Source organism: Magnolia sinica, chromosome 2 (assembly GCF_029962835.1).
Source record: "Magnolia sinica isolate HGM2019 chromosome 2, MsV1, whole genome shotgun sequence".
Lineage (NCBI taxonomy): Eukaryota > Viridiplantae > Streptophyta > Magnoliopsida > Magnoliales > Magnoliaceae > Magnolia > Magnolia sinica.
The window spans coordinates 121,011,665-121,083,753 of record NC_080574.1 but is presented as its reverse complement, the minus strand read 5'-3'; the positions used below and the strand labels follow the sequence as shown (position 1 = coordinate 121,083,753).

At 42.0% G+C, this 72,089-nt stretch overlaps 1 protein-coding gene and 1 non-coding gene across 2 annotated transcripts; both read right to left on the bottom strand.

The window, feature by feature from the left end:
• Positions 1 to 26,597: 26,597 nt before the first annotated feature.
• Positions 26,598 to 27,305, bottom strand: LOC131227200 (uncharacterized). Its single transcript, XM_058222954.1, has one exon. It carries the CDS (start codon positions 27,303 to 27,305, stop codon positions 26,598 to 26,600), a length of 708 nt encoding a protein of 235 aa, XP_058078937.1.
• A 25,466-nt stretch (positions 27,306 to 52,771) lies between these two features.
• On the bottom strand, positions 52,772 to 52,878 carry LOC131238146 (small nucleolar RNA R71). Its single transcript, XR_009167558.1, has one exon. It is a non-coding gene; the product is annotated as a small nucleolar RNA R71 (small nucleolar RNA).
• Positions 52,879 to 72,089: the final 19,211 nt, after the last annotated feature.

Genomic DNA, 72,089 nt, shown 5'->3' with positions numbered 1-72,089 from the left:
GTATGGTACGTTCATGGTGCCTGCTAATGAATAAACGGTTCAGATCATCATACACATATGCCACGTGTGTGGTGCAAACATGCAGATTTAGCCCCCCAGGTGGACTGGCTCTCCTCCCATCATAAATAGATGTAGGTAGGCTGAGTGTAATGGTCGACGCTAAAAGGCAATCAGAACCGTATATTAATTTAAATTAATAGTGGGACCCACCATGAATAGATCACCATCTCAAAACCAGATGGAAATTTTTTAGTTGAATTCAGGCCGTTGATTATTTTCATTACAACCGTCCATTAAATGTGTCCACCCAACATTACAACGGCCTGAACCTGAAGCACCCCTACTAAAAAAATACATGAGGTTTGCTAAAGCCCACAGATGGTTACAGCCCTACTTGTCTACACTCCAGCACACGTGCAGGTAAACACATGTGCAGGAAATCTGAGATTTCCAAGACATGGGACACACCGTTCGGATCATCTGGCACGAAAATAAGGGTCATTCACTCCCAATGGCCACGATGGCGCACAAATTAAATGAACGGTTAGAAAAATATACTTGAGGCCGTCCATTTGTTTTGTGCAATATCTACTTACCTGAGAGTGAACCGGCTTCATTTTTGCGCCAGAAAATCCAACAAAAGCCGTCCATTTCATGGAAATGGCTGGCGGTGTGGGCTCGGCAAACCCCCCAGGGTATAATAGGACAAAAAAAGGAAAAAAAAAAAAACGTTTTGGATATATATATATATATATATATAGGGAAAAGGTACTATGCGCTCATCCTCACGATAAGCTCCCGTGAGGTCGAGCTATGTGGGCCCCACCGTGATGTATGTCGACCATCAACACCGTGCATTTGATGGGTCCCCTCTAAATTATGGGATATCCCAAAAATTAGCCGTATATGGAACTCAGGTGGGCCATACCATCTAAAATCATGTGAAGACATGCCAAAAACATATAAAAGCACTTGGTGGGGCCCACTTGAGTTTTGAATGCTGCTGGAACTTGGTTTGAACCCTCATCCAAGTGGGACACACATAATGGATGGGCTTGATTTGCAAACCACATCTCAGTGGGCCCAAAAAATGATTATGAATGTTTTAATGATGCACGGCCCCTCCCCACTTCTGCATGTGGTGTGGCCCACACAAGTCACGGATTGACTTAATTTTTGAGACCTAGGCCCACAATGGAATGGTGCATCTGACTGATGGGGTAGATGTTCGAAACACATCACGGTGGGGCCCACACAACTCAACATCATGGGATAGTCTTGTGAGGTGGAGGGGCATAGTACCTTCCCCTGTGTGGGGCCCACACAACTCAACATCATGGGACAGTCTTGTGAGGTGGAGGGGCATAGTACCTTCCCCTGTGTGGGGCCATATATATATATATATATATATATATATATATATATGAGGTTCCCATGGGAAGTTCCCATGAGGTTGAGTTGCGTGGGCCCCACCTTGATGTGTGCCGAGCAGTATCCCACTTGGATGAGGGATTGGACCAAGTTTTAGTAACATTCAAAACATAAGTGGGCCTGACCAAATGCTTTTATATATTTTAGGTATGTCTTCACGTGATTTTACATGATATGGTCTACCAAAGTTTCGTATATAGCTGATTTCAACTTCATAGAATCATTTCCCCTCTCTCTCTCTCTATATATAATATGTCTGATCGACGCAAATCAAGGGAGGAAATTATTTTTATTTACCATAAAAAAAACTTAATCATTCCTGACGTTTTATAGAAGTGTCACATCACATGGATAGTCCAGATTTTCTATCCAACACACCTGTACAGAGTTGTGCCGGTGAACATCTTTCTCTCTCTGTATATTGGGGAATGTTCAGCTACCTGCCAGTTTGTACTGACTTGTGGAAACTTTTTTGGGAACTCATTACACGATATTGTGACTTTAAAATCTAAAATGTTCAAGTGAAACAACACCTCGTAAAAACCCCAAGCTCAATTTTTTTACTTTGATCTAAAACTTTGGTGGGATGTGAACAATAAAAACAGTTTTCTCCTATGACTTGCATTTCTTTTTTTTCTATGGCCCACCAGAATTTCCATTGGAGTTTCATGGGATTCCGCATCACATGGACCCTTTCGGATTATATGCCCATGACACGTGTGCAAAGGTGCGCATGTGTGTAGGTGCGCAGGTGAGCATGACTCATTTATTAATGAACTACTTGGGACAAGAAGATGGGTTTTAACTTCAACCTTTCATGGCAAATGAAGGGTCTGGATTACTTGAATTCTGTATATATAATACAATACTATCAACAATATGATAGCCCTTGTGCAATCTAAGGGTGAGTGTCCATTTTCAATTTCTACCCTTTGCTGTGTCTCACATGACTTTCTATTTGGGCTGATTTTTGGGGCATGTGAGTAACGTGAGGCGACACATATGATGGATGGTTCAGATGTCATGATGTGATTCACGTAGGTTCCACTTTTGCTTGTTATTACAGTTGCGTAGGGGTGCTATGGGGCCACCAAAGGGACCTAATTAATTATTGAGATATCATGTGCTTTTCACACTTTTTCTTGTCTAACCATATCTTTTCTAGGATTTTAATAGGGCGGAAAGGTTGCAATAGCATGTGGGCCCACTCCAAATCTAGCATGGCATGTTGATAAAGTAGATCTCAAGATATGCTTATTAAAATAGAGAATTAATCACCGTTGGATGCATGATAGCTTAACATAGATCCATGTCTTTCCTGCAAACGGCTTACTTGTTTAGGAGGATCATAGCCATGCAAATGATGGACCCCAATATGAAGATCACAGGTCCCTAGAATAAGGTTGATCCATTCATTAAGTGTATGGGCCATTCCCATATGTTGTGTCAGTCAGATGATCACCCATTGGTGTGGGCCACTCGATGAATGCACCAGCCTTTCACTAAACCTTTACTGAGAGAGGTAGTAAATGTTATATTTAGAGAGATAGGGTTGAAACTCTTCAATCAAAGTTCCACTAGTAATGATAACCTAACCTAAAGTCAGAAAATCTCTAATTTCGAGTTTAATGGGTAAGAATAAGTCACTGATATGTGGAAAGTTTTTTAACAATAAATTATAAAACCTCATCCATAATAGATAAGTGCTGAGCGTTATGAAAGAGGGTTGAGTCTTAGAACTCTTAATGAAATACAGTCTAAAGGACAAGTATCTTATAGTAACGAAGACACTGGAAGGATTTCACGTATATGAACGTAGAAATGGTGCCGTCTCTCATGAGAGTTAGGAGTTTTCTCTCGGGATCGTTCACGAATTAGGATAAGCACATGACCATTAATTGTGCTGACCAAGATTGTGGGAATTCTAATTAACACATAGCAAATATGTGTGTGATTTTTTCAACTCTGTTATCTAGAAATAATTGGTTCAAAGCTGCAGCTACCAGTCATTTCGATAGAGTTTTGAGATATTTACACTATGAGAAGATTAAAATCGAAATATATCTTTCTTTATGCATATAAGCTGATTATTCTGGCAGAAGTGTTTAATCAAGAAAAAATATATTTTTTAAAAATTAGTGGGGGATTTGTAACATCCTGGATTTTCACTGTTTTGGATTTCCAAAATTCCTTTAAAATTTTTTAAAAATTTAATTAACTTATAATATTACTTATTAACGATTAGCACTCAATGTTAGTGTATGTAGGGGTGGTACTAGTGAAGAACCGCACCAGTCCGATTAATCAGTTATAGGAAGCCAATGAATCCGCCCGATCACTTGAACATCAGGTGTAGTGTAACGTCCCGCCCAACCAGAACAGTGTCCCGGGGTGTCCACGTAGGATTTGCCACAAGACCGTTTGTTTAAGCTACTCGTAGTGAGGTATCACAAATAAATTAAACCAAGATTTGTCCTATTGATTAGGCCAGACGGATCCTGATAGAACCTGGTGTGGGCCTCCAAGCCAGATGGTCATTTACACCTAGCGACAGACCGTGCGGGCTGTACCGTGACGCGGGAAGGTCAGAAAAATCTAAAAATTTAGGGAACCATAGAGCTCACTGGGCTTGTGGACCATCGCGGACCACGGACCCAGTGGACACCCAGAAGTTGGATCCGGCACTGACTAAATGCACCCCACTTATGCCAAGACCGAAATCTGGCGCTCACAAATGAAGCTGAGACACAAGGCTATCCAGCCGTCGGATCTTTTCTACATTTTCAGGGGAGGTTTAATGAATTTTCCTACACTCATCCATAAACTCTGAGACCCGATCGTGGAACGGTGACCGTTGATCGTAAATCGGACCCGTACGACCAAACCCCAGATCCGATCGTCCCCAAATTTTGCATTGCCCTTCATCGGGCCATGAAGCAACTATCCTAGGAATTTCATAGCCAGAGGGCTACCAGAACCACTCCAATCACTAGAATGGACCCTTCAGGGCCGTTTAAAAATCAGAACCGTCGACTCAAACCCCACAACCGTCCATCCGTTTGTTCCTAAATTTTACACGGGCCCTAATCGGGCCATAGGGCACTTACCCACCAAATTTGGTGGCCAAAGGAGTGTTAGGGCCATACCAACTCTAAAAATGAGTCCTAGTAGGCTATTTTGAGAATTTGGAGAAACTTAAGGCCAAAGGGCCCAAGTCTAGGGAATAAACCCTAGCTCTCATAATTCTCTCTCAATTGCTACAACCACCAAGAGAGAAAGTGAGTGAAGGAGAGTAAAGGGAAGAAAGAAAGAGGGAGGGAGATTCAAGGTGGACCCTAGATCGAGGTGGGGACTAAGGAAGCCGATCTTGCATCTCCCTATCCTTTTTTCAAAGGGAAAACTCAACACTACAACCCTAAGGATCGTCCGTTGATCATCTAGGTATGATCCTTTATCCCTTTTGCTTGAAACCCTTGTGTAGAAGAGGGACTTACATGAGATTCTAACATACAATGTATGCTTTAAGGATTCCGGTAATTCGATCCCAAAATCCATGCTCCTAGGTCGTTCCCAAGCCTTCAACGAATCCGAAGGTGCGGACTGTTGTTCTTAGGTGGCCTAGCACCAATTTTAATATGAGATTAATGATTTTGGTTGCTTGGATGTCATATTTGGGGAATCTAGAGAAACCCTAGGAATTGTAGGTTTGTTGAAATAATATGGAATTGTAGGTTTGACTCTTATGATGATTGTTCTTGCCTCTCATATGATTTGGTATATGGATGATTACATGTTCATGCCTTGTGTGATTTTTCCATGTGTTGTTGCCTCATAGGATGTATGATTTATTGCTCTTGTACATATGATTTCTCAACATGGAGGAAGTGTTAACTTCCTCACCAACCCACACTACACACATACACTTTATTTATGATATTAATAGTTTGCTTGTTAGAGAAATTTGAATTGTATGTTGAGCAACATGAGAACATGGTGTTGAATATTCTTGATGTTACATTGGTAGTTGGCATGCTATGAGTCACTATTCCTACCCTTGGGTTGGTCAAGAACTTGAGGAGAGACGGTAGTTCCATCAGTAAGACTACGCTATGGTTGGACTTGTGGGTTTGGGCGGGTGTGTTCGGGTAGCTGTAGTTTGACTATATGGGACCCTCGTGCCCGATGTCACACGCCTCACGCTCGCCTGACTCGTGAGGTCTAGCTTACCGTCTGATCAACCTTGATTTTTAACCCTGTTCGCTCACACATGTATGGAACCTGAAATACCCTACAACTGTGGTAGCCCATCAATAACCCACTTGAAATTGGTCCACAGCCTCGTGAGCCGGGCATGGTGGAGTGGGACACTGTGTCCGAGTTGTCGCCCTATCCTGGGGTACCACGCCTCCCCGTAGTGACCGCGAGCGATCCCTTTCTCACGGCACTCCTCATGTGCTTGAAGTCGGGGATGAGGAACCTGACGGGATCACGGACCGCGGGGTCTCGGCCTCACGCATTAGGGGGTCTTGGCCTCGCAACTCATTTAGGACGTTGATACGTGGGGTGTACCAGATTCCTCAATCGGCTCGATGAATGGACCTAACTAATAACTCGGCTAACACGATCGCATTGCATTGCACTAGTTAGGGTGGCGACTCGGCAGTCGAGGTCGCACTGAGGGAGTGTTGTCACTTGCGATCGTTAGATGGTGTCGCTTGACGGAGCGTTGTGGTGGGGGCATGCATCATATCATCCTGCATGCATGCGCATTAATAAGATTAGTTAGATGTTTATGCTTGACAGCTTTTCATTGAGGTCATATTATAATTGATGCCTATGATAACTTAAGACTAATAGCACCCACTGAGTTGATCACTCACTCCCACTTTGGGACGGTGTTTTAAAACACCAACCAGACCCGTTCATAGATTCAGGTGACTCAGGGCTGGAGGAGCCTGAAGAGGCGAGCCTCGACGAGGAGAACGAGCTATCTTACTTCCAGTTAATGGATGGTTCTCTGCTAGCTTGAGAGGCGGAATTGGATCGCTGAGCAGGGGGCTCAGTTTTATTCCTTTTTGAACTTACTATTCTTTTGCGATTTTGTTGGGTAGCATCTTATGCGACTCATGTATTCTTTTGGACATGTATATATATATATATATATATTTGTATTCGGTCTCTTTCATTTCAGTGGACTTGTATGGATGTACTTCATGTTCCAGGAGATTCCAGGTTCTGCATTTAGACTGGATCGCATATTAATGAAAATTGGCTACAAGTGACCCCGGGAACTCGGGAATCGAGTATATGTACGACCCCCAATTTTCAGGGCATTACAAGATGATATCAGAGCAATAGTTTGGAATTAATTGGTCCATGGGTCATAAATTCACTAACGCATCCGTTGACTTGAGAAGAAACACAATAGAAAATACGAAATGCTAGGAACCATCCCAATACTTGAACCACTAGTCTTAGACGTAAGGTGAGACTTCTAAGTTATTAGGGTTCGGTAGCGAGAGGGAGTAGTAACGCTAGAGAAGGAGATCCGAGAGTCCTACAGTGCCTCGGCCCATTCTCGGATAAGAATTTGGGAACTTGACACCAAGACTCGATTCGACTAGTTAGGAAGTTTAGCTATTCCAGTCCACCAAATCCCTAAAGGACTGTTGGGCCAACTGAAATAGGTGAGATTAGGGTGAATGAAATGGTAAGAGTAACCATAGATGCATGTGTAAGGTATTGTCCCTGGATATAGTGTATCTCATGTTTTACAATACCCTGTTTAGAATGTATTTAATTAAAGCTAAATCCTGGGATTTTCCTTTCAAATTACACTCGAAAATTTATCATCATGGGATTTGAAAATCCCATCGTACACCTTCTACCACAAGGCTCATTTTCCAAAGCTTACAAAAGTAATTTTAAATCCTATTCCACACTTATCTTAAACATGCCATTCTCAATCTTGAGTTGGGATTAGCATTTCAATCCCATTTAATACAACTTAATGCTATTGGCCAAACAGGCCCTAATTCTAAATTCCTCTTTTCAACATATCTCCTTTAATCTTCACCTTCCACTACTCTGTTCCTTTAATTTCTTAGTACTCTCCATGTTAAACACAAATCTTGAAGCTCAGAAGATGAAGAGTATACTCACACTAAAATTTACCGAAAATAGTGGAAACGTACATAAAATAGATTTTTGACCACTAATAAAGATGAATCTCATAAAATAACTAGCCCATTACGTAGATCGGCTTCTCCTACCCCAAATTCATATATGGCACGTCGAATAACTCATCCTGGTTTGAAAGATATGGCCGTCGCAAGATGCGACCCTCTAACGCCTCGGTGCTGCCAGCGCCCGACCGTCCAGCGGGCCGGCGCCATAGCTCCCGACCGGCGCCGCCAGCACCCGACAATCCGGCGGGCCAGCACCACAGCGCCCAGTGGGCGCAACTAGCGCCCGACCGTCCAGTGGGCCGGGGGACCCATTTTCTGCAATTTTCAGCCCGACTTCAAAAATTCGTATCTCCCTCAATATAACTCCGATTTAGGTGATTCAAAAGCTAGATTGAAGCTTGATGAGTCTAGTTTTATATAAAAATAAGAAAAAAGTAAAATAAAAATTATAATATAGTTAAAATTAAGATAATCTGTCAACTGTTTAAAAATTATAAATTTTAGAGAGATGTTGCTCCTAGAATTTTAATAATTTATTTACAACTCCAAATGATATGAAATTTTATGGGATGACTTGAAACATAATGATAAATCATTATAAAATTTTTTTAAAAATAATTTAATTACTAAAAATATAAGAGGCGTTACAATAAAAGTAGATATTTTTAAACTTAATGATGAATCATTAGTTTAGACAACTGTCACTTCTAGAATTTTAATAATTTTTTTTTGGTAATCGTGATGACTTTCCCTCTATTCATAAGTTTGACAAATTCATTCACTCCGAATTATACCCTACCTCATCTCGCCACTCATCCACTTCCACATCCACACTTAACTACACTCATTCTGCTGATGTGTTGTTTCTTGATTACTGAACCTACTATACATAAAGCATTCATTTCTAAATCTATCCTTCCTTAGCTTGTCACTCGTCCACTTCAACATCCTCATTTTCGCTACACATCTTATGAATATATTACTTCTTGACTGCTTGACATTCTGTTTATAAAACGTCGCTGGTTTTATATCCAATCATATGGAAACTCTAGATGCACATCTCCACTATAGCCACCCAACTCTAATTCAATGAACAACATCTTTCTCAATATCTGGTTTTCATAAATTATAGGCCAACATATCAGACAGTCGCTATAGGGTAGTTGTCCATCAATCTTAACTAATTTCTCATCCCCACTCCTATTGTCATCAAAATTGCATTTCATATACTATGTTTGCTACAGTTAACACATAGTAAGCACATGTAAGCGAGAAAATGTGACTTTTCTCAAAAATTAGTCATAGACAATATTTCATTTTCTATGGCACTCCACATTAAGGTACTAACTAACCTAGTCTGAGACAAATATCCACACTTCTACTCACGGAGAGGAGGAGTCATACTTCTAGTCAGACTCATAAACATCCACCTAACGCTATTCAAGAAGCCCGTCATATTCCAGAATCTTTCCCTTAAATTTAAGGAGGGAAGAATACTTTTGATGAAATTGTGAACCATATCCATAGCTTCCAATGAAGCTCAAAGACATCCCCATTAACCCCAATCAGGATACTCATTAGATTCCCAAGGCTACTTATCTTGTGGTGCCTTTGGTTTCAACAACCTGCAGTGTTTCCAAACCACAACTCCCATGATGAGTACATGATGTGGGCGCCTCCTCTCATGAAATGAGATCGTCCTCAGCCCAAATATCATTCCAAATTTGTGACCAAGATATGGATACCCCCACTCATTAGTACTTCCACCCTTTAAAAATCCCATAAAGAGGAACCTAACTTGCTTATATCCAAATGATAAACCCTCTGCCTTGAGAAGTTACTTACAAAAACCAATCCCTATCTACAAATTGGGAGTTTGCTTCTCTTCGTTGAACCTATGCCACCATTTGCTTAGAAGTGTCAAAATCCTTTCCTTCCAATTACGATCCCAAATTCCCTTCCTCTTTGGTTTTCAATCATGAATGATTTATTGAGCGAATTGCGTAAGTAACTCACTCTATGATCTATAGGAAATGGAAGGATAGAAACTATAGAAAAATATTTGGACAGAGTAGGTAGGCTAGAGAAAATGTTGTTGCATACAATGGTAATTCATATAAAATTTTATGCCTATAGAAACTTTTTAGGGTGATCTTTAACCATAAGCATATTGAGAGATTTATTAACTCCCAATTTGGACATAAATTGAAATGAGAATTCTCTTAGACCAAGACCCAAAGGACAACCTTATAAATAGGATATTTAAACTTTCCAATGATAGCCATTCCCTAAATATGTAGATTGATCGGACTACAGAATTACAGAAGTATACACCTGCAAAGTATTCGCGGCTTGACCTAATTCTCAATCTTGGGTGACTACAAATGGACTCACTGCTTTGACCGAGCAGAAGACCAGGATCCACTAGGACGAAGAAGGGATATGATGAGCCTTCTACCCTGGTCAGGTAGATGATTGACGTATCGGGTTCAAGCCCACTACAACCGTCTCTCCGTGTTGGTGTAACATTGAAAATAAATATTTCACTCTAGATAGAGGGAAGCCATCACCATGAATCTAAATCTTTAAAAAAAATAAATAGGTAAATAAATAAATTTTAGTAAACCATCAGGGTGAAAAGGTTTTAAGGGGGGTAGATCACAATGAGCTACGGTAGCGTATTTATTATATACCCTAAAACGTATATAAACACGAAACCAACAAAACTTAAGCAAACGAGCTAATAATATCTTTATTTATTACCCTTAGGCAATTTCGGGGACGAAATTGTTTTTACGGGGGGTAGATTGTAACATCTTGGATTTTCACTGTTTTGGATTTTCAAAATTCCTTTAATTTTTTAAAATTTAATTAACTTATAATATTACTTATCAACCATTAACACTCAATGTTAGTGTATGCAGGGGTGGTACCAGTAAAGAACCGCACCAGTCCGATTAATCAGTTGTAGGAAGCCAATGAATCCGCCCGATCACTTGAACATCAGGTGTAGTGTAACGTCCCACCCAACCAGAATAGTGTCCTGGGGCGTCCACGTAGGATTTGCCACACCGTTCATTTAAGCTACTCGTAGTGAGGTATCACAAATAAATTAGATCAAGATTTACCCAATTGATTAGGCCAGACGGGTCCTGATAGAACCTGGTGCGGGCCTCCAAGCCAGATGGCCGTTTACACCTAGCGACAGCCTGTGCGGGCTGTACCGCGACGCGGGAAGGTCAGAAAAATCTAAAAATTTAAGGAACCATAGACCTCACTGGGCTTGTGAACCATCGCGGACCACGAACCCAGTGGACACCCAGAAGTGGGATCTGGCACTGACTAAATGCACCCCACTTATGCTAGGATCGGAATTTGGTGCTTGTAAATGAAGCTGAGATACAAGATTATCTAGCCGTCGGATCTCTTCTACATTTTCAGGGGAGGTCTAATAAATTTTCTTACACCCGTCCACAAACTCTAAGACCCGATCGTGGAACGGTGACCGTTGATCGCAAATCGGACCCGTACGACCAAACCCCAGATCCGATCGTCCCCAAATTTTGCATGGCCCTTCATCGGGCCATGAAGAAACTATTATAGGGATTTTATAGCTAGAGGGCCACCAGAACCACTCCAATCACCAGAATGGACCCTTAAGGGCCGTTTAAAGATCAGAACTGTCGATTCAAACCCCACAACCGTCCATCCGTTTGTTTTCAAATTTTACACGGGCCCTAATCGGGCCATAGGGCACCTATCCACCAAATTTGGTGGCCAAAGGAGTGTTAGGGCCACACCAACTCCAAAAATGAGTCCTAGTAGGCTATTTTGAGAATTTGGATAAACTTAAGGCCAAAGGGCCCACGTCTAGGGAATAAACCCTAGATCTCATAACTCTCTCTCAATTGCTACAACCACCAAGAGAGAAAGAGAGTGAAGGAGAGTAAAGGGAAGAAAGAGAGAGGGAGGGAGATTCAAGGTGGACCCTAAATCGAGGTGGGGATTAAGGAAGCCGATCTTGCATCTCCCTATCTTTTTTCCAAAGGGAAAACCCAACACTACAACCCCAAGGATCGTCCGTTGATCGTCTAGGTATGATCCTTTATCCCTTTTGCTTGAAACCCTTGTGTAGAAGAGGGACTTACATGAGATTCTAACATACAATGTATGCTTTAGGGATTCCGGTAATTCGATCCCAAAATCCACGCTCCTAGGTCGTTCACAAGCCTTCAACGAATCCGAAGGTGCGGACTATTGTTCTTAGGTGGCATATCACCAATTTTAATTCGAGATTAATGATTTTGGTTGCTTGAATGTCATATTTGGGGAATCTAGAGAAACCCTAGGAATTGTAGGTTTGTTGAAATAATATGGAATTATTGGTTTGACTCTTATGATGATTGTTCTTGCCTCTCACATGATTTGGTGTATGGATGATTATATGTTCATGCCTTATGTGATTTTTCTATATGTTGTTGCCTCATAGGATGTATGATTTATTGCTCTTGTACATATAATTTCTCAACATGGAGGAAGTGTTAACTTCCTCACCAACCCACACCACACACATACACTTTATTCATGATATTAATAGTTTGCTTGTTAGAGAAATTTGAATTGTATGTTGAGCAACATGAGAATATGGTGTTGAATATGCTTGGTGTTACATTGGTAGTTGGCATGCTATGAGTCACTATTCCTACCCTTGGGTTGGTCAGGAAGTTGAGGAGAGACGGTAGTCCCATCGGTAGGACTACGCTATGGTTGGACTTGTGGGTTTGGGCGGGTGTGTTCGGGTGGCTGTAGTTCGACTATATGGAACCCTCATACCCGATGTCACACGCCTCACGCTCGCTTGACTCGTGAGGTCTAGCCCACCGTCTGACCAACCTTGATTGTTAACCCTGTTTGCTCACACATGTATGGAACCTGGAATACCCTATAACTGTGGTAGCCCATCAATAACCCACTTGAAATTGGTCCACAGCCTCGTGAGCCAGACATGGTGGAATGAGACACTGTGTCCGAGCTGTCGGCCTATGCTGGGGTACCGCGCCTCCCCGTAGTGACCACGAGCGATCCCTTTCTCACGGCACTCCTCATGTGCTTAAAGTCGGGGATGAGGAACCCGACGGGATCACGGACCGCGGGGTCTCAGCCTCACGCATTTGGGGGTCTTGGCCTCGCAACCCATTTAGGGCGTTGATACGTGGGGTGTACCAGATTCCCCAATCGGCTGGATGAATGGACCTAACTAATAACTCGGCTAACACGATCGCATTGCATCACACTAGTTAAGGTGGCGACTCGGCAGTCGAGGTCGCACTGAGGGAGTGTTGTCATTTGTGATCGTTAGATGGTGTCGCTCGAGGGAGCGTTGTAGTGAGGGCATGCATCATATCATCCTGCATGCATGCGAATTAATAAAATTAGTTAGACGTTTATGCTTGACTGCTTTTCATTGAGATCATATTATAATTGATGCCTGTGATAACTTAAGACTAATAACACCCACTGAGTTGATCACTCACTCCTACTCTGGGACGGTGTTTTAAAACACCAACCAGACCCGTTCATAGATGCAGATGACCTAGGGCTGGAGGAGCTTGGCGAGGCAAGCCTCGACGAGGAGGACGAGCTATCTTACTTCCAATTAATGGACGGTTCTCCACCAGCTTGAGAGGCGAAATTGGATCGCTGAGCAGGGGGCTCAGTTTTATTCCTTTTTGGACTTACTATTCTTTTACGATTTTGTTGGGTAGCATCTTATGCGACCCATGTATTCTTTTGGACATGTATATATATATATATATTTGTATTCGATCTCTTTCATTTCAGTGGACTTGTGTGGATGTACTTCATGTTCTAGGAGATTCCAGGCTGCGCATTTAGACTGGATCGCATATTAATGAAAATTGGTTATAAGTAACCTCGGGAACTCGAGAGTCGAGTATATGCATGACCCCCGATTTCCAGGGCGTTACAGGATTGTTATAAAATATATATTTTAAATAAAATAAAATATAATATATATTAAAAAATGTTTATAAAAAGCAATTTTATGGGGTTTTTGAATAGTCCCACATGGGAAAGGGAAGAGAAGATTTTGATGTTTAAATGAAACGTGTGGAGTACCTTATTATTTGCCCGCATAGTCCGCGGGCTCAGGCTCGGGCTCGGTGCGAGGGCGTGGGCATGTGAGGTAGTGTGGCTGTAGAGGCGCTAATGGCGCACTTTGTGCAAGAAAGACTAGAGGACCGAATGAGGGTCTCTCAGTATATATAGAGGTTGAAATAGAGCTGTTGTAGCAGAGGTGTAACTCCTCCTGCAATTCATTATAGATAATGTATAAATTGCTGCATGTGGCTAGCCTAACAACTATAAATGGCTAGATACTGTCTCACAACAGTTAGCATGCAGCAGCTTAATGGCCCATGTACAACAGTCAGAAAATGGCCATAAACGGCTAGTTTTCTCCAATAGCTAGAAAACGGTCAATGTGATTTATTTCCCTGGACCATAACCCCCAGCCACCACAACCTATATAAACAGGGCATGGATGAGTTTCCAAATCATCTCTCAACCCACTCCAGTAGACCCATACGAACTGAGACAGCCACTCCTCTCATATAGTCCAGTAACTTCAGCAAGACAGCAAAGTTGAACCACTGTTTGAAGAACAGACCAACGGTGTGGTCTAGAACGGTTTAACTGAATCAGTAGCTGAAGAACAGACCAGTGCAGTGGTCCAAATCACAAATTCTCTTTTCTTCTCTTTTCTTTTTGGGAATTTTCTTTTATTGTAATTCTGCTAGACTGTGTGTAATAGAGTTCCATTAGTAGGCTTTCGTGTTTGTTGAATGCAAACCCACATCAGGCTCGTTGTATCCTAGAAGTGGTTTGCTTGTAACCTATCAGCATACTCAATTCACTTAAGTAGGGGCAAATAATGCTTTAAGGACAGCGTCCTAGACATGCTTTAGTTTGTCCTTATTTCAGATCTTGGATTTTTCGGATTCCATTTTTTAAAGAAAAAATATTATTCTGTAAATTTTTAAACAAAATCAAGGGAGGAAATTGTTTTTATTTACCATATTTTTTTAATCATTTCTAAGGTTTTATAGAAGTGTCACAACAGGATAGTTTAGATTTTTTATGCAATACACATGTACGAAGTTGTGCAAGTGAGCATTTTTCTCTTTGTATATTGCGGAATGTTCGGCCGCTTGTGCAAACTTTTTTGAGAACTCATTATACGTGTTGTGACTTTAAAATCTAAACTGTCCATGTGAAACAACACCTCATAAAAACCCCCAAGCTCAAATTTTACCTTGGTCCAAAACTTTGGTAGGCTATAAAAAATGAAAATAGTTTTCTCCCTTGAGTTTCATTTCTCTTTGCTATGGCCCACCAGAATTTTAGATTAGGGTGAAAATTTGTCCATTGGGGTTTCATGGGATTCCGCATCACATGGACCGTTCGGATTAGATGCCGATGACACGTGTGAAAAGGTGTGTAGGTGAGCATGACTCATATATTAATGAACTACTTAGGACAATAAAATGGGTTTTAACTTCAACCTTTCATGGCAAATGAAGGGTCTGGATTACTTGAATTCTGTATATATAATACAATACTATCCAGAATATGATAGCCCTTGTGCAATCTAAGGGTGAGTGTCCACTCTCAACTTGTACCCTTTGCGGTGTCTCACAAGACTTTCTATTTGGGCTGATTTTTGGGGCATGTGAGTAACGCGAGGCGACACATATGATGGATGGTTCAGATGTCATGATGTAATTCACGTACGTCCCACTTTTGCTTGTTACTGCAGTAGCTTAGGGTGTTATGTTTCCACCAAATGGATCCTAATTCAATTATTAATTAAGATATCATGTGCTTTTCACACTTTTTCTTGCCTAACCATATCTTTTCTAGGATTATAATAGGGCTGAAAGGTTGCAATAGCATGTAGGCCCACTCCAAATCTAGCATGGCATGTTGATAAAGTAGATCTCAAGACATGCCTATTAAAATAGAGAATTAATCACAGTTGGATGCATGATAGCTTAACATAGATCCCTGTCTTTCCTGCAAACGGCTTACTTGTTTAGGAGGATCATAGCCATGCAAATGATGGACCCCAATATGAAAATCACAGGTCTCTAGAATAAGGTTGATCCATTCATTAAGTGGGCCATACCTATATGTTGTGTCAGTCAGATGACCACCCATTGGTGTGGCCCGCTCGATGAATGCACCAGCCTATCAAATGGGCCTATCCTGTTCCATCCATCTATCATTTTATCAATAGTCAAGATCCTCTAAGAAACAGTGGTGATTGAATGCTCACCGTTAAAAACTTCATAGGGCTCATTGTAATGTTTATTTGCCATCCAACCTGTTATTAGATCACATAAATCTCATCATAGTAATAAAAGAAAAGAAACAAATATTAGGTTCATCCAAAACTTCTTTTATGCTGGAAGAGGCTTTTAATGGTCAATCACTACTATTTCCTATGGTGTGGTCCACCTGAAATATATTTCTGCTTCATTTTTCCGATTGTGTCCTAACATGAGCTGAAAAACCTGATGGACAGCGTGGATATACAATACATACATCAAGGTGGGCCCCACAATCTGTACCCCACAGTCTTGGGTAAGGTCATGGTGCACCTAATCCGTTCCCAGAAAGATGGGGCTGTATTATAAATTTATAATTTCTTAGTTCCCTTACAACCAGGAGTGTAAATGTGCCAGACTCGAGCCTGAAAAATTGTAATTTTAAATAGCCTGGCCCGACTGCCCGGCCCGAAATAGTTCAAAAAACGGGCTGATACCTACATCAGGCCCGCCCTGTTGACAGCCCTACTTAGAACATTGACAGGTTAACGTTGCTAATGACTCAATCCGTTTTCTAATGGAGAATTATTTAATACTCTGGCATATATATGACCTTTGATACTTGGGAATTAAGACATTATAGACGTGGCATGCACCAACTCAAATTTAAATAGACTAAATTAATGGTGGAAGCCATTGTAATTAAAGTCCGTATCGAAATTAGATAAGTTGAACAATCATAATGTTTGATTCGTGGACATTTGTTTGTTGCAATACAACCATCAGATATTCTTTATTTTTAACTGTCCAATAAATATCTACCAACTCAAGAGTCCAATAATTAAATAAGTTGTAATTTATATTAATAATGCATCTAAATAGAGACCCATAACTTGAACAGTTTAATTTAATTTATTTACATGCCATGCATACAACTTCCAAGTAATTTTTAAGTGTCCCATATCATGCATCATCCTCTGCCAGATTATCAAAGCTATATCTTTTGTAATAAGATATAGTATCTCTTTTATAAACTGAGATTTTTCTTTAGCTTATCAGCCACATGTCACTCTATCAATTAGGACATGTCACTCTTTTGATTGGTACTATTTTTTAAAAACAATCTTGACCGTCCATATTAAAGGACATTAATCAGATGGTTAATATTTGTCAGATTAGTGTGATGTTTGCATGATAGCCTATAGTAGCCTAGGTGCAATGTGCACCAATAGGGTGATTGCAAATGTCAAAATTTCCCACCTTCCATTTTTGGAAGGTATCATTTGTCTTCATTTACCTTCCACACATCTTAAGTGGGCCATGTTTTCATTTTTAAAATCCCTAGCTTGCTATATGTCTCCACCTTAGCTAGAATGATGGCAGCTAAGGGTGGTAGGGCATGGACCTAAACTTGGCACGGGGGCTGGGCTTAAGTTTGAAATCTTGCCCCCATATTTGGTCTGGTCCAATCATCAAATGGGTGGCCATTTTATAAAGAGAATGGTGGATATGGTCTTGTTCACCACCGAAAAAATCACATGTTGCCCTACAATGAGCTGTTTCGGTCCAATACATGTTAATACAATGTGCTGCCGGTTCATGTTAATACAATTATTTTATTTATGAGCAGTGCTGGCACGAACGACAATATTTTATACTCATTTTGATTTTTTAATTTTCTATGAAATGTAGAGTAAATGAGCTATCATTATTATTTTGAGGTATTTATTTAAGGAAGAGTTACTGCTCACAAATTGAGAGTTAAGTACGTATGAAAAAGAAAAAGAGATAAAGTAAAATGTAATCACCACATTTTCACATTATAAACATGCTGCAACCTTGGTGGAGTGTTGATGTTACCAAATTCTGTGACTCCACTTTGATGTATTTGTTATTATCCATGCCGTGCATCTATTTTTTGAGATCATTTTAGGGAATTATTTCCAAAATAATGCTGATCCAAAGCTCAAGTGGACTACACAAAAAGCATTAAGGATTGAACGATTACCATTGAAAACTTCTTATGAGGCATATAAGTTTTAGATCAAGCTGATATTTGTGTTTTCCTTTCATTTAATGTATTCGTGACCCTATGAATAGGTTAGATAACAATTAAATACCTTGGTGTGTCTTAAAAAGGTTTCAACCCTCGGCATCATTATCCCCAATGCTTTTCCTAGTGTGGTCTACTTGAGTTTTAGATATTCACCAATTTTAGCCTCACGTCATATAATAATCTTGCAAAATGAATAGGCAATATGAGCATAACACATACATCACGACGAGCCTACGAAACTCAATAATATCAACAAACCAATGATGCCATTGGTTTTTATTATAAAACCACCATTTTTAGAGTGACTTCCAAAATTTAATAAACAATATAACAAAATCATCATTATTGTAAAACCTAGTTTAAGTCATTTCTTTGAGGTGCGACCTGAAGGATAATGACTTTGGGTGGAGCCAGAGGACTAAGGCTGGCTTGGGTCAATCTTATATGGTACTAACATAACCATTTCATTAACAATTAATGTATCGTACATCTGAAACATATAAAGTCAATGTATGCTGTCCAAATCTATGGGTCTATCATGGATGGATCATATTCCCAAAACCATCCAAATAAAACAATCTTAGCCATTGGATACTGCCAAGTGAGAATTTATACAGGGGATCACTCACTTTTTAAACCTTACATCTGATGGGAATTTAAGTGATTGATTTTTTTGACATGGTTTGATTTTTCATCCAAGATGAGGCCCACAACTTAACTGCAAACCATGGGTGGGGAAGATGGATCTTCAGTTCTTCACCATTTAAACTGTGGTAAACACACATTCTAGTTTAAATCCAAAAAGTGCCCTAATAGGGGTATATACGTAGTTTTTTGAAACAGTGAGGGTGTTTTCTCATAATCGTGAATGCCCCTTGATTGTCTTTAAAGCGTAACGTTTGGTATTTGAAAGCTGACGATGACATGCATCCGCTGCCAACCTCTCAAAATTGGAATCGTTGGATGCTCTGCTGGAGTAGTATAGTTCATGCACATGCACACTACTCCTGTAGACAATGCCGTGCATTAAACACAATCCAAACCGTCCAAATTATGGCATCTAAATGTAGACGAGCTAGGCAAACCCCAAAGATCAAATTTTCAGGCGTACGATAACCTCATATTAATGAATATTTATTTTCTGAATCTAGACATTATTTTAATTGCCTATTTTGGCCACCATTTAGACAGTTATTTCATGTAGTAGGTGTGTGAACCTACTTACCAAAATACCATATGGAAAAAATAAAAAGTATAGGAAATATTTGCATTTAATTCAGCTTAAATGATTGAAAAAATCGTTGTAATTTAAATATAGATGTCAAAGAAATAAAAAGGCCAAAAATTCAGACAATGAAAAGTTGGAGTGGGAAAATTTATAGTTTCAACTCAAATATATATATATCAGATATAAATAAGATTAAAAACTTCAATGATGGGAAAAAAAAATTAACTTAAATATGGAGTGGGAAACAATGAAAAGATGGAGTAGAAAAAACGATTTCAACTAAAATTCAAAATTCAAATAAGTGTATATATTATAAATAAATAAGATTAAAAACTTAATTTAAAATGAACTGATTTATACATGCATGAGTAGTAATGTCCATGGGATAATAAAATGGTAGGTTAATATTACTCTTTACCTCTCTCAAATATATATATATTTTTTTTCAAGCAAATATTTATAAAAATGATTTATCAAGAACAGATGGTACAGGAAATATTCCAACTATAATAAATTAAATAGATAGGGAGAGCCGCACTTTTTTAGATGATCATGAACGTAATAGTATATTCAATGAAGAATTTAATTTTTGCTAGTACGAGGCACTGACCCAATCATATTCTTTGAAATAGTTATCGTGTAAAAGAAAGCTTTATAAACACTTCGCGTACATTTTCTCTATCTGATATGGTATTAATTTTTTATTTTATAAAAAGTAAAAAAATACTTAACAACTTTTTAATATTTTATCTTTTAAAGTACTCTAACATAATCCATTTTCACTAAAAAAAATTCACATTTTACTCAATTTTTATAATGGTTGGAGATTAGGAAACTTTGTTTTTCAAAATGCCCTTTGAGGTATCTTTTCGAGTAAAACTTGATTTTTGAATGAAACATTTTAAATTCAGAATATCTAAAATTGTTAGTTTATTTTTTTTTTTTTTCCCTCTTCTAGAATATATGAAGCTTTAAATGTTGAATGAATTATAAAATATTTTTCTTTTACTCTTGCTTCCATGGTAGACTCTCAGGAGTTTCAACACCTGGTCAAGGGTTCGAGTACCCATGGGTGGTGAAATTCGGCGTGAGTGTGTGGGGGTGTGTGTGTGCGTGCGTTGAAAAAAAAAAATTATAAAATATTTTTCTTTCTTTTCTCAAATAAGGAGTTCTTGATTTTACTAGCTTTTTTTTTTTTTTCTTAATACGAAAATGACTCATGAGGATTTGAAAGGAGAAAAGACAAGAAAGAGAAAGAAAGAAAGGGATGGTTATAAAGAAAACATTTTTAAGTTAGAGAAAACAGACGCATGCTTGAATACTAAGAAAATTGCATAATTGATCCAAAAGCTGTACTCATGGCATGTATGGAAAATATCCTCTCCGTTTATCAGGTGGGCCCTTCTCTGCATGATCTACACTTAAAAATCAAACGGATGTAATGATCCTGCCATCTGACTAGGTTGCTATATCTGAACAGTAGGAGCAAAACTCAATCAACGATCCACATTCAATGTATAGAGGTTCCCCGATTGGTTGAGATTGTTTGATCCACGTGGGTGGTGTGGAATAAACAATCCACTGTGTGTTCCTTTGAATGAACGGCCTAGATCATGCTAACATCAAGTGGGTGGACCAAATCACAGGTGCTTGAGTCTGGAGTCAGTGATGGTATCATTTCCCATTTCAAAGTAAAAACTTTGAGCACTGAGGAAAGCTGATCTCACACATGTATGCAGTCAGAGCCACTTCTCTAGTGGGGCCCACTGGATCTTTCCAAAGATGGCTGGTAGGATAATCCTAATGAGTGTATGGAAGATCAAAGCTTTACATTACATGGAGCAAACTGTTTAGATCTTCTACCCTAAAACACCATGCTTTTCACTTTTCATGTGTCCATGGATTGTAAATTTTAGCCGTACATTTATTTATTTTCTATATAGTATTTGCGAAAATTTAGAAATAACACTAATAAGTAAGAAGATGAAGGAATGTAGACTCAGATGGTTTGGTCATATGCAACAGAGACCATAAATGTCATCATTTATGAGCAGATGTGAGTTAACGACTTCGAAAGGGCAAAAGGAAGGGCCAAAATGATGTGGATTGAGGTAGTAAGCGAAGACGGCTTATCATCTAGCTGAAGTTATATATGATCTTTAATAGGAGTAGAATGGACGACAGATGATTTATCTAACTGACCCCATTTAATTAGCATAAGGCATATGTAATAATAATGGTGATGGTGACAATGATAATTTATTTTTCATAACAGTTCACGAGAGGATTGAAATAGCCTAAAACTTTAGGCAAGATCTATATACATACATTCCATATCTGCGTGTATGAGTTTGTGTTTTTAAGCCGGTCTCGACACTAGGGGCAAGGATTATGATTTCATTGAAGAGTACATACCTTGATATTTGCTTCTTGGAATATAAAATAACTAAGATATTCTTATCACTTTTTCAATGAATGGTCTTTAAGCATGTGGGGCCCATGTGGTTTGTATGGCATCCAAGCCAATCTGTCCAACAAGGCACATTGTATCATGATTTAAGAACCATGGTTGGATACAACATATATGTACAACAAGGTAAGCCTAAGGTGTGATCGTCGACAACAACATGCACATCAAGGTGTGGCCCATTGCATGACCACAACACATACATCTCGGTGGACCCCACAAATATGTTGTGCGGACAACATGCTTGTGCACGCTATTTACACAACATGGCTCACGACATGGGTCCCTAGAGCACCAAGGTGGTCCCTAATGAAGGTTTAAAAGGTGGGATTCCAAACAGCCCATTGGGTCGGGTGACACTTGACCGCCGGGTCCGCTTCATTTGGGACCATACATTAAAATGAGATATCAAAACAAATGGATGGCATATATATATATATATATGACACATGAATTAAGCAGGGTGGCCCTGTCCGGCGTGGATAAAGCATATAGATAATGGTGGGCCTCTAGGTGGATGGCATGGATAAAACATATATATACATCACAACGAGGTACAGTACTGTGGGCCCCACATACTGGCTAACACGGTCCAGCAGTCAGTAGGCCCAAGGAAGATTTCAATGGTAGGTGTTCAATCACACTATTACTTGTGGTGCGGTCCAGCTGAGTTTTGAATTCGGTCCACTTAGAATGGGCTAGAAAAATGGACGGACGGTGTGGATTCCCACGTGCATCATGATTTGAGGCACTCATCACCCTCTACAGTGATGTGAAGACTGTAGGACCCACCATGATGTATCTATTTATCCATGCCGTCCTACTTTTTCCAACTCATTTTAGGGCATGAGCATAGCCATATCTCAACCAGACCACACCACACAAAATAACAGGGACAATGACATCCACCGTTGAAACCTTCCTTGGGTCAACAGTGATGTTTTTTTTTTGGTTAGCTTGTTAGTACACCCACTGTCAGTTCACACTTCACTGTTAGCCACCCCCAATAGGGAATCGATACCAAGACCTGTTCATAAGGTCACAGATACTTAGACGAAGAGAAAACACAATATTTGCTTAACCCATAACTTTGGTGGTCCGCCAGGACATTTTCAACGGTAGGCATTCAATTCTATACTAATAAAAAATCTTTCATTTTTTTGTCTTTTTATATTGCATGGTATACATTTGTATATCTCATATATCATTATCTCACAGATTGCCTACTTTTTGTTTTTTTGAAAAAAGAGAGCTTTCATTAACGTGCAAACAACAGATTTACAGATGATGATTCAGGAGGGAACCTACAAAAAAGCTGGACCTCTCCTATCATATGCCCTACATATCAACAAGAAAAAAACAAAACAAACCGAGACAGGACCGGGAATCGCCACACACTTTAAAGAGGAGAAGATTTGAGGGTCCCCAACCTGGTCCTGTCCAAAACGAGCATCCCCCTCAGATGCCATGGAAGAGAGTTAGGATGCACATGAACGGAGTCCACTTGGTGCTCGCTGCCCATCCGAGCCAATGCATCCTCAGGCCCATTCCCCTCTCTGAAGGTATGGGAAAAGGAGACCGAACACCCCTTAAGAAGGGAAAGAATCTGTAAAATCCAAGGTCTCATAGTCCACGGAATCCGGGACTTCCCTAGAATGAGGTTGAGAGCAAACTCAGAGTCCGATTCGATGACGATATTCTTAAGCCCCCTCAAAAGACAAAAATTGATGCCATCGTGAATAGCCCTCACTTCCGCAATATTATTGGAGCACACCCCATAGCCTGAGGAGAAGGCGAAAATCAGATGGCCAGTGTCTCCTCGACAGACATCCCCACCACTTGACAGGCCCGTATTCCCTCTTGAAGAGCCATCGACTTTTAGCTTGACCCACCCGACTTCTGGGTTATTCCATCTGATGATATGACACCTCATCGGTCTATCGTTGGGCGAGGGAGTGCCCAAGAACCTTCTGCCCCCACTAGATCTCCAGTTAACAACCACATCCTTTTGAAGGATAAAATCTGCCCACCATTTTATTCGGGCAATGGAGGAAGCGACCCTCATCTTGCGACCCTCGTATTTTTCTTCATTCCTAGCACACCATAATTCCCAGAAGATGAGAATAGGGAGCAGGTAGCTGATTATAGCTGGAGCTTCATCAACAGTCTTCGCAAGACACCATTGCAGCAATCTCCCTAGGAAGTTCTGATATGGCATGATAGGGATCCTGCAGTAGCCTCCAAAATGGGACCAAATGGCAGCCGTGTGCTGGCCATGCAGGAACAAATGATCAATAGTCTCAGTTTTCGGCAAAGCACGTTGAACATCACCTGAGTAGCAGGTGCAAATTGACGCCAGAGAAATCCCTTTGGACTGAACCCGAGCATCCACTGCAATTGCCCGCATGTAGCAACCTCCAGCAGAAAATTGAAATTTTTGGGGGCATATTTTTGATCCACGGCCACTTGCTCCAGCTGATGATCGGAGAAGAAGCCCGACTCACCTTCCAAGCCAAATTAATAGTGAATTTGCCTGACGGGTCAAAAGGCCAAAACCATTCATCTTTTGCATCATCTGAGATCGCGAAACCTCCATTAAAGATGTGAGCTAGGACCTAGTTCGGAAGGAAAGAGAGAGCTGATGACGGAGGGAGAGGACCTGTCGTACCCAAGAAATCTCTAAGCTTTAAACTCCTCAGCGCTAGGGGAATAAGAATGGAAAGAAGCTTCCGAATAGGACCTAAACCAGTCAAATTGTCCTCCCATAGATTTATGTCCCCACGTCCCACCTTCCATTGAGCACAATTAGCAATGAACGTGAAATGATGTATGATTTTAGCCCACAAAGGGAAAACTGACACAAAACCATTGAACGGGGAGTCCTCCCTCAAATCCCTATGATGCTTGGCCCGCGTAAGAGAGGCCTAGGGACTGACAATCTGCCCAAACTTCACTTCCCATGCCATCTTCATCCTCAGAGCACCCATAACTTCTTTAAGACGTCTGATCCCCAGACCGCCTTCTTTAATAGGCCTAGCAATTCTCTCCCAAGCAATCCAGGGGTAGTTTGTTTTTGCAATTTGACCATCCCCAGAAAAAACATGTAAAAAGCCTTTCCAATCTATCGATAACTTGACCTAGAACATGCATAGCTAACATGGTATGGATGGGGATAGACCCCAGAACATGCTTAATAAGAGTCAGTCTACTAGGTTGTGAAAGAAACTTGGACTTCCACCAACTAACTTGACACTTAATCTTGTCTATCAGGAACTGGAAATGTACTACCTTGGATCTACCTCGTTGGAGAGGCACTCCTAGATACTTCACTCCATCGGTCGCCCTCGAAAAACCTAAAAGACGTTCAATGTTTCTGGCCCTCCCAGCTGGTAACCCCTTAGGACTGAAAAAATAGCTCTTCCTGCAGTTAATTTTTTGTTCGATGCTTCTTGGTACCTTTCTAGAAACCGTTTGGTTGCCATGAGCGAACTACGACTCCCATTGAGAAAGAGGAGAGTATCATCGGCAAAGAGAAGGTGGGAGAGGGTGGGACAGCCATGTTTTAGCTTGAATGTTGAATTATATTAGATGCCACCATACTTTTCAGACTTACTGAAAAGGCTTTTGAGGCGAGGGTGAATAAAGAAGGAGAAAGAGGGTCACCTTGGCGAAGCCCTCTCGACGAATTGAAGAAACCTGCCGGCTCACCGTTCACCAATACTGAGAAGCAGTTTTTGGCCCAACACTTCTCCACCAATTCAATCCACCTTTCACTAAAACCGAACTTGATGAGGGTTGATTTCAGAAAATTCCAATCCACTCTATCATATGCTTTCTCCACATCCAACTTGATAATGATATTTCCCCCGCACACCTTTCTGGTAATGTCTCTCACCACCTCTTGAGACAGCACTATGTTGCAAGAGATATCCCTGCCTCGTATGAAAGCCCTTTGCTCTTTAGAGATTAGCTTAGGCAGGATTTTAGCTAACCTTGTGGCAATAACTTTAGTGAATATCTTGTAGATGACATTACAAAGGCTGATTGGCCTGAAATCTGAAAACTTGGCGGCTTAAGGGCTTTTGGGAATGAGACATATCAGGGAAGCGGAGAAGGCTCTTGACATCTCACCACCAGCAAAGAAGGTAGCCACAGCTTTGTGGATATCTACCCCCACCGTATCCCAACAGTCCATGAAAAACGTCACCAAAAAGCCATCCGGGTCAGGGTCCCCGTCTCTCGGGGATGAGAAGGCCGCCTCTTTAACTTCAGAGAAGGATAGAGCAGCTGGCAAGTGCAGATTGTCTTCTGTTATGACCCAGCAGGGGATGTGTTGGGTGAACTCGATGTGGCAAGAAGTTTCTTCCACCAAGAAAAGCTCCTAAAAGAAGGTCATCACAGCTGCCTTGATTTCATCTTGCGAGGAGAAGACATTTCCAACCTCATCCTAGATGGACAAGATTGTCGCACGTCTTGCTCTGTCTCTCACCGATGCATGAAAGAAGCCTGTATTTCTGTCGCCTTCCGATAACCATGAATTTCTCGCCTTTTGTTTCCAATAGACTTTTTCCATCAGCTGGAGATGATCAATCCGTTGTCTGATGGCCACACTTTGTTGAATGAGTTCGTCATCAACATCATCCTGCAGCCGCGCATCAATGATCTCAAGGTCTTCCTCCGCCCTTTGGATCTAATGGAAGATGTTGCGGAAAGTCTCTTTGTTCCAAACTTTTAGAAGCTGCTTGCATTTCTTCATCTTGAGCTGTATGTTTATCATAGGCAGTGGGCAACATTGCCCGTCCCACGCCCTCTTGATCAGCGGCTGAAATGAATCGTGAAGCGACCACATCCTTTGGAAGCGGAACGGCTTGACCTTAGGCTAGAAATTGCTAGGGAAAGAGACCAACAAAGGAGCGTGATCAGATTTATTCGTTGGTAAATGCTGAACTTGGAAGGATGAAAAAATAGCCCCCCAACAGATGTTGAATAGCACTCTATCCAGCCTAGCCCAAACACGCACTGCCCCCTCTCTGTTGTTGCACCATGTAAACCTGTTGCCAGAAAAGCCTGCGTCCTGTAAAGAGGAGTCCTGAACTACCTCAAAGAAGTCAGCCGAGCTATTCGTGTCAGCCATCTGGGCTCCCAGTTTCTCGTTCGCATTCAAGACCGCGTTGAAATCCCCTCCAATTACCCACAGCCGGCGAATCGAGCTGGCCAGATTAGAAATCTCTCTCCATAGAGTTCTCCTCTGAATCCTGTTACAACTAGCATAGACAATGGATATGTATGTTAGCTCATTAAGAACCTGCAATGACAAACTTAGCAAAAGCATTTGATCTGACGAATTAACAACAGTTATATTAAGGGAATGGTGGTGAAAAACCCAGACTTTACCCCCTTCCTCGTAGTTAGATAGCGAGGAGTGAAATCTGAGCTTCAGCCCAATAGCGACTCTTCTATCTTCTCTCAAAATTAGCTCCAGAATAGCAATAAAGCATGGATTGTACGTCCGGATAAGATCCTTTAAAGATCTCATGGTAGGCGAATTGCCCACCCCACGGGCATTCCAAATGATGGCTCTATCCATCCGTAATACACTTGGAGTTCATGGTCCTACGCTTCAGCCTCCTGAGTCTGCTGTCCATATTCCTGCTTCAATACACCTACTAGATTTCTTTATAGCGAGTTTCCTGACTTTCTGTTTCTGAGTGGCAATTGGATATAGGGAGGGTGAACCTGTTGTAGCTCCCGCAATTGTATTAATCTGGTGCTCAGCATCCCTCTCATCCATGTCCCTGCTAGGAACCGAATTCTGATCGAGCTTGGCAGAGGGCAACTTCTAGAAAAAAGGCGAGAGATCTACTACCAGCTGGGGATGAGCCTCGTCATCGCTGAACATCACTTCTGGCTGCATTGGATTGTCAGGAGCACTACTCTCTAGCTGAGCTTTGAGTCAAGGAGGATCTAACCATTTGACAGGATCCGGGTGCTGTTTCAACGGGGAAGCTCCAACAGATCTGGATCTAACTCTGTTTGGGAGCCTGGAGTTGATGGCCCCTGATTGCCTACTTTATATGTGTGTGTAATATTTCACATTAATATAAAAGGTAGTTTGAGATTTTTGAAAGGTAAATTGTTCATGCCTGAGTCACTCTCTCTTTTACTAAGGGGGTGTTTGGAGCATGGGATTAGATGGGTTTAAGTGGGATGGAATTACCAAAATGCAATGATTACATTGTGTTAGGGATTGTCTCCTAATCACATGGACTGAGGCCATCCCACTCCATGTTTGGGAAACGGATTGGCATCTCATCTTGTCAATACCAGTTGGTGCTCTGTGGGCCCCACCATGATGTATGTGTTTCATCCATGCCGTCCACCCATTCTTCCATGTCATTTCATGGTATGAGCCCAAAAATAAGTTTGATCCAAATCTCAAGTGGACTGCACAGTTAGCCCTATAAGGTTTTTAATGGTGTAATTCAATCACTACTGTTTTCCCATGGTGTGGTCCACTTTAGATTTAGATCTACCCATTTTTCAAATGAAGCCCAAAAATTATATTTCAAAATAGATGGACGACATGGATAAAACACATATATCATGGTGGGGTCCACATAGCACCAACCACTAGCTACATAAAATCCAAAGTATGGTGGTAAAAACTCTTGCTCCGGCGTTGATTCCAAGAATGGCTTCACAACCCATACCTTGTGTGATTCCCAAACACACCTTTCAATGATCTGTGAGATCTTGGAACCCACTTCCACCAAATCCCACTTAAACCCATGCCCCAAACGCCCCCTAAGGAGAGTAGAACTTATTCCACGAGAGAAAATGTAAACTTATATACGTGTCAACATCTTCCACTTGGCCATTATATATGGTTGATATTTCTAGTATTTTTCACTATAAGTTAGTCAACCTATCTATTAATTTATCTAAATGGTAACATTATCATATTATGCTTTTAATGTATCTAAAAAGGTAATTCGTTCTCATATGCGTCGACTTGTCAAAATCTCTACAATTGAGGGAAATGGTTCTATGTAGTCGAGCTCATGGGAACTTCCCATGAGGTCGAGCTATGTGGGCCCCCCATGATGCGTGTCGAACATCTACCCCATCATTCAGATGCACCATTTCATGGTCGGTCTCAGGCTTAAAAATCAAGTCAATCAATGACTTTTGTGGGCCACACCACGTATAAAAGTTGAGAGGGGTTACCCTCCCATTAAAATATTCATGATCATTTGTTGGGCCCACCGAGGTGTGGTTCAAAAATCCGGCCCATTCATTATGTGTGTCACACTTGGATGAGGGGTTAGACTAAGTTTTAGATGCATTCAAATTTTAGGTGGGCTCCACTAAGTGCTTTTATATGTTTTAGGCATATCTTCACATGATTTTAGATGGTATGGCCTACCTGAGTTTCATATAGGCTGATTTTTGGGATATCCCATAATTTAGAGGGGACCCATCAAATGCACGGTGTTGATGTTCAACACGCATCATGGTGGGGCCCACACAGCTTGACCTCATGGGAAGTTCCTATGAGCTCGACTGCGTAGAACCATTTCCCTATAATTGTGTTGGGGGCCTTGCACAAAACCTTAGAAGCTAGCCTCCCCAAAATACCAGAATTATGAGATAATAAAACAATGAAATAAATCAAAGTACAAACCACACGACACAAGAGATTTTTACGTGAAAAACCCTCAAAGAGGTAAAAACCACGGGACCTCGTCCAGATCAACAATCCACTATGAAGTAGAACGATACAACCTTCTTCACTCACGTAGGAGTGGATAAACAATAAGAGAATAAAAAACAGAGAGATCTCACCGATCACGAGGACGTAGAAGTGCTGAGACGTCGACTCCCTTCCACAAGCTTTCTCTTTCTCTTTCTCTCTTTCTCTCACACCTTTGATAGCCCTAAACCCTTTAACAAGCCCTTGTAAAGCTTTAGGATACCCTCTTGCATTACCTAGAAAGGCCCTAGGCTCCCATATTTATAGATTTGAAAACCCCCTTTCGCACCTCTTGCAAAACCGCCTCCAATTTTTGTAGTTCGCACAAGATCCAGACTCAAACTTGCGTAAGCTCGATTGGTCAAGCACTGTTCACTCGACTGGTCGAGCTGGCCCTCGACTAGTCGAGCACTATTCACTGAGCTCGCTGGACTTTGAGTCAAGTGACCCTCGACTGGTCGAACACTGTTTACTTGACTGGTCGAGCAGTGCAGTGATTCCACTGTTTGTGGCATCCGAACCGCACCACATCTCCTTTGACTTGAGGAGGAAAACCTTATCAAATCTCTCCCTTTCCGACTTAGGAAGAATTCACATTCTTCAAACCAACCTAGTTTCTACAAACCTCAAACTTGCCCTTGAGCAAAGCCTTAGTCATCATATCTGACCCATTATCATCCGTGTGGACCTTCTCAAGCTGTAACACATTTTGTTCTAAAGTATCCCTGATCCAGTGATACCGAATCTCTATGTGCTTCGACTTGGAGTGCTGACTTGGATTCTTGCTCAAGTGTATAACACTTTAACTATCGCAATAGACCACGTGTTGCTCCTGCTTCAGGCTAAGTTCCTGTAGGAACCTTTTCATCCAAAGCATCTCTTTACATGCCTCTGTAACTGCTATGTACTCGGCCTCTGTCATCGACAATGCTACGACTTTGTGTAGCTTGCTCTGCTAAGAAACTGCTCCCCCTGCAAACGTGAATATGAACCCCGATCTAGACTTCTTGGAGTCTATGTCGCCTGCCATATCTGCATCTGTGTAGCCATCTAACACAGGTTTTCCGTCACTATAGCATAGGCTCAACCTAGATGAGCCTCTTAAATACCACAGTATCCACTTCACCATATCATAGGTGTGATTCTTATGCAAAGATCTCATCTCTTCTAGCATAGCTCTTAACTACTCCCCCTTATGCTCTCGGCTAGGCCATTAGAATAATCTTCTGGCTCTCCCCCATTAGTCAGCATAATGTACTCATGCGGCGAGTACCTCTTGGACGGCTGTCTGTCCCTAGATAACCTCCTCACCTGTGGCTCAATAGATTGATCAAGTGGGGGCTGCTCCCCCAGTCCATCTTCTGTAGAAACTCCCCCGTCCTCTACACCTTACTGTACTCCTCCGTCATCAGGCACCATGGGAGGAATAACCAGATCCATGCCCTCTACCTCACCAGAACTAGGCTGGTTCTTCTCTGGCTTACCAATGTCTTCTATACACTGATCTTTAAAGAAAATCACATCTCTGCTCCTGACGAGCTTATTTTCGGTCGGATCCCACAGTTTGTAACTGAATTTTTCATCACCGTACTCCAAGAACACACACTGCCTGATCTTTATATCAAGCTTGGACCTCTCGTCCTTTAGTACGTGAACGAATGTCCTGCATCCAAACACCCTGAGATGACTGTACGATGGATCCTGTCTAATCCATACCTTCTCAGGTACTTTTCCATTCAACGAGGCTGATGGAGACCTATTTATCAGATACACTACTGTGTGCATTGCTTCTCCCCAAACGTCTTGGGCAATTTCACATAGGATAACATGTATCTGATTTTCTCTACAATGATGTGATTCATTCGCTCAGCTACACCATTATGCTGGGGGGTCTTGGGAACCGTCTGTTCATGTCGTATACCCAGGGACTTACAATACTCGTGGAAATCACCAATGTATTCACCACCATTGTCAGTGCAGATGCACTTCAATGATCTACCTGTCTCTCTCTCGACTATAGCATGAAACAATTTAAACACACTAAAGACCTCATCCTTGGATTTCAAAGCATAAACCCAAACCCTCCTAGATGCATCATCTATAAAAGTAATAAAATACAATGCCCCACCCAAGGTTTTTATCCTCATAAGACCACAAACATCAGAATAAACCAAATCTAATGCATGCACTTTATTAACACGAGAAACGGTTTTAACAAATGAAACTCTATGCTATTTCCCTGATAAACAATCAATACAGCTTGTGAAAGGTATACCTGTCACGTCTGGAAGGAGCCGCTTCCTTGCTAGTAGCTGAAGCCTTTTTTCGCTCATGTAGCCTAGACGCTTATGCCACATGTCAGTAGTTAAATCTTCCGCTGCGTTCAACCTACCCTTGCACACACTGATACTTGTCTTATAAAAGGTGCAACACTTATTTCCTCTGGCTGCGATCAATGAACCTTTGATGAGCTTCCAGTGCCCACCAGCAAACCGACTTTCACAGCCATCATCATCCAACCTTCTCATCGACATCAAGTTGAGGCGAAAGTCTGGAATATGCCTCACATCCTTGAGAACCAATGTGCAGCCCACACCGGTCTTCACACAAATATCACCGACCCTTACGATCTTTGATTCACCAGAATTTTCCATCTTCATAGTCCCATAGTCACCAGACTTGTTGCTTGTGAAGAAGTCTCTTCGTGGAGTCACATGAAAAGAAGCTCCCGAGTCAATCACCCAGTCGGTGTAGTAATTCGTAGCCATGAGACATATATCGTGATCTTCTGAAAGAATAATTATAACGTCGCCATCTGAAGCGACCACAATGGAGTCTGATTCATCTTCCTTCTCATTTCCTTTTCCTTTCTTGTCGTTCTTAGTCTTACGACATTCATACTTATAGTGGCCCTTCTTGCCACAATTCAAGTATTCAACATCCTTCCTGATACTTGACTTACCTCTTGATTTATCTCAGGCCTGCCCGCCCTTCCTGTTCTTTCCTCTTCCCCTTTCCTGTATCATAAGAGCTTCTTGCCGAGTAGACCCCTGAGACTTTCTCATTGTCTCCTCATTGAAGACCAAACTCGGAAATCGGGCTCACAAAATTCCCGATCGCCGAATTCGACGTCGACAGCCTCCGTAAAACCCCATTCTCAGCTCCCGGCACCCATTCGTTAGATTCCGATCCTGGGATGCTATGAGGAGGATTCCAGTGTCAATTTGATTCGTAATAAGCATAACTAAAGGTATAACCCACAAACAACGACCAAAAACTCCATCACATTTCCACTATGATAAAAAACTTTACAAGTATAATGAGCATAAAGGAAAATACAATGAAGATAGACCAAAACTCCAAAAGAAGATCCGCCACGCGTCCAAGCCAACATCACTTCTGGCTGCATTGGATTGTCAGGAGCACTACTCTCTAGCTGAGCTTTGAGTCAAGGAGGATCTAACCATTTGACAGGATCCGGGTGCTGTTTCAACGGGGAAGCTCCAACAGATCTGGATCTAACTCTGTTTGGGAGCCTGGAGTTGATGGCCCCTGATTGCCTACTTTATATGTGTGTGTAATATTTCACATTAATATAAAAGGTAGTTTGAGATTTTTGAAAGGTAAATTGTTCATGCCTGAGTCACTCTCTCTTTTACTAAGGAGGTGTTTGGAGCATGGGATTAGATGGGTTTAAGTGGATGGAATTACCAAAATGTAATGATTACAACTAGTTAGAGATTGTCTCCTAGTCGCATGGAATGGGGCCATTCCACTCCATGTTTGGGAAACCGGCTACTTATCTTGCTACTACCAGTCGGTGTGCTTTGTGGGCCCCATTATGATGTATGTGTTTCATCCATGCCGTCCATCCATTCTTCCAAAGTATGAGACCAAAAAAGAGTTTGATCCAAATCACAAGTGGACCGCACAGTTGGCCATAGAAGATTTTTAATGGTGTTATTCAATCATTACTGTTTTCCCATGGTGTGGTCCACTTTAGATTTAGATCTACCTCATTTTTGGGATGAAGCCCAAAAATTATATTTCAAAATAGATGGACGACATGGATAAAACACATATATCATGGTGGGGTCCACATAGCACCAACCACTAGCTACATAAAATCCAAAGTATGGTGGTAAAAACTCTTGCTCCGGCGTTGATTCCAAGAATGGCCTCATAACCCATACCTTGTGTGATTCCCAAACACACCTTTCAATGATCTGTGAGATCTTGGAACCCACTTCCACCAAATCCCACTTAAACCCATGCCCCAAACGCCCCCAAAGGAGAGTAGAACTTATTCCACGAGGGAAAATGTAAACTTATATACGTGTCAACATCTTCCACTTGGCCATTATATATGGTTGATATTTCTAGTATTTTTCACTATAAGTTAGTCAACCTATCTATTAATTGATCTAAATGGTAACATTATCATATTATGCTTTTAATGTATCTAAAAAGGTAATTCGTTCTCATATGCGTCGACTTGTCAAAATCTCTACAATTGAGGGAAATGGTTCTATGTAGTCGAGCTCATGGGAACTTCCCATGAGGTCGAGCTATGTGGGCCCCCATGATGCGTGTCGAACATCTACCCCATCATTCAGATGCACCATTTCATGGTCGGCCTCGGGCTTAAAAATCAAGTCAATCAATGACTTTTGTGGGCCACACCACGTACAAAAGTTGAGAGGGGTTACCCTCCCATTAAAACATTCATGATCATTTGTTGGGCCCACCGAGGTGTGGTTCAAAAATCCGGCCCATTCATTATGTGTGTCACACTTGGATGAGGGGTCAGACCAAGTTTTAGATGCATTCAAATTTTAGGTGGGCTCCACTAAGTGCTTTTATATGTTTTAGGCATATCTTCACATGATTTTAGATGGTATGGCCCACCTAAGTTTCATATAGGCTGATTTTTGGGATATCCCATAATTTAGAGGGGACCCGTCAAATGCACGGTGTTGATGTTCAACACGCATCATGGTGGGGCCCACACAGCTTGACCTCATGGGAAGTTCCTATGAGCTCGACCGCGTAGAACCATTTCCCTATAATTGTGTTGGGGGCCTTGCACAAAACCTTAGAAGCTAGCCTCCCCAAAATACCAAAATTATGAGATAATAAAACAATGAAATAAATCAAAGTACAAACTACACGACATAAGAGATTTTTACGTGAAAAATCCTCAAAGAGGTAAAAACCACGGGACCTCGTCCAGATCAACAATCCACTATGAAGTAGAACGATACAACCTTCTTCACTCACGTAGGAGTGGATAAACAATAAGAGAATAAAAAATAGAGAGATCTCACCGATCACGAGGACGTAGAAGTGCTGAGACGTCGACTCCCTTCCACAAGCTTTCTCTTTCTCTTTCTCTCTTTCTCTCACACCTTTGATAGCCCTAAACCCTTTAACAAGCCCTTGCAAAGCTTTAGGATACCCTCTTGCATTACCTAGAAAGGCCCTAGGCACCCATATTTATAGATTTAGAAACCCCCTTTCGCACCTCTTGCGAAACCGCCTCCAATTTCTGTAGTTCGCACAAGATCGAGACTTAAACCTGCGTAAGCTCAATTGGTCAAGCACTGTTCACTCGACTGGTCGAGCTGGCCCTCGACTAGTCGAGCACTATTCACTGAGCTCGCTGGACTTTGAGTCAAGTGACCCTCGACTGGTCGAGCACTGTTTACTCGACTGGTCGAGCAGTGCAGTGATTCCACTGTTTGTGGCATCCGAACTGCACCACATCTCCTTTGACTTGAGGAGGAAAACCTTATCAAATCTCTCCCTTTCCGACTTAGAAAGAATTCACATTCTTCAAACCAACTTAATTTCTACAAACCTCAAACTTGCCCTTGAGCAAAGCCTTAGTCATCATATCTGACCCATTATCATCCGTGTGGACCTTCTCAAACTATAACACATTTTGTTCTAAAATATCTCTGATCTAGTGATACCGAATCTCTATGTGCTTCGACTTGGAGTACTGACTTGGATTCTTGCTCAAGTGTATAGCACTTTAACTATCGCAATAGACCATGTGCTGCTTCTGCTTTAGGCTAAGTTCCTGTAGGAACCTTTTCATCCAAAGCATCTCTTTACATGCCTCTGTGACTGCAATGTACTCGACCTCTGTCGTCGACAATGCTATGACCTTATGTAGCTTGCTCTGCCAAGAAACCGCTCCCTCTGCAAATATGAACATGAAACCCGATGTAGACTTCTTGGAGTCTATATCGCTTGCCATATCTGCATCTGTATAACCCTCTAACACAGGTTTTTATCACCATAACATAGGCTCAACCTGGATGAGCCTCTTCGATACCACAGTATCCACTTCACCATATCATAGGTGTGGTTCTTATGCAAAAATCTCATCTCTTCTTGCATAGCTCTCAACCACTCCCCCTTATGCTCTCGGCTAGGCCATTAGAATAATCTTCTGGCTCTCCCCCATTAGTCAGCATAATGTACTCATGCGACGAGTACCTCTTGGACGGCTGTCTGTCCCTAGATAACCTCCTCACCTGTGGCTCAATAGATTGATCAAGTGGGGGCTGCTCCCCCGGTCCATCTTCTGTAGAAACTCCCCCGTCCTCTACACCTTACTGTACTCCTCCGTCATCAGGCACCATGGGAGGAATAACCAGATCCATGCCCTCTACCTCACCAGAACTAGGCTGGTTCTTCTCTGGCTTACCAATGTCTTCTATACACTGATCTTCAAAGAAAATCACATCTCTGCTCCTGACGAGCTTCTTCTCGGTCGGATCCCACAATCTGTAATCAAACTTTTCATCACCGTACCTAAAGAACACACACTACCCGATCTTCATATCAAGCTTGGACCTCTCGTCCTTTAGTACGTGAACGAATGCCCTGCATCCAAACACCCTGAGATGGCTGTACGATGGATCCTGTCTAATCCATACCTTCTCAGGTACTTTTCTATTCAACGAGGCTGATGTAGACCTGTTTATCAGATACACTACTGTGTGCATTGCTTCTCCCCAGACGACTTGGGCAATTTCACATAGGATAACATGTATATGATTTTCTCTACAATGATGTGATTCATTCGCTCAGCTACACCATTATGCTGGGGGGTCTTGGGAACTGTCTGTTCATGTCGTATACCCAGGGACTTACAATACTCGTGGAAATCACCAATGTATTCACCACCATTGTCAATGCAGATGTACTTCAATGATCTACCTGTCTCTCTCTCGACTATAGCATGAAACAATTTAAACACACTAAAGACCTCATCCTTGGATTTCAAAGCATAAACCCAAACCCTCCTAGATGCATCATCTATAAAAGTAATAAAATACAATGCCCCACCCAAGGTTTTTATCCTCATAAGACCACAAACATTAGAATAAACCAAATCTAATGCATGCACTTTATTAACATGAGAAACAGTTTTAACAAATGAAACTCTATGCTATTTCCCTGATAAACAATCAATACAGCTTGTGAAAGGTATACCTGTCACGTCTGGAAGGAGCCGTTTTCTTGCTAGTAGCTGAAGCCCTTTTTCTCTCATATGGCCTAGACGCTTGTGCCACATGTCAATAGTTAAATCTTCCGCTGCATTCAACCTACCCTTGCACACACTGACACTTGTCTTATAAAAGGTGCAATACTTATTTCCTCTGGCTGCGATCAATGAACCTTTGATGAGCTTCCAGTGCCCACCAGCAAACCGACTTTCACAGCCATCATCATCCAACCTTCTCATCGACATCAAGTTGAGGCGAAAGTCTGGAATATGCCTCACATCCTTGAGAACCAATGTGCAGCCCACACCGGTCTTCACACAAATATCACCGACCCTTACGATCTTTGATTCACCAGAATTTTCCATCTTCATAGTCCCATAGTCACCAGACTTGTTGCTTGTGAAGAAGTCTCTTCGTGGAGTCACATGAAAAGAAGCTCCCGAGTCAATCACCCAGTCGGTGTAGTGATTCATAGCCATGAGACATATATCGTGATCTTCTGAAAGAATAATTATAACGTCGCCATCTGAAGCGACCGCAATGGAGTCTGATTCATCTTCCTTCTCATTTCCTTTTCCTTTCTTGTCGTTCTTAGTCTTACGACATTCATACTTATAGTGGCCCTTCTTACCACAATTCAAGTATTCAACATCCTTCCTGGTACTTGACTTACCTCTTGATTTATCTCGGGCCTTCCCGCCCTTCCTGTTCTTTCCTCTTCCCCTTTCCTGTTTCATAAGAGCTTCTTGCCGAGTAGACCCCTGAGACTTTCTCATTGTCTCCTCATTGAAGAGACAGCTAGTTACCAGTTCCATGGATATCTTTCTGTCTGACGTGAAGTTACTTAGAGACACCACTCTCGGCTCAGCGCCCATTCACAATGTTCCGATCCTGGGATGCTACAAGGAGGATTTTGTACATCGTTTGATTCGTAATAAGCATAACCAAAGACATAACCCACAAACAACAACCAAAAACTCCATACACATGTCCACTATAATCAAAAACTTTACAGTACAATGAGCATAAGGGAAATACAATGAAGATAGACCAATTAACTCCAAAAGAAGATTCACCACGCGTCCAAGCCTACTCGCGAATCCAACGTCACCCACGCACGTGTCGTGCATAAGCTATAAAGCTTAGAGGGTGGTGAAAGTGTATGCCCAAGGTGATAATGTAGTCATGCAGTATCAGAGTAATGCGGGACATGCTGATGAATGCTAAGAATCCCATTAGCCGTACCAAGGCCATGCGGTTCAAAGAATGATGTCGGCCATACCAAGGCCATGCAATGCAAAATGCAAGTCAAGCATACAAATCCTCATCTAAGTCCACATGTCAATACGGCTCAAATCCGAAATATCACCGGGTCTAGTACACTCCAAGCCGATTGCCGCCCCATCGCGCGCAATAAGGTGAGTGGAAAAGACCTCACTATCCGCCTGCCAATATCGAGCTCGGCTCGCAATAGACCCATTCCTCGAGCTGGTCAGACTCAGCCTAGCATTGCCCCCTACTCTCGGCGGGTAAGGCCGCACCCCCTTCCAACCGACCACGACACAGTGGAAAGCGCAACCGTCTGGTAATCGGCACCCATCGCTCATGCACCCACTCGGTCTAGACGTTGGAGCAACCTCCTGGTACCATAAGGGTTTAGGGACTTTCACCAGGATATCTATCGCACCCCATGTAAACAGATTTCCGGTATCCAATCGCCAACCACGATGCGTCATGGAGGCTATGGCCGATGTCGCTAGGGCGTACGTGACAATATCACACAATGCAAATGCAATCACACTACCACACGAGAATCTTGGCGTATCGTGAAACGCTCAATGTAGGCAACACAATCACGGGAGCCCCTATAACAATCCCTAAAGGCTATGCATATGATCACATTTCTTCATATCAAGCATACGTATGATGCATATGATCATGAATCATGAAATTAAACATGCTATATAGGATGGATGATGTACATAACGAAGGTGGGCCTAGCGGCCTACGCACGAGCCTAACAATGGGCCTTAGGGAATGTCGAATGCGGACATTTAACCACAACTATACTTGCAATGTGGACGTCAAACCACCATTGCTCCCAAGGCTTAGATCCCGACGTAAACATCATTACATAAATCATGCCGATCGTACATTGCAATGGACCTTAGGCACGTCCCATGGGCCTTAAATACGCCAAATGGGCCATATCATATGGGCCTTGTATTCATCAAGTGGGCCACATCACCGGGCCGCACTAATGGGCCTTATGTGCATTGCAATGGACTATAAACTGTGGCTTTATAACGTATCAAATGGGCCTAATCTTATGGGCCTTATGTGTATCAAATGGGCCACACCAATGGGCCCCAAATGCACATCAAATGGGCCTTAACACATAGGCCCCAATATGTCTTAATGGGCCTTAAACCATGGGCCCTTAATACCTCAAATGGGCCTTGACCCATGGGCCCATAATACATCAAAGTGGGCCTCAATTATGGGCCATAAGTAATTGAAATGGGCCTCACCTAAATAAGTACAATATTTATATATATATATATATATAATATAGTATATAATATACATATAATATTACATGAACTATAATATTATATATATCTATATATATATATATATATATATATATATATATATATATATATACATATATCTATATATATATATACACATACACACACGCACGCAGCACAGTGGGCCCACACACTCATCACAGTGGGCCCACACACTTATAACAGTGGGCTACGTCCACCGTCCAGGCGGACGGTGGTGGTCAAACATATACATCCATGTGGGCTCCATGTGGGGCCCACTGTAATGTCGATATGCCAGCCAACCGTTGATAAGGCCACATGGGCCTAGGTGAAGGGTGAAAAGAAATTTCACCCTGATCCAAAACTTCTGTGGACCCCAAGGGAATTTCAAAGGTAGAAGTTCCATCCCACTGTTTCCTTTGATGTGGGCCACCCGAGTCTTGGATCAAGCCGATTTTTGGGGTGGGCCCACGTCAGGTAGTGGCCCACCCGATGAACGGTTGAGATAGCATATAGACATCAAGGTGGGGCCCACGGTTACAGCCGTGAGGGGCTGCTGGTACGCCCGTCCGCCCGGACGCCGCTGGCGCAGGCAGCGCTGCTGCCTTCTGACACACAGCAGCAACGGCTGCTGTGTTGATTTTTTTCTTTTTTTTTTTTTTTTTTGAAAAATCACAGATTTTACAGGTGGGGTCCACATCTAGTTAATCCACACCGTCCAGTGTTCTTCTATGGCTCACTACGAGCAAAACAAGTCCAATATTGGACATATTCCAGTGTACAACCCATCAGGGGAGGTTTCAATGGTGAAAACCACCTTTTGGTATGGTATGGCCCGCCTGAAGGTCTGATGGATCCCTTCTTTCAGGTCAACGGCTAAAAAGGGCTTGGGAAGGGAATGGATGGTGTGGATTTAATACATACATCAAGGTGGGGCCTACATGAATAGGCCACCCCAAAACTTTGGAAAAAAAGTTGATATTTGTGTTTTTCCCATTTACACGTCCAGCGTCCAGGGACGACGCTGGACTGTCTGGACATTTGAGGTGGGCCTGATCAGGTGGGCCACCACTGATGAGTGGTGTGGGTAGTACACATATAAGGTGGGCCCCACTCAAATAAAATACTTACTACATGGTGGGGTCCATTCAAGCGGGCCATACAACCTTATCATCATACAACAAGATAAAAATAAAATAAAATAAAATAAAACAAAAAGGGAGAGATATAGAGAGTGAGACCGTATGATGGAGGGACCCCGGCACTATGGGCCCTCCCTTGCACTAAATCATACATGAAGTGGGTCCCATTACAAGTGGGTCCATGGAATTGAAATCCAACGGTGGAGATCCCTTCTCCACTAAAATAAATGGTCTAGATGACCCTAAACATGGAAGGAAATAAACATCATGATGGGGTCCATGGAGAATGGCCCCATCATGGAATGATCATGATGATCCAAGTGGGCCATCGGCCACATCTTAGGGTCCAAAGTGAGATCCAAACCATTAATCGGTTGGCCTCACTTGGTCCATCTTAAAAATATGAAAATCTACCCTATTAAGACACCCACCACTTGATCTTCTTGCTCCCTAGGCTTCCTTGGTTCCTTGAGCTCCTCTTTGATGGTGGAAGATGAGAAATGGATGGTTGAGATGAGAGATGAAGGGGTGGGAAAGGTGGACCTCACAAATAAAATTTTCTCACCATGGGAAGACCATACGTATGGGACTTGCTATGGGAGAGTTTGAATGAGAGAGAGACTTGTAAGGGAGAGAGAGAGAGAGAGAAGGAGATGGGTGATGGAGTGATGGGGGATGGTTTGGGTTGAAAATGGTAAAAAGAGGTATGGTTGTTGTTGAAATTTGGAAAAGAGGAGTGGTGAGGTGGAAAGAATGGTGGACTTTAGTAAAAGGTGGTGATGGGTTGATGTACTTGAGGTATGGGGTGCTTTGATGGTTGATTGATGGGACTAATTGTAGAGATTCCCTCGAAATCCGCAACGCGCGGTGTTTCTTCGGAATAAACGCTGATCGGCATCTTCTTGCCTGGATATCGGTTTGGTGCGCAAGTCACGGCGTTGGAACCGCGGCGACGACGCGGTCGCTATGATATAACCTTCGGACCGAGCCGACGTCGGTGCGCGGGACCTGGCTTAGGATCATGCGTAAATACCGAATACGGTGCGAAGGTTGCCGGAATTTGACCGGAAGGACCGCGGAAGCTAACGGAACAGTACGGATTGAGACTTTCTCATTGTCTCCTCATTGAAGAGACAGCTAGTTACCAGTTCCATGGATATCTTTCTGTCTGACGTGAAGTTACTTAGAGACACCACCAATGTCTCCCAACTGTCAGGCAATGAACTAAGCAATAACAAAGCCAGCAATTCATCATCCAGGACCATCTTCATAACGGAGAGTTGGTTCATTATATTGTTGACCTCATTCATATGCTCGGCTACAAAACTGCCATATTTGAACTTGAGATTCATAAGTCGCCTTATCAGAAAATTTTTATTACAGGCTGTCTTCCTCTCATATAGCCCTTGTAATTTCGCCATAGGCTAGCGGCTGAGGTCTCCGTAGACACATGGTGGAACACAGAATCATCCAGCCATTGTCTAATAAATCCCACCGCCTTCCGGTCCATCTTCTTCCAATCATCATCGGACACATCCTTGGATTTTGCTGATATACCTAAAATTGTAGAATATAAGTCCTTGCAATAAAGTAAGTCCTTCATCTTAGTCTTCCATATGGTCCAGTTAGAACCATTGAGGTTGATCATCCTTGATGAGCCACCTTCCATATTTCAAAACTGATCCCACTCCGTTCAATGAACTTAGCTCTGATACTACTTTGTTGGGAGCCTTGCAAAAAACCTTAGGATCTAGCCTCCCCAAAACACCAGAATTATAAGATAATAAAGCAACGAAATAAATCAAAGCACAAACTACACGACACAAGAGATTTTTACGTAGAAAACTCTCAAAGAGGTAAAAATCACGGGACCTCGTCCAGATCAACAATCCCTAATAAAGTAGAACGTTACAACCTTCTTCACTCACGTAGGAGTGGATAAACAATAAGAGAATAAAAGAAAAATAGAAAGATCTCACCGATCACGAGGACATAAAAGTGCTGAGACGTCGATTCCCTTCCACAAGCTTTCTCTCTCTCTTTCTCTCTTTCTCTCACACCTTTGATAGCCCTAAACCCTTTAATAAACCCTTCTAAAGCTTTAGGAAACCCTCTTACATTACCTAGAAAGGTCCTAGGCACCCATATTTATAGATTTGAAAACTCCCTTTCGCACTTCTTGCAAAACCGCATCAAATTTCCGCAGTCCGCACAAGATTCGGACTCAAATCTGCGTAAGCTCGATTGGTCGAGCAGAGTCCTCGACTGGTCGAGCCGGCCCTCGACTGGTCGAGCATTCTTTACTGAGCTCGTTGGACTTTGAGTCGAGTGACTCTCGACTGGTCAAGCACTGTTCACTCGACTGGTCGAGCAGTGCGGTGATTCCACTGTTTGTGGCATCCGAACCACACCACATCTCCTTTGAAGTGAGGAGGAAAACTCCATCAAATTGATGATTTGATACTTACCTGGCATAGCACGGGTGTGACGATAATGTTAAGAGCCTGATGTTGTAGTGGTGATGAGATGTTGTTTAGCTACAAATTGTCAGCACCAATAAATGATTATCGCCACATGTAGTTTCTTAATCCATTTCTATATGTTGTATGGTCTTTATCTGTTGGATGCAATTCTCTTACATTCATGGCTGTCACTCTATTCAAAGCTATATTTTCATTTAACCTTTTCTGATTTTTTTTTTCATCAATGGTTGGAGAAAAAAAATGGCTTTCCTGAGAATTAGTGCTCTTAAATATTGATCTTTCAATCCATTCTCTAAGGTATTATCGGAGAGTTGGACTCTTAATTTCATTACCTGATTTAGATTATATCATGTGGCCACTAACATGCATAAACATGTGTTTATGTATACTAGTGTCATAATTTAGTAAATCGTCTGTCAATAAGAGCCGTGATATGAATTTTAATGAGAATTCACAATAATATCAAGCTTTAAGTAGTTAAGTGGAGTCTTCATAGCCTTTATTAGATACTGGACTATCCACTCCAAAATCATCTAAGTTAGCGAAAATATTTTAATTGACAAAATCAAAGAAAAACAAAGTTATGACCCTGTTAAGTGGTGATATGGAATAAAGATATACCATATGTGAAAGGTTTCTTGTTAAAAGAATTGATGATTATTATGTAACAAAATATGTATTATGCTTACATAATGCATGTCATGGATTCGTATGATCAAATATATTTGAAGAATTTGTTAATAATCCTTAATGGCTATAGGTTATAGAAGAAAACATGGGTGCACTAAAAAAATTTGACACATGGGATTAGTCGAGCTTACAGACAAAAATAAAGATATTGGTTGTAGAAGTAAATATGCAAACAAAGCAAAATGTTACAAGAGAAGTCAAGCAAGGGTTAGATGCTCCAATGATGGTGTGAAGTATGTATTCTTAATTGACGATCTTAATAAAGAAGTGAATATGAAGCAACTTAAAGAATTTGAAGATTCTAAATAACCAAGGCACGTGTACAAGTTTAAGAAGGTGTTCTATGGCCTAAAATAAGTACATGTTGCTAAGAAGAGGTGGACAAATCAATTTTTTTAATTTTATTTTTAAAAAAAGATATGAAGGATTTTAGAGACTTTCGGTATTTATTTTTTGGTATTGAAGTGATAAAAAATTAAAGAATAATTTTTATTCTTAAAAGAAGGGTTTAGACTTGGTTGCAAAGTTGGATTTCCTATGAATAAATTTGACTACAACATCACTTAAAGCAAATTACAAGTTATCGAAAGATGAAGAAGAGCTACTCATAGATGCAAGTGCTTATTGAGAGATGGTTAATAGGCTAATATAACTAACCATGACTCACCCAAATTTGACATTCGGTTGTGGTCATCAATCAATTTATGTAAGAGCCGAGGAAGCCACATATGAATGTAGTAAAGCTTCTCTTGAGACATATGAAGACAATCATTAATGAAAATATACTTTACAGGTATGATGCATCAGTAAAGTTTGTAGGCTATTGTGACTTAGATTGGACCGTTGGCCCATGTACAAGTTGTTTAATAATAGCTTTTGTTTTAATCTTGGTTGGGGAAGCATATCATGGAGAGACAAAAGCGGAATAACAAGTTGTGATACTATCTATATGGAAAAGTATGTGGTTGGCACAACTACTAAGAGAATTTGGAGAAAAAAATCAACTATCCCATTTTGATAATGAGTGCCAGCATTAGCTCAATTACAACGATGTCCAATCCAATGTTTCAAGCATGTACAAATTATGTGGAGGCCTATTACCGCTTTATTTACTAGAAGGTCACGAGCAAAGAGATAGAGTCGACTTACACCTCTAGAAGTGACCAAGCGATGAGCATTTTTATCAGAATACTAAACATAAATAAGTTTAATCTCTTCAAAAGAAGTTTGAGAATGATGGATGCCAGTAGGCATTGTTAATGACAGGGAATGTTGATAATAATTGCAAATTACTAATTTAATTAGGATGCTCAGTTATTAAGTAAGCTTTGGTCCTGTCAAATCAGGAAAGTGGTTAGTTAGAAAATTTGATGTTTAGAGGTTTAGTGTTAGTAGTTAAGAAATAAGGAGTCATCTTCTATGTAAGGGTTAGCCAGTATGTCAACAACCCCCCCTCCACTTTATGAAAAAAGTAGTTTTTGTCTCTCTTTTTCCTCTCTCAACACTCTTCTTTTATATTTTTCTTCATTCTCTATGGATGACAAAACCTTCTTATTCATAGCCTTGTTTGTAAAAAATTTTAAGACCCTCTTCTTCGTAGCATTGCTTGTGTGATTTTTCAAGACTCTCCCCTCCGTAGCCTTGTTAGTGTTAATTTCGTAGTTATGGCTTGTATACAATTGGAGCTACTATATGGAACGTATTGATCATGTGACACATATTGAACATATATATTTTAGATGGGGTGATGTTTTCTTCGGACTCAGATTGCCTACAACACTATGAGCAGGAAGTTCTTACACTTAGAAGCTAGGTGGGCCCATAGTAATGTTTGTGAGAAATCAATTATGTGCATATGTTTTGCCTGCTCATGTTAGGACATGAGCCAAAAAATGAGGCAGATCCAAAACTCACGTGGGCCCGTGGTAGGAAAAAGTGGGTAAAGAAATATATAACATCGAAACCTCCCTAGGGTCTACCTTGACATTTATATGCCACCTAAACCCTTCAAAAGGTCATTCCTATGGGGATGAACTGAAAACACAAATATACTAACCTAATCCAAAACTCATGTGGCTCCATGAATGTTTTAACAATGGAAGTTTAATCCTTACTGTTTCTTTTCATGTGGCCCACTTGATTTTTGGATATATCTCAATTTTGGGCTCATGTCCTAACATGATCCGGAAAAACAAATGCATGGAGTGGATTGATCACAAACATCACTGTGGCTCCACCTAGAGTGTAGGAATGTTCTTGCAATGGTTGACTGGTGACGCAACACTTGCTAGCTAGCTGGTGTTAAAGCTCCTTGGCTCCCACCATGATGTATGTGTTTTATCCATGCTGGTTATCTATTTTTTCTAGCTCATTTTAGGGCATGAGGCCAAAATTGAAGCATATCCAAAGCTAAGTGAACCACAACACATCACAGAAAACGGTGGGGAATATGATGTCTACGGTTGAAACCTTCTCGTAGTCTATAGAGATGTTTATTTGTCTTTTTTATTTTTTCTTACCCATGCACTCACACCCGACACGCACTCACACCACAGTAGAATTTCACCACAATAGGTACTTGAACCGGAAGAAATAAAGAGAAAGAGAGAGATTGTCGTAGAAATTCTGTATTTCAATGTGTATTGTATTGGAGGAAGAAAACCCTCTTTATAGTATGATTACAACCTATTGATAGTAAATATGAATAGTTGTAAGAAAGATCCTAGGTGCTAAATATAGGATATTACATAGCTAGAGAGAATATTACATAGCTGGAGATTTATAATCTAATATAACAAGATCACACAATAATCTAACATCCCCCCTCAAACTCGAGATGATGAAGTCAACTTGAGTTTAGAAACAAGATTACAAAGTCGACCAGGAGGATGAGACTTCGTGAAAATATCGGCAAGTTGATCCTCAGAGGAGATGGATCGAAGATGTAGTGTACCCTGCTGGAGGTGGTGCCGAATGAAGTGACAGTCAATCTCGATATGCTTGGTCCGCTCCTGAAAAACATCATTATGAGCAATCTGAATGACACTCTGATTATCACAATAAAGAGGGGAACTAGTCAACTGAGAAACACTCATGTATGTAAAAAGCCATCGTAGCCACAAAAGTTCAGCTGTAGTATCAGCAAGTGCACGATACTCAGCCTCAGTACTGGATCGGGCAACAACAGTTTGTTTCTTGTTGCGCCAAGAATGAGAGAAGTACCAAGTAAGAAACAATAACCCGTAGTGGAGCGACGATCGATAGGATCACCGGCCCAGTCAGCATTAGAATAAGAGCGGAGCTCCAGAGATGAGTGCAATGAAAAGTGAAGACCATGAAACAAAGTCCCCTTAATATAGCGTAAGATACGAAGAATGATAGCATAGTGAGTAGAGTGTGGTGCACTCATAAACTAGCTAACCAAGTGAACAGCGTAGGAAATGTTTGGTTGAGTAAATGTAAGGTAGATGAGACTACCGACCAATTGCCTATATAGAGTAGCATCTGGAAGAGATTCACCGTCAGTAGCGAGAAGCTTAACATTATATTCAAGAGGAGAAGTGCACGTTTTGCTTTCAGTCAAGTCTGCTTGGAAAGCAAGTTAGAAGCATACTTAGCCTGAGATAGATAATAACCATCTGAACCGGAAGTCACTTCAAGACCAAGGAAGTAGTTAAACTACCCTAAGTCTTTCATCTCAAAATTCTGACTCAGAAAGTATTGAAGATCTCGAATACCAGAGAGATCATTTCCTGTAATGATCATGTCATCAACATAAAGAAGGATAAGAATAGTACCAGCACCAGTAGTCCGCAGAAACAGTGCAGAGTAATATACACTAGAGACAAAGCCCTGTTGAGCAACAATAAAACTAAATTTGGCAAACCAGGCTCGAGGGGCCTGTTTGAGACCATAAAGAGCACGACGAAGACAACAGACTTTGTGAGGAGGATGATCATAACCAGGTGGAGGATGTATATAGACTTCCTCAACAAGATCGCTATTCAAGAATGCATTTTTGACATCCATCTGAAAAAGTTCTCAATGACACATAACAGCTACTGCAAGCAAAGATCTAACAGAGGTAAGTCTAGCAACAGGAGCAAAAGTCTCCTCATAGTCAATACCATACTCCTGAGAGAAACTCTTCGCAACAAGGCGAGCTTTGTATCGTTCCACTGATCCATCTGCCCGAGTCTTGATTTTGTAAACCCACTTACAACCAACTACAGACTTTTCGGAAGGCAAATTCACCAGGTCCCAAGTATGAGTTTTAGTAAGAGCATCTAGTTCATCAGACATAGCTTTTTGCCAAAGAGGATCAGTACTAGCCTCACAATAAGTATGTGGTTCGTGAAGAGTGGCAAGGGCATAAAAACAATGATAGTCTTGAAGATGAGAAGGAGGGGCTCTTACTCTAGTGGAGTGACGAAGTGTAGGTACCTGAACAAACTCAGAGGCTGTTGATGTAGCAAGAGGATCAACAGACGTGTCAGTTGGATCAGGAGCAGCTGTAGAATGAACGTCTGAGGAGCTTAGCATCTTTGCAGAGGGTTGATGTACTAAAGTAATAGATGAATCAGTAAAAATAGGAGCATAACTGGAAGAGGACTGTGGAAAAGGAGAAAGACTCGTAAACATCTTATGCTCCCAAAACTCCACATGACGAGAAATACGAAGACGTTTGACTATGGGATTATAGCAACGATAACCTTTCTTAGTGAGACCATAACCAAGAAGGCAACAAAGTCTGGATCGTGGTTCTAGTTTAGTGCGTTCATGTGTAGGAAGAGTGACAAAACAGACAAACCAAAAACTCGAAGCAAGGAATAGTTAGGGACTGTACCATGGAGAAGCTCAAAAAGAGTTTTATTGTGGATGGTAGGTGAGGGAACACGATTGATAGTGCAGACAGCAGTGAGAGCAGCTTCATCCCAAAAGTGTTCTGGAAGAGAAGCAGAGATGAGAAGTGCTCTTATCGTATCTAAAATATAATGATGTTTACGTTCTGCTCGACCATTCTGTTGAGAAGTGTATGGACAAGAATGATGAGAGACTGTTGTACTTCGTTGTAAAAGGGTAAGAAAAGATTTATCTTTGTATTCCATAGGATTATGTTGAGGGTTAAATATTACATATTAGACCCCAGTTATTACTTGGATCTACAAGCATAATTCCGTCTAATGGCTGATTTAACCATGTTTGTGTTGCATGGTGTATTCACAAGCTTGGACTGGAAAAGGGTACTAAAAGCATGGATTTAATGGTCTGAAAGTACCAGAGCATAGGACGGACTCTAGGAGACCAAGATCGACAGATTTGCACGCCAGGGATCCAAGAAAATTGAGAAATTGAAACTCAAGCGGCTTGGAAGACGTCCAGAATGCAAGATCACAGGGTTTCTACCATCCGTTCGGTTCAAAACTTCACATATGGCCTAAAGACCAAAAACTAACCATACATGTCAAATTTCAGCCATTGGATCCCCCTAGAAGTGGCCCAACGGACAGATCAGCCCATAGATCAGTGATTTGGGGCCCGCCTGGTGTCTGAAAGTGCTTCAATCTTAGGCTCAACTGTTTAAATGAGCTGACAAAACGGATAGACGGAGTGGATCTCTCAAAAACATCATAATGGACCCCATTGGAGTGTGTGTGTGCATAGTGCATAAGTGCACTGGCCGTGCACAGGAACGAGAAGTCGGTCAATCCGACTTCTGACCGTCTTCTTCTTCCAATTTCAACTAAAACGCAACAGCGTTTTACGCCGTGCATCGCGGTTTTAAGTTGTGGGCCCCACACATCATCCAAATGGATGATCAGTGCCGTCTATTGCGTCCATAGGGGGGCGAAAACCCTCTCCTAGGTGTCCGTTTGTCCTCATGCAAGCTACCGGAAGATCCTAACTATAAATCGCAGGACCGACGGCGGCGAGCAAAGTTCAGTGGTCCACACCAACTACACTCCAAAACCGTCCATTCCTGACTGATTTTTAGCCAGGAATACAATGGACGTGGTGGATTTTATCAAAAACGTCACTGTGGGATCCATTAGACACGTTTTAGGCTGACACGGAAACTCTGTTTCGCGTCAGAAGCTGTGGAGAAATCTCGTGGGCCATTACTGTGATGCATCAGTCGGATCTAGACCGTTCATCAGACGCCCATGCTCCCTATAAACAGTGCCTAGGTGACAGAATTTCTTCTCTGATGCCGATCAGGTGCTCCACTAAGCATCAGCGCAAGAGTCCGGTTTGTAGCCTGCGCGCGCATGGGAAAAAAAAACGGCCGCTGTTGGCTGATTGTGTGATTCTGATAAGCTTCGGACCAGTAATCCAGACCGTTCATCTGAAAGCTAACTAAAAACTATCCATGGGGACGATTTCTTTTCACAAAAACTGGGCCTAATGCAGATCAGACGCATTGTTTTTTTCTTCCCTGCTGCGTAAACCTTCTGCATGGAGTGCAGAACCTCACGACCGATCTTCTCCAGCTTCCGCAGCCTAGTACTTTAAGGACTTCACAGCAAGTTCCGGAGGGCTTTTGGTCTTTAAAAGGGAGCTCGTCTTTGGTGGAAGGGGAAAGGAAAAAACAGGAAGTTTGGCTGCTGCTGGGAACGTGGGAAGGAAAATGGATCGGCTGCTGGAGCGGGCGTGGTTGGAAAGGCAGAGGAAAAGCTGAGGACTTGAGCAACAGGAGCAGCTACGACTTGGACGACTGCACAAGGAGGAAGCTTTTCATCTTTCAAAACAGAAGAGGAGGAGACAGGGAGGGTGTGCTCGGGTTTGTTTTTTTGCTCGTTTGGAAGGCTTGAACGTGGGAGAGAGAGAGAGGAGCCTGGTTTTTCTCTTCTTTTCCTTTATATTTCCTTTATTTTTTTTAATGTTTAGCCCATTCATGTGTGGCTAATCCTCTTAGCTGGGGTTAAGAGGTGAAGCCTGTAGCGAGATGGGAGACACTATTTCATGTGTTTAATTTGAATTTCTGAACTGAACTTGATTCTAGTTGATTATTCAAGGAATATTTTTCTTAGTCTTTAATGGTCTGTTGTGACTGAAATTACAATGGGTTTGCAATGGCTTTGAATATTTCTTTCCCTTTTTATGTTTATGAAGTCAGGAAGCCCTGTTGTTCATCATTGTTCCATGGGCATGGTAGGATGACAGTACCCTTCCTGATCTTCATACGTTGTTGGTTGGTTGGTAATTAGTTTAATTCTGTTGTTTACTTTGTCTCCTGGGCATGGTTTGATGATGGAATCCATTCTAATTCATATACCTTTCATCTCTTGAAAATCAGATCAAGTAAGTTCAGTTTGAATTCCATAATCCTTGATGCGGGCATAAGATCTCCCTGATCTCTACAAGTGGATCCTCTGAAACCCTAGTTTCCTTCCTCTGAATTCCTTAAAGTTTTAGATAATTGTTCCACAATTATTTCTTAAATTCTATTTGGTTTAGATCACATCTTAGTCTAGTTTTATTTCTACTTGGTTTCAGATAACGTATAGGTATCAGTCCCTGTGGATTCGACCTCGGTCTTATCGAGTTTATTACTACATCACAACCCTATACTTGGGGAGTGAACAAGTTTTGGATCTTTATATTTTGGAGGAGTTACGATTTTCTGAAATTAATTGGTTTTAGGATTAGTTTAAGATTAGGATTTTACTAACCTTAGTTTTATTTATTTATTTTTATTTCAGTTCAAAACTAACTTGTTTCCTGTTTTATAGGATCTTGACATAAGTTTCTCAATTGGTAATTCCTTCTTAATCTTTCTACTTTTTCCTATTTTTAGAATTTTTGTTTAAATTTTAGAAATGTTCTAATTCTAGTATCCTCCCTTCTTTAGGAAATAGTTTATTTTTAGAAATTAGGTTATTTCTTTCCCTTTTTAGAAATTAACTTTCTAGTTTTATTTTAGTAACTTTCCAATTCTAACTCTCTTAGAATCTAATTTGTTCCCTAATTTATTTTTAGAATTTTTGTTTAGAAACTAACTCTCCTATTGTGTAGGCCTTTAAGATAGAAATCTCTAATTCGGTACACTCCTTCTCTACTTTCTATTTTTCAGTTCTCTTTTAGTAATTTACTTTCTAGTTTAGGACTTTCCTAATTTATTTTAGAAGTTTTCACTTTCTTTTAGAAATTAGTTTACTACTACCTTTATTTTAAAGGATTGGTCTTCTTCTTTTAGAATCTAACTTATATTGTTTTTATTTTGCAGGTCCTTAACTTAGGGGCTTCAATTTGGTAATTTCTTTCCAACTCTCCCTCTCTTTCTTTTTAGATTTTCTTTTCCTTTCTTAGGATTAAACTTTGAATTTGATTGAGGGCTGCGAGTGTTTCATGCCCAAGTGGGCCCGTGACAACACTCGACGTCTCTTGACTGAAGGAGGATTAGTTGAGGGGTTGACTATCCATCGCAGGACTAGACACCACTCGAAATCCCCTGAGTTAAGTGAAGTTATGGCTGAAGACTAACCTCCTCTACTTCCACCCAGGGTGGAGGATACCCAAGATGAGAATAAGGTGCAACATGCACCCCCGCCTCGTACTTTACGAGATTATCTACAACTGGCGGGAGTGAGTATGCCCTCATGCATGATTTTTCCTGAAAACACAGGACAAATGGACATCAAGCCAGGAGTTATCCAACTCCTTCCCAAATTCCATGGACTTGAATCTGAAAGTCCATATTTACATTTGAAAGAGTTCGATGAGATTATAGCTACATTATGTTTTCCTAATGTATCTGAGGATACAATTAGGCTGAAACTCTTTCCTTTTTCCTTAAAAGAGAAAGCTAAAACGTGGTTACATTCACTGCGTCCTAGATCCATTGGCACGTGGAACGACATGCAGAGGGAATTCATAAAAAAATTCTTCCCACATCATAAAACGATTACCCTCAGAAAAGCGATCATGAACTTTGCCCAAAAGGAAGACGAAACATTCTTCCAATGTTGGGAAAGGTTCAAAGATTTGGTCAGTTCATGCCCACAACACGGATTTGAAACGTGGTGCATTACAAATTTTTTCTATGATGGACTGACATCTTCCATGCACCAAATGGTCGAGACAATGTGTAATGGAGAGTTCATTAATAAAGATGTTGACGAGGTATGGGATTACCTCGATAGTCTCGCTGAAAAAACACAATCATGGGACTATTACCCAATGGCGAACACCACGTCTAGGCCGACTCAATTAAAGGAGAAAGGTGGATTATATCTCTTGAAAGAAGAGGATGATCTCAAGTGTAAAGTGACTACGCTCATAAGGAAAGTTGAGGCCATGGAAGGAAAGAAGGATAAGGTCAATGAAATTGTTTGCGGCATCTGTGATTGCAACATTCACACAACTGAAAACTGTCCTACAATACCCGCCTTTTGAGGAGTGTTGAATGAACAAGCCAATGCCGTAAACAACTATCAAAGACCTTTTACTGGACCTAACTCCAACACATACAATCCTGGCTGGAAAAATCATCCAAACTTTAGTTGGAGGAATGGACAAACGGCGACTCCTCCAGGTTTCTTCAATCAAAATCCAAATCAAGTGAAACCTCAAGAGGAACCGGTTCAAAATCCCATACAAGAGCTGGCTCAGGCAATGCGAGGAATCACAGATTTTATGCAAAAGATAGATTCTCATATGACGGTTATAGAAAAGGGGATGCTTCCTGCACAACCTCTCCCCAATCCTAAACCGCATACGAGAATAATGATCCCAGCTCTTCAAATCAGATGGGGCATGCTAAATCCATCACCACTCTTAGGAGTGGGAAGATCATTGATAAAACTCTTCCTGGTTAGGCCGAAAAGCCTCAAGAACCAAAAGAGGACAACAATGATGGATCCAAAGTGATGCCCCACAAAAAGTAGAACCGAACTTCTAGAGAAGCCGGTTGCTCCATTCCCCAACGGTTGGTTTCACCAAAACCTCTCTCTAACTCTCGGATATCCTAGAGGTGTTGAAACAGGTGAAAGTCAACATTCCTCTACTTGATGTCGTTAAACAGATACCTTCATATGCCAAATTCCTGAAAGACTTATGCACGACCAAAAGACGGAAAATTATTCAAAAGAAAATCTTCTTGACTGAGAAAGTGAGTGCCATCCTAAAGCAAGACGTGCCGCAGAAATTCAAGGATCCCGGTAGCCCAATCATATCATGTGTAATCGGGAACCATCGAATTGATCACACACTTCTTGACTTAGGAGCGAGCGTCAATCTGATTCCCTACTCGGTATACAAACAGTTAGGTTTGGGTGAATTAAAACCCACCCTAACCACACTACAACTTGCTGATCGCTCTGTTCGTGTACCAAGAGGGATAATTGAGGATGTGTTAGTCCAGGTCGATAGATTTTACTGCCCTGTAGATTTTATCATCCTGGACACCGAACCCATCAATAACATGAGCACTCAGATTCCCATCATTCTTGGTCGCTAATTCCTTGCCACGTCAAATGCAATTATCAATTGCAGGAATGGTGTCATGACTATGTCTTTTGGAAATTTGACATTGGAGTCAAATATTTTTTTCAATAACGGCAGCAACTCAGAGGATGATGACGATCTCCACGACATTAACATGATTGACTCTTTCGTGGAAGATACGACACCGCTGACCTTATCCTTCGACCATCTGGAGACGTGCCTGGCCTACTCCCATGATTTTGATGATGACATGATTAGGGAGACGTGTGCCTTACTTGATACTGCACCGGTACTTGAAGTTAACCGGTGGAGGCCAAAATTTGAAGAATTACCACAAACCGATGTAGTGCCTCTACCGTCTAACCTCAAGCCGCCGAAGCTCGACCTAAAACCTTTGCCCTCTGATTTGAAATATGCCTATTTAGGTCAAGATGAGACATACCCGGTGGTGATCTCTGCCCACCTGGAGAAAGAACATGAGAGTATGCTTATATCTACTCTCATTGAGCATAAAGGAGCCCTGGGATGGACGATAGCGGACCTCAAGGGAATCGATCTCTCGATTTGTACTCATCGCATATATCTTGAGGATAATGCAAAAACCGCTCGACAACCACAACGTAGACTAAATCCAAACATGAAGGAAGTGGTTAAGGCCGAGGTTCTTAAACTATTGGACGTAGGTATCATATACCCTATATCTGATAGTCAATGGGTGAGCCCAACTCAAGTGGTCCCTAAGAAGTCCGGAATCACCATCGTAGCCAATGCTAATAATGAACTCGTCCCAACTAGAGTCACTACTGGTTGGAGAATGTGCATTGACTACAGGAAGTTGAATACCGTCACGAGGAAAGACCACTTTCCTTTACCATTCATTGATCAGATCCTAGAAAGGTTAGCTGGTCATTCCTATTATAGTTTCCTTGACGGGTATTCGGGCTACAACCAGATAGAGATAGCTCCTGAAGACCAGGAAAAGACCACATTTACATGTCCATACGGCACCTTTGCCTATCGAAGGATGTCATTCGGACTATGTAATACCCCTGCCACCTTTCAGCTGTCACACCCCGAACTCGGAAACCGGGCTCACAAAATTCCCGATCGCCGAATCCGGCGCCGACAGCCTCCGTAGAACCCCATTTTCGGATCCCGGCACCCATTCACCAGGTTCCGATCCTGGGATACTACAAGGAGGATTTCAAATCATCAGTCTGATTCATAATGAGCATAACAAAAGCATAACCCATAACTAATAACCACAAGAACACCACCACAAAATCCACTATGATCAAAAACTTTTTAGTACAATGCGATAGAAAAGGAAAATACAATGTGATAAAAGAAACAAAACTCCAGAAGCTCGTCTGCACGGTCCAACTACGGCGAGACTAAGGCTGCGACTACGTCCTGGCGTCACCTGCACGCATCAATCGTGCATAAGCTTATGGAAAGCTTAGAGGTGGTGTAAGTGTGTGCGCAATATAAACGTGCTCAAAATACAAGGTCAGAGTGATGCGGAATCATGGTGATGAGCACATGAATGCAATCAGCCGTACCAAGGCTATGCGGTGCAAGATATGAATGCTATCGGCCATATACAGCCATGCGATGCGAGATGCAACTCAAGCATGCCAATCCTCAACATGTATCAGTACAGTTTTCATTCTGGATAATCACCGGGGTTCAATACACTCCAAATGGCACTGTCGCTCTCCTAGCCGCACAGTCCAAATGAGCGTAAGAAACCTCACTATCCGCCTGACCAATAGTCTGCCAATACCTATCCGGCACGTCGATAGCGGACCCATTCGCGAGCTGGTCAAACTCAGCCTAGTATTGCCCCCTACCCTCGGGCGAGTAAGGCCACACTCCTTTCCAACCGACCACGACACAGTGGGAGACGCGGCCTCCTGGTATTCGGCCCTCATGCGCTCGTATATCCACTCGGTCTCGACGTTGGAGTCATCCTCACATCAGGCATACATATGATGCGAATGATCATGAATCATGGATCTATACTAAACATGTATAAAGAGATGAGCTCTAGGTATAATGGAGATGGCCCTATACGGCCTACTTACCATAATTATGGGCCTATCAGTGGGCCTTAGGGAGAGTTATAATGCGGACATTTAACCAACATTATCGATTCAATGTGGACATCAAACCAACATTGCTCCCAAGGAATGGCCTTCCATAAATCACACTTTGTAATGGGCCTTTTATACATCTAATTGGGCCTTGACCCAAGGACCCAAGTACATCAAATGGGCTACATAACATGAGCCCCATATCTATATCAAGGTGGGCCTCAACAAGGACCACTAATGCATGAAGATGGGCCTCCATAATGGGCCTTAAATTATCTCCACAATAGTTGGGCCGTTGGATGAAACACATACATTATGATGGAGCCCACACTAATAGAGGGTGCGGTTGACAATACTTACCTAAGTGGGGCCCACCAAAATGTTTATTTTCCACCCAACTAAGGTCCAACACAATGTTTATTTTCTACCCCAACTGTTCATAAAATTACGTGGACCAAGGTAGGGCCCATTGTAATATTTATTTATCACCCAACCGTTCAAAGGGTCTTATGGTACTGGGGTAGGGCCCACTGGACTGGGGAGCTGTGTACACAGCCAGGGAAGCCCATGGTAATGCATGTTTATAAATGTATATATATATATATTTATTATTATAATAACTATTATTATATTCACATGGACAGGGGGTCCACTGGGAGGTGGTCCCCAAATCCAGTCCACTCATTATGTGTGTCCCACTTGGCAGAGGGTACGGACCAAGTTTTAGTCGTATCCAAATTTCAGGTAGGCCCCACCAACAATTTTATATGTTTTAGGCATATATTCACCTGATTATTTTTTTTTATTTTTTATTTTTTTTGGATGGTGTGGCCCACTTGAGATCAGTATACGGTCGATTTTTAGGGACAGACCATAATCAAAGGGGACCCATCAAATGCTCGGTGTTGATGTCCGAAACACATCACGTGGGGCCCACAGCTGGAGCCGTGAGGCCCCAGCGTCCGTCCGCCCGTCACTCAGCAGCAGCAGCGCTGCTGCTTTAAATTTTTTTTTATTTTTATTTTTTTGCACCGAGATGTGATTCACAATCCAGCCCACCCATTATGTGGGTCCCATATAAATGACGGTACAGACCAAGTTTCGGCAACATCTAAAACTCAGGTAGGCCCCACCAACGATTTTATATGTTTTAGACATGTCTTCACATGATTTCAAATGATGTGGCCCACCGGAGTTCCATATACAGCTGACTTTTGGCGTGAACGGATGAACCGTGGGGACCCACCAAATGCTCGGGGTTGATGATCGAAATTCATCACCGTGGGGGCCCACAGCTGGAGCCGTGAGGCCCCAGCGTCCGTCCGCCCGTCACTCAGCAGCAGCAGCGCTGCTGCTTTAAATTTTTTTTTTTTTTTTTTTTGTTGTTTTGGGGCCCACAGAGATGTGATTCACAATCCTGTGTATCCCACTGTTCTACCCGTCCAGAACCAGTTTCACCTGCATCCAAACTTCAGGTGAGTCCCACCGAGTACCTTTTTATGATCTGGCATGTCTTCACATGGTTTTAGATGGTATGGCCCACCTGATGATCAGATCGCCTCAAAATTTTGGCTCAACGCCTAAAGAAGACTGGAGAATAGATTGGACGGTGTGGATCACATACATACATCAAGGTGGGGCCTGTATGAGTGGCCACCACTCCTCTTGGCTAGCCCGTTAGCACAGCCCACGTCAGTTTACACTTCACCGCTCGCCAGCGTCCAGCGTCCAGGAACGCTGGACGGCATGCATGAATACATTAATGTGGTGGGTCCCACGTAGATGTGGCCCACCAATACTTATACATAATATATATATATATATATTATATTATATTATATATATAATACATATTATATTATATATATTATATATATTATATAAAATATAACATATATTTACATATATAAAGCATTTGACCCACCTAAACGGTGGATGGTGTGGATCATCACCTACAATAAGATGGGCCGCACCGTCTAATGTAGATGGACGGGTAGATGTAACACATATTGGTGGGATCCACACCATCACAAAGGAAGAGAGAGAGAGAGATAGAAAGAGAGATATAAGGTGAGATAGAGGAACCCCGCCACTATGGGCCCTCTTGAATACATCACATACATCCAAATGGGTCCCACCAACAAGTGGGCCCTAAAATTTAAAATAATGGCAATTCACCCACCTTATCTTCCTTCTTCTTGGTCCCTTAGACTCCAATGCCCCTCAGCTTCAACTTTGATGGAGGATGATGGACTCTTGATGGTGGGGATGAGAGATGGGAGGGTGTAGATGGATGATGGAAGGTGGACCACACTTGTGGTTTGGGAGAGAAGGCTTGGACGTTTGGGGCTTGGGGTTGCTTGGAGAGATATGAGAAAATGAGAGGATGGGAGTGATATGAGGTGATGGAGTAATGGGTGTAATTAATGGGGCATGGGTTTGTTTGAAAAGTGAGTAAAGGAGGGATGGGTGAAGAGAGAGAGAGTTGACTTTGTGGAGAAAGAGGGATGGGTTGTTGTACTTGAGATAAGGTTGCATTTAATGATGATTGATGGGACTTATTGTGTAGAGATTCCCTCGAAATCCGCAACGCGCGGTGTTTGTTCGGAATAAACGCTGATCGGCATCTTCTTACCTGGATATCGGTTCGGTGCGCAAGTCACGGCGTTGGAACCGCGGCGACGACGCGATCGTCAAGACATAAGTTTTAGATCGAGCCGACGTCGGTGCGCGGGACCTGGCTTAGGATCGTGCGCAAACACCGAATTCGGTGCGAAGGTTGCCGAAATTTGACCGGAAGGACCGCGGAAGCTAACAGAATGATACGGATTAAGACACGGGTCTTACATCAGCGATGTATGCTTAGTATCTTTTCTGATATCGTGGGGCAATATCTAGAGGTATTCATGGATGATTTCTCTGTTTACGGTCCATCTTTCAGCAAGTGCTTAGAAAGTCTTAAATGTATGCTGAAAGGATGTGAAGAAAAGAACTTGGTACTTAATTGGAAGAAGTGCCATTTCATGGTTCAGAAGGGAATTGTCCTTGGGCATATCATCTCGTCCAAAGGAATCGAGGTAGATAAGGCAAAAATCGATCTTATCTCTAACCTACCTCCACTCAAGAACATCAGAGATGTGCGATCCTTCTTAGGACACGCAGGATTTTACAGGCGATTCATAAAGGACTTTAGTCTCCTCTCTCATCCTTTATGTACTCTTCTTCAAAAGGATGCTCCGTACGAGTGGACTGAGCAATGTCAGGAAGCTTTCACCAAGCTTAAGGGCACGTTAACCACTGCACCTATCATGCAGCCACCCGACTGGAGCCTTCCTTTTGAACTTATGTGCGACGCTTCTGATTATTCTCTTGGGGCGGTCCTAGGCCAGAGAAAAGATAAGAGGCCCTACGTCATTCATTACGCGAGTAGGACTCTAAATCCTGCCCAAGTGAACTACTTGACTACGGAAAAGGAACTCTTAGCCATAGTGTTCGCCTTGGATAAATTTAGGTCCTACCTGATCGGATCCAAGATCATTATCTATACAGATCATGCGGCACTGAAGTATCTTCTTTCTAAGAATGATTCTAAGCCCCGCTTGATACGATGGATCCTTCTACTCCAAGAATTCGATTTGGAAATTAAAGATAAAAAGGGAGTAAAAAACGTTGTGGCCGATCACCTTTCTCGCCTTAATACCTCTGATTCCCTTGAGACGCCCCATATCAACGACATGTTCCCTGATGAACAACTGTTCAGAGTCTCCCATTCACCTTGGTTCACTGATATTGCTAATTATCTTGCTACAGGTGCCATACCGATACAGTGGATTGCGCAAGATAAGAAGAAATTTTTCACCGAGGTGCGCAACTTTTTCTGGGATGATCCTTACTTATTTAAATATTGCCCAGACCAAATCCTAAGGAGATGTGTACCAGACGATGAGCATCAGAGCGTCATCTCCTTCTGTCACTCACAGGCCTGTGGTGGTCACTTTTCTGCTAAAAAGACCACGGCCAAGATTCTGCAGTGTGGCTTTTACTGGCCCACTATGTTTAGGGACACTCATGAGTTTTGCAAAGCTTGTGAGCGTTGTCAGAAATTGGGAGCATTGTCTCGTCGAAATATGATGCCTTTGAATCCCATCCTTATCATTGAGGCATTTGATTGCTGGGGCATCGATTTTATGGGACCATTCCCCCAATCATTTGGAAATCTGTATATTTTGCTCGCCGTGGATTATGTCACTAAATGGGTCGAAGCGATTCCGTGTCGAAAGAATGACCATCGCACGGTCATTAAATTCCTAAAAGAAAACATCTTTTCTCGATTCGGAACGCCTCGAGCCATCATTAGTGATGGGGGCTCACACTTTTGTAATAGACCATTCGAGAGCTTAATGAAGAAATACGGTATCTCTCATAAGGTGAGCACCCCGTACCACCCACAGACAAGTGGGCAAACTGAGATTTCTAATAGGAAAATTAAACATATTTTGGAGAAAACGGTTAACCCTGATCGTAAGGATTGGTCAATCCGATTGACCGATGCCTTATGGGCATACCGTACTGCCTTTAAAACCCCTATTGGAATGTCTCCCTTTAGACTTGTCTATGGGAAAGCTTGTCACTTGCCTGTGGAGCTGGAACATAAAGCGTACTGGGCGATCAAAAATCTAAATTTCAACCTGGACAACGCTAGCTAGCTACGCAAACTTCAATTGAATGAACTTGAGGAAATCCGGAATGATGCATACGATAATTCGAGAATTTACAAGGACAAGATGAAAGCATTTCATGACCAACACATTTTGCGAAAATCATTCATGCCTGGTCAGAAGGTCCTTTTGTACAATTCTCGATTACATCTCTTTCCGGGTAAGCTTTGATCTCGTTGGACCGGCCCTTACATTGTTGTTACTGTTTTTCCTCATGGGGCCGTTGAGATAAGAGATCCCGACAATGGTAAGGAGTTTAAAGTCAATGGACAACGATTGAAACCATTTGTCGAGAAATTTGATTCAGAGGACATGTCCATGCCTCTGACTGATCCTGTTTACCAGGATTGATCTTCTAGTCTGATGGAGGTATAGGTAGGTTTATCGCTTTCATAGGACTAGGGTAGTTGCTTTATTTGTCTGGCTGAAGACGGTAAACTTAGCGCTCCTGGGAGGCAACCCAGCTCTTTATTTTCATTTCGTTAGTTAGTTCAATGTTTGTGGGTAACATTACTGCAAACCCTCACGAGACTCAACTCGTCCACTAGGGGTAACCTAGGGGTTTAAAGGCTTGTTACATATGCTAAATGCAATCGAGAGCACCTACGAAAGTGGTGTAGGTAGGATTTCATTTTTCTTCTGTTGGTTTCTCTCTTGTGTTGACCCGTTCTTACGTAGATATCTTTGGAAAGCCTCTTGATTATTTCATCCAGGTATTATCTTTCCATCACTTCTCATTTACTTATTTTGTCCCATGTGCATCGCATGCTTATTTCTTTTACATTGAGGACAATGTAGATTTTAGGTTGGGGGTGGGAGATTAGGTTTCCTAATCAGTATTTTCTTAGTCTTGAGCAGAAATTGTGAAAATTTTTAAAATTTTCTAGAATTTCATATGAATTCGAAGCGATTTTGACGGCCATCTTAGATTTAGAACTACAAGATGCGTGATGTGGGTACTTTATGACTCTTGGATTCAGTTATCTATCAAATTTCACAGCTAAGTTTGAATCGTTAATCCATTACTAGAAATTGTAAACATTAATTGAGTCATGAATTCGCAGGACACATCTCGCTTGCATAGGTTTCAGTTCGATATTAAAGGATTAACTTGGTAATCACTAAACATGAAAGGTACCAACTTGAGAAATCGAATGGATTGGGCGAACAGTCTTTACCATAGGTTTGCTCCCTATAAGTGAGGATTCGATTCCCCATGAATGATATGTGAAAAAGTTGGGTATACAGTCTTTACCTTAGGTTTGCTCCCTATAGGTGAGGATCTGATCCCTCTTCTTGGCATTACTTCTAAGGAAAAAATCAAAAAATAAAAGAATAAAAAGATAATGTGTAAGCTAAGTTGGGTTATCGTGAATTCTCTTAGTTGTTACCAATGATATCCTTAAATATCGAGGTGAATCTAAATGTTGACAAGTCGAGATTAGACTATACATCCATGGAATTCAGTGTTTGGAATTGTTCTAATTAAGGGATTAATATTTGAACTTGATTATGAAGTTTAGTGTGAGCTTGATTTCAGGAGAAAGTAATGGCAACAATCATGAATCGTAGACTTCTAATTCTAAATTGTTTTCAAAAATCACTCGAGTTTATAAAATGTGTTCTGCAATTTCCAATTCATTTTTCGCATACTTTGCTCGGGACTAGCAAAATGCTGGTTGGGGTTGTGTTGAGGGTCAAATATTACATATTAGACCCCAGTTATTACTTGGATCTACAAGCATAATTCCGTCTAATGGCTGATTTAATCATGTTTGTGTTGCAGGGCATATTCACAAGCTTGGACTGGAAAAGGGTACTAAAAGCATGGATTTAATGGTCTGAAAGCACCAGAGCATGGGACGGACTCTAGGAGACCAAGATCGACAGATTTGCACGCCAGGGATCCAAGAAAATTGAGAAATTGAAACTCAAGCGGCTTGGAAGACGTCCAGAATGCAAGATCACAGGGTTTCTACCATCCGTTCGGTTCAAAACTTCACATATGGCCTAAAGACCAAAAACTAACCGTATATGTCAAATTTCAGCCATTGGATCCCCCTGGAAGTGGCCCAACGGACAGATCAGCCCATAGATCAGTGATTTGGGGCCCGCCTGGTGTCTGAAAGTGCTTCAATCTTGGGCTCAACTGTTTAAATGAGCTGACAAAACGGATAGACGGAGCGGATCTCTCAAAAACATCATAATGGACCCCATTGGAGTGTGTGTGTGTGCATAGTGCATAAGTGCACTGGCCGTGCACAGGAACGAGAAGTCGGTCAATCCGACTTCTGACCGTCTTCTTCTTCCAATTTCAACTAAAACGCAACAGCGTTTTACGCCGTGCATCGCGGTTTCAAGTTGTGGGCCCCACACATCATCCAAATGGATGATTAGTGCCGTCTATTGCGTCCATAGGGGGGCGAAAACCCTCTCCTAGGTGTCCGTTTGTCCTCATGCAAGCTACCGGAAGATCCTAACTATAAATCGCAGGACCGACGGCGGCGAGCAAAGTTCAGTGGTCCACACCAACTACACTCCAAAACCGTCCATTCCTGACTGATTTTTAGCCAGGAATACAATGGACGTGGTGGATTTTATCAAAAACGTCACTGTGGGATCCATCAGACACGTTTTAGGCTGACACGGAAACTTTGTTTCGCGTCAGAAGCTGCGGAGAAATCTCGTGGGCCATTACTGTGATGCATCAGTCGGATTTAGACCGTTCATCAGACGCCCATGCTCCCTATAAACAGTGCCTAGGTGACAGAATTTCTTCTCTGATGCCGATCAGGTGCTCCACTAAGCATCAGCGCAAGAGTCCGGTTTGTAACCTGCGCGCGCACGGGAAAAAAAACGGCCGCTGTTGGCTGATTGTGTGATTCTGATAAGCTTCGGACCAGTAATCCAGACCGTTCATCTGAAAGCTATCTAAAAACTATCCATGGGGACGATTTCTTTTCACAAAAACTGGGCCCAATACAGATCAGACGCATTGTTTTTTTTCTTCCCTGCTGCGTAAACCTTCTGCATGGAGTGCAGAACCTCACGACCGATCTTCTCCAGCTTCCGCAGCCTAGTACTTTAAGGACTTCACAGCAAGTTCCGGAGGGCTTTTGGTCTTTAAAAGGGAGCTCGTCTTTGGTGGAAGGGGAAAGGAAAAAAACAGGAAGTTTGGCTGCTACTGGGAACGTGGGTAGGAAAATGGATCGGCTGCTGGAGCGGGCGTGGTTGGAAAGGCAGAGGAAAAGCTGAGGACTTGAGCAACAGGAGCAGCTACGGCTTGGACGGCTGCACAAGGAGGAAGCTTTTCATCTTTCAAAACAGAAGAGGAGGAGACAGGGAGGGTGTGCTCGGGTTTGTTTTTTTGCTCGTTTGGAAGGCTTGAACGTGGGAGAGAGAGAGAGGAGCCTGGTTTTTCTCTTCTTTTCCTTTATATTTCCTTTATTTTTTTTAATGTTTAGCCCATTCATGTGTGGCTAATCCTCTTAGCTAGGGCTAAGAGGTGAAGCCTGTAGCGAGATGGGAGATCCTACTTTGTGCCTTCAATTTAAATTTCAGAACCGAACTTGATTCTAGTTGATTATTCAAGGAATATTTTTCTTAGTCTTTAATGGTCTGTTGTGACTGAAATTACAATGGGTTTGCAATGGCTTTGAATATTTCTTTCCCTTTTTATGTTTATGAAGTCAGGAAGCCCTGTTGTTCATCATTGTTCCATGGGTATGGTAAGATGACAGTACCCTTCCTGATCTTCATACGTTGTTGGTTGGTTGGTAATTAGTTTAATTCTGTTGTTTACTTTGTCTCCTGGGCATGGTTTGATGATGGAATCCATTCTAATTCATATACCTTTCATCTCTTGAAAATCAGATCAAGTAAGTTCAGTTTGAATTCCATAATCCTTGATGCACGCATAAGATCTCCCTGATCTCTACAAGTGGATCCTCTGAAACCCTAGTTTCCTTCCTCTGAATTCCTTAAAGTTTTAGATAATTGTTCCACAATTATTTCTTAAATTCTATTTGGTTTAGATCACATCTTAGTCTAGTTTTATTTCTACTTGGTTTCAGATAACGTATAGGTATCAGTCCCTGTGGATTCGACCTCGGTCTTACCGAGTTTATTACTACATCACAACCCTATACTTGGGGAGTGAACAGATTATCTGAACGAAAAGTTTTAATGGTACAAGAAAATTGAGTATGTACCATTTTGTGAAAATTATGGTAAACATTTATGAGTTCAGACCGATGTCGTAAAAGATAAATCTAAGTATAACGACTGTAATCATCTACAAAGATAACAAAATACCGAGATCCCCCCTTAGTTGGAATCGGGGTGGGACCCCAAATATCAGAATGGACTAAGTCAAAAGGTGCAGAAGAAAAAGATTCACTTTTATTAAAGGACAAATGTGTCTGTTTTTCAAGATAACATGAAACACAATCAAATGACTGAAAATTAACTGATCCTAGATGACCCTGAAAAGCCAAGAACTGGACACGTGGAAGCGAGGCATGACCCAATCGGGCATGCCATAAACTGGAAGTGATGGTGACAACAGCCATGGAAGTGGTTGTTGAAGAAGGAAGCTGCAGATATGAGAGCTCGAAAAGACATCCAACTTTTCGGTCTATCCCAAGTAGTTGACCCGTCTGTGAATCCTGTATATCAACACCCTGTTAGAGAATTTCAGTTCAAGACCTAACTCACATAGTTGTCCAACGGAAAAAAGGTTTTAAGATAACTTAGGAACAAGGTAAGTATCACCAACAGATAAATTAGACGTAGAAATAGACCTTATATGACTAACAGACATATGGGAACCTTTGACAGTATATATGACTAGATTGGGAGAGATAGTTGTTTTATAGGAGAAGATGGTGGAATCAGATGTCATGTGTCACGCCCCAAACTCGGAAATTAGGCTCACAAAATTTTCGATCGCCTAATCCGGCGCCGACAGCCTTCGTAGAACCCCATTCTCGGCTCCCAGCGCCCATTCACCAGGTTCCGATCCTGGGATGCTACGAGGAGGATTTTTCAACATCAGTTTGATTCGTAATAAGCATAACCAAAGGCATAATCCACAAACAACAACCAAAAACTCCATCACATTTTCACTATGATAAAAAACTTTACAAGTACAATGAGCATAAAGGGAAATACAATGAAGATGAACAAAACTCTAAAATAATCTGCCATGTGCTCAAGCCTCAGCGCTGCTGCGATCCAACGTCACCTGCACGCAACGGTCGTCCATAAGCTTATAGAAAGCTTAGAGGATGGTGAAAGTGTGTGCTCAAGGTGGTAATGCAGTTATGCAATATCAGAGTAATGCAGAACATGCTGATGAAAGCCAAGAATACCATTAGCCGTACCAAGGCTATGCAATGCGAGGTATGGATGATGTCGACCATATCAAGGCCATGCAGTGCGAAATGCAACTCAAGCATGCGAATCCTCATCTAAGTCCACATATCAATACAGCTCAACTCTGAAAAATCACTGGGGTCTAGTACACTCCAAGCCAGATTGCCGCCCCATCGCGTGCAATAAGGTGAGTGGAAAAGACCTTACTATCCGCCTGCTAATATCGAGCTCGGCTCGTTAATAGCGGACCCATTCCTCGAGCTGGTTAGACTCAGCCTAGCATCGCCCCCTACTCTCGGGCGGGTAAGGCCGCACCCCCTTCCAACTGACCACGACACAGTGGAAAGCGCAACCGTCTGGTAATCGGCACTCGGCACTCATGCACCCACTCGGTCTAGTCGTTGGAGCAACTTCTTGGTACCATAAGGGTTTAGGAACTTTCACCCAGGGATATCTATAACACCCCATGTAGAACAATATTTTCGGTAACCAATCTTGCCAACCACGATACGTCTGTGGAAGCTACGGCCCTGATGTCGCTAGGGCGTACAGTAACCATATCACACAATGCGAATGCATGAATCACACTATCCAGTCATACAGCAATCATGCGCGTATCGTGCACTCATGTAAGGCAACCCCCTGTACGGGAGCCCCTAAACAATCTACCCAAAGGCATATGCTATGATCAGTCATTTCTCATATCAAGCATACGTATGATGCATATGATCATGAATCATGGAACTAAACATGTTATATGGGATGGATGATGTTCATAACGAAGGTGAGCCTAGACGGCCTACACATTACACGTACGAGCTTAACAATGGGCCCTAGGGGAAGTCATAATGCGGACACATAACCAACATTATACTTACAATGGGGACGTCAAACCGCCATTGCTCCCAAGGCATAACCCGTCGTAAACATCATTACATAAATCATGTTAGGATTGCACATTGCAATGGACCTTAGGTATATCCCATTGGGCCTTCAATACATCAAATGAGCCGTATCACATGGGCCTTACATTCATCAAATGGGCCGCATTAATGAGCCTCCCCAACGGGCCTTATGTACATTACAATGGGCCATAGCCCATGAGCCTTAAAATACATCACAATGGGCCTAATCACATGGGCCTTATATGTATCAAATGGGTCACACCAATTGGGCCCCATATGTACATCAAATGGGCCTCAACCCCTAGGCCCCGATACATCTTAATGGGCCTTAACCCATGGGCCCCTAATACATCAAATGGGCCTCGACCCATGGGCCTTACATATATATCAAAGTGGGCCTCAACCATGGGCCACAAGTAAACTGAGATGGGCATCCCACCACCAGTATATTATATATAATATAATATATAATTTATATATATAGTACATATAATATTATATATAATATAATATTATATATATATATATATATACACACACGTACACACCCACACACGCACACACACGAACACACCCACTGTCCCCTGGACGGTGGCGATAGAAACACAAATATCACAGTGGGCTCCACCGTCCGCCTGGATGGTGGCAGCAAAACATATGTCACTATGGGCTCCATGTGGGGCCCACCATAATGTTTACTTACCATCCAGTCCGTTGATAAGGTCCCGCGGACCCAAATGAATAGGAAGAAAAAAATCTCAGCTGGATCCAAAACTTCTGTGGCCCAGAAAAGGGGTCCCAAGGGCAGACGTTTATTCCCACTGTTTCCCACGGTGTGGGCCACCTGAGCTTTAGATCATGCTGATTTTTGGAGTGGGCCCACTTCAGAGAGTGGCACACCCAATGAACGGGTTATATGACAAATATACGTCATGGTAGGGCCCACGACTAGAGCCGTGGGTTGCTGTCGTCCGCCCGCCGTACGTGCGCAGGCAGCGCCTACTGTCAGAAGGTGGCAGCAGCAGCTGCTGTTTATTATTATTATTTTTTAAACGCGTTTTCTTGCGGTTTTTCGGGTGTGCGGCCCGCATCATGTAAATCCACCCTAGCCATTGGTCTTTACTGCTCAAGACAGACCCAACGAATCTAATATTCAATATATTTTCGGCACATCAAAACTTCAGCGTAGATTTTAATGGTAGATACACTGTTTGCTATGCTATGGTCCGCCAGCACCTCGAATTGGCTCCATTTTTCGGCTCAACGCCTAAAATGGTCTGAGAAAAAGGTTGGACGGTGTGGATTGAACACATGCATCAAGGTGAGGCCTACATGAGTGGGCCACCCATAAGCTTGGAAACAAACTGATATTTGTGTTTTCCAAACCACGTCCAGCGTCCAAGGACGCTGGACGGTCTGGCCTTGCACATACATTTGAAGTGGGCCCTGCTTAAGTGGACCACCACATGGAGGATGGTGTGGATACAACACACACAAAGTGGGTCCCACTTGTAGATGGCTTAGACAAAATACATACTTCATGGTGGGGTCCAACCGATTGGGCCATACAACCACATCATCATCACTAAAGAAAACATAAAAAGGGAGGGAGAGAGAGAAAAAGAGAGTGGGACACGCGTGATGGAGGGACCCCGGTACTATGGGCCCTCCCTTGCACTAAATCATACATCAAGTGGGTCCCATTACATATGGCCCATTAAATCAAAATCCAACGGTGGAGATCCCTTCTCCACTAAATTAGATGGTCTAGATGACCCTAAGTATGCAAGGAAAATAAACATCATGATGGGGTCCATGGAGAATGGCCCCATCATGGAATGATCATGATGATCCAAGTGGGCCATCGGCCACATCTTAGGGTCCAAAGTGAGATCCAAACCATTGATTGGTTGGCCTCACTTGGCCCATCTTAAAAATATTAAAACTACCCTATCAAAGCACCCACCGCTTGATCTTCTTGCTCCCTTGGCTTCCTTAGCTCCTTAGCTTCGATTCCAATGGAGGAGATGAGGTTTGGATGGTTGAGATGGGAGATGAGAGGGTAGAAAATGGGCCACACTTAAAGCTCTCTTAGAGTGGAAGAGCTTAGACGGATGGTGCTTTTGGGTTGCTTGGGAATGACTTTGAAAATGAATGAGAGAGAGACTTGTAAAGGGAGGGAGATGGGTGATGGAGTGATGGATGTGGTGGGTGATGGGTGTAAGAGACTTTTTGACTTTTGTGACTAATGGTGTAAAAGAAGTATGGGCTTTGTAAGAACTTTTTGACTTTTGGGGCTTGCTTAGGAAAGGGTGAAAGGTGATGTGTACTTGACATGATGGGATGGATTGATGTGACATCTCGTAGATATTCTCTCGGGTTTTGCAACGCGCGGCGTTTTCCTCGCACCGAATGCTGGCCCACATCTCCCGACCAGGGTATTGCCTCGGCGCGCGAGTCGCGGCATCGGAACCGCGGCAACGGCGCGGTCGCTATGGTAAAGGTCTTGGGTTGAGTCGACTTGGGTTGACGGCATATGAATCAGGGTCGCGCGCAAATACCGGTTAAGGGTCGAAGGTTGTCGGAATTCGATTGGGAAGACCACAGAAGTCTATGGAACGGTACGGTCTAGGGTACGGGGCTTACATCATGTGATTACAACAGGCAAAGTCTATAAACCACTGGGATTTTCCTGGGGTGACGGACATGGCAGTTGAGGATTGGGATAAAACCTGGTGAATTAAGTCCTTCACATCAGCTGCAGTAAGAGAAGTGGACTGAGGTGGAGTTTCAAGTACAGGAAGATCAGATGAAGCAATTGCAGTTATCTGTTGGGAAGCTCTTTTCTGCTTGGAATACTGGAACTTGCAGCATTCATTGATGGTATGACCAGTTCGTTTACACCACTTGCAAAAACCAGACTTGGAGGTGGATTGAGAGGAAGAACGTCCAACAGAAGATTGAGAAGCACCATGAGAAGCGGTGGCCATAACCATGTCAGAAAATTGCATCTGCATAGTGGAACGTCAAGTTTCTTCAGAGATGAGTTCAGCAACTGCGGCATCCAATGTTGGAAGTGGCTGATGGTAAAGAAGAGAAGATCGAGTAGATTCAAAATCATCTTGAAGAGTCATCATAAAGTGCATAAACTTCCGTTGATCAAGCCAAGTGACAAACGTTTGAATGTCTTTAGAACATTCTAACTTAGGGTCTGCGCAGATAATTGTTTCCAAAGATGATTAGTTTGAGAATAAAAATCAGCAATAGACTAATCTCGGTCTTGACGCATCTGATAGAGTTTAGCTTCCAGTTGAAACTCCAATGAAGCATCATAGGTGCAGTTGTATCTTTTTGCCAGAAAGTCCCAAGCAACTTTAGCATTCCCAAGTCGTGGAAGAAGACTATTGATGGATGGAACGGAAGAGTTGATGAACCAAGACAAAATTTTATAGTGAATACTGTCCCACTCTTCCAGATGAGATGCAAAGGCATCGTGTTTCTCACTGTCTCCCGGCGTACGTTGAGGGACTGCTTCAGTCACATAACGCCATAGCCAACGTCTTTTTAAAAAAACTTCCATATTCTGAGCCCACAGACTATAATTGGATCCATCCAATATAAGATCAATAGGATGGATAATTAAATCAAGACTTGAGGCAGATAGAGATATATTAAAGATGGCGAAAAAAACTCCAAACAACCGCTATATAAAATTTTTTTTATAGGCCACAAGAGTGTGGCTCTCATACTATGAAAAAATAAAGAGAAAGAGAGAGATTGTCGTAGAAATTCTGTATTTCAATGTGTATTGTATTAGAGGAAGAACACCCTCTTTATAGTATGATTACAACCTATTGATAGTAAATATACATAGTTGTAAGAAAGATCCTAGGTGCTAAATATAGGATATTACATAGCTAGAGAGAATATTACATAGCTGGAGATTTACAATCTAATATAACAAGATCACACAAAGTATGGTAACAAGATCACACAATATTCTAACAGAACCCATACTTAATGATAAGGTTGCAAAGACTTGAATAAAGCGAAAACACAAATATCAGCTTGAGCCAAAACTTTATGCAGATAATAGCCTCATGCTATAGAGAGACTCAAACCCTGCATGGACACATTTAAGCTCGCTACCATTTGATGTCGGAATAGGGGACGCTGTTTGATCTCTCTTTCCTCTTTTACATGTGGAGTTCGACTGAGTTGTCCATCCCATTTATGGATAAACAGTAGGCAGGGCTATGCTAGTATGACAAAATATTTGTTAGGTTAGAAAGCCAAAACAAAAGAAGCCACTGTAGAACAGAAAGAACATTGTATTGATATCATGGCTAACATGTATTATTGGGATAGAGCCGTGGACAATGGATTCCATTACCCCATTAGAACGCTAATAAAAAAAAAGTATACAAATCGCCAACTACCCCTATCTAACTCGGAGCATTGATGATTTCATTACCAGATGCATGAGACAACCAGTGGTACTCGCTTTATAAGATTAGTGAGAGGGAAGTATGGCAAATCAAGCAAATATTGGTATCTCTCGTTTCATTCAATTCCTCTGATCGAAGAACCGAGTCATTGGTCAGGGAAAGAAAAGGACCGAGCTTTTTGGTCATAGATTGCGTGGATTGAGGTCATAGATTGCGTGGATTGAGATCGAGCAAGG

Excerpts from the sequence above, each read along its gene's own strand:
- LOC131227200 (XM_058222954.1), bottom strand. The coding sequence starts at position 27,305 with ATGGATAGAGCCATCATTTGGAATGCCCGTGGGGTGGGCAATTCGCCT.